Source organism: Talpa europaea (genome assembly GCF_964194135.1).
Source record: "Talpa europaea genome assembly, chromosome: 7".
Taxonomy (NCBI): Eukaryota; Metazoa; Chordata; class Mammalia; order Eulipotyphla; family Talpidae; genus Talpa; species Talpa europaea.
Genome location: NC_140074.1, coordinates 58,045,183 through 58,117,271, shown reverse-complemented (window position 1 = coordinate 58,117,271; position 72,089 = coordinate 58,045,183). Strand labels below are relative to the sequence as shown.

General features: G+C 40.1%; 2 protein-coding genes across 3 annotated transcripts; both read right to left on the bottom strand.

Moving 5' to 3' along the window:
• Positions 1 to 9,550: 9,550 nt before the first annotated feature.
• TAL2 (TAL bHLH transcription factor 2) lies at positions 9,551 to 9,868 on the bottom strand (the record flags this gene model as incomplete). The annotated part of the gene is made up of 1 exon (XM_084236972.1): positions 9,551 to 9,868. One exon carries the CDS (start codon positions 9,866 to 9,868, stop codon positions 9,551 to 9,553), a length of 318 nt encoding a protein of 105 aa, XP_084093098.1.
• A 21,192-nt stretch (positions 9,869 to 31,060) lies between these two features.
• FKTN (fukutin) lies at positions 31,061 to 66,029 on the bottom strand (the record flags this gene model as incomplete). 2 transcript variants are annotated; one of them, XM_084236970.1, is made up of 9 exons in its annotated part: positions 31,061 to 31,274; positions 43,531 to 43,654; positions 45,090 to 45,227; positions 47,043 to 47,172; positions 53,144 to 53,276; positions 57,214 to 57,491; positions 59,975 to 60,178; positions 63,368 to 63,427; positions 65,850 to 66,029. In XM_084236970.1, the coding sequence occupies 9 exons, from the start codon at positions 65,952 to 65,954 to the stop codon at positions 31,061 to 31,063; spliced, it is 1,386 nt and encodes a 461-aa protein (XP_084093096.1). The 2 variants fall into 2 exon arrangements, with proteins under 2 accessions (XP_084093096.1, XP_084093095.1); XM_084236969.1 differs by lacking the exon at positions 47,043 to 47,172 and having other exon boundaries at positions 45,090 to 45,129; positions 65,850 to 65,954.
• Positions 66,030 to 72,089: the final 6,060 nt, after the last annotated feature.

Below are 72,089 nucleotides of genomic sequence, written 5' to 3'. Positions count from 1 at the left end.
GCCTGTACCCTGGTTCTTGTATGCCTGAATAAATAAATCTTTAAAAAAAAAAAAAGATAAAAGCTGCCATTGTTAACCTCCCCACAGGTCTCTCACCACATCTGCTTCAACCAGTCCAGGACTAAAAATCAAGTGCAGCTTTTTCACATGTCTCTCTGCCTCCTCTATGTCTCCTTGCTCTCTATCCTTCCTTCCTCTCCAGTCTCCTCTCTGCTCAGCTCCCCCCTTCCTTGGGTGGGGCAGGGAACCTGGAACCTCCCCTTATCCTGGGGACCACTCTGTTACAAATTAAGTTAGAATAATATTTTTGTGTTAAGAAATTTTTTATTCAAACACTTCAAAATTTTCCACCTCCAATAATTTGCCCTCCTATTCTCCACCTGAATTAGGATCTGGAGCTATGAGGTTATGAGAACAAATTTTTAGCTTTTATTTTTTTTTAGGCTTTTACATTTTTATTGGAGGTCCCGGGAGAGGGACTCCTCCCTGTCAATGGAGGTGCTCACCATTTCTTCAGTCATTCCCTTCTGTGGCCTTGGGGGTGAAAGGACATGACTGTCATGTTCCCATCATCTCAGAGGGGCACTGGGGAGTTATAGTGTGAGGCCTGGTTGATCATGTTGACATAGTTGGTGAAAGGGCTAACAGGGAGAGGGCAGAGTTATAGCTAGATTCCCCCCACCACAGATAATTGTAAGAAAGAAACCCTTATATTCCTATAGTTTTATATTTTATCAAAATATATAACATAAATATATACCTTTTTTAAAACATTTTTTATTTTTAATATCTGGAATTTTTTTATTATAAATTTTATTTTTATATTCCCCATACAATTAAATATATACCTTAATCTCCATAACAGACTATGAAATAAACTGGTATTTTCAACTCAATTTTCAAGTCTTAAAACTGGGACTTAGAGACATTATATGACTCATGCAGGGAGAACCCTTCAGTTACAAGTGGGCTTATAACAGGGTGGTCCCCAGGAAAAGGGGAGGTTCCAGGTTCCCCACCCCACCCAAGGAAGGGTAGAGCTGAGCAGAGAGACGACTGGAGAAGGAAATAAGGACAGAGAGCAAGGAGACCCAGAGGAGGCACATGGAGCAGAGAGACTCGTGAAGGACATGACCAGCACTGGCTCCTTGGTCCAGGCATTCTTGAGGGAGGTGGCCAATCTGGCAGCCAACTTGGTCTCCCAGCTGTAATTTTTCAATTTTCAAAAATAAGTGAGGGGGAAGGGAGGGCAATTAGCAGAGAAGAAATATGGCTTTTTTTTCTTCTTTTGATGGAACTGATTATTGATGCATATTTAAAATATTTAGGGGTGATGGAGAGGGGGATATGGTGAAGTGAGCATGCAAACTGTGAAGGCCTCAATCATTCATTAATTGCAGGGTAATCCATCTTTTCAGCGCTGTAAATGAACTGTAAATGAACAGTGTCTCTCAGAACAGAAACAGGAATTCAGTGTAAGATCCCAGAGGAAATGAGGGCTTTGGAACAAGAGAAAGACATGTTCCTCTGCAAGTTGTGACAGAGACAGGTGTGTGACACTCTCCAGGGACCATGTCTACAACTGGGGCTTCATTATCCGATGGCACAACCAGCTGAGACACTAATTAGCAGAAGCGCCGAATGCCAACCACCGAAGGCAGCAAGAACCTGATGCAGGAATGGGTGGGAAAGACTAGTTCAGGGAGGATCTATTGATATCTTGACCAAGGAAGGAAGAGACTGAATAGAGTATACAAGAACAGTGACAGGAAAGTGAAGGGATAAAAATGAACTGACGTTTATCAAGCTCTAGATTATTGCAGTTGAAAAATTCCGCTCATCCATTTGAAAATTCAAATGACTTTTTCCAGCTTCACAATGCATGAGGGCTTCTTCACAGCTGTTAGTGTAAAATGTTAACTTTTAACCCTGCTCATTAGGATGTAATACGAAACCCTAGAAGATAGTAATTGGCCTCCGAAGGTTCCCTTCAGCTTTCTCTGAGTCTGCATGTTGGGGTGGGGCCAGGAACCCCTAGATCCAGAATCTGAAGCCCACTATCACTGGAGCGTTCTCCCTGCATAAGTCCCAGTTTCAACACTTGAAAATGGGGTTGAAAATACCAGTTTATTTCCCAGTCTGTTATGAAGATTAAATTATATATTTATGTTATATATTTTGATAAAATATAAACCTATAGGAACATAAGGGTTTCTCTGGGTTTGGTTTTTCAATGATCTGTAGAAGATGACTAACAGAGTCAGCAAACACAAAGTAGCGAGGACAAAAGGCGCATGACAATCGTCTCATGGAGGTGACTTCTAATTTGTGTACCTCGCATGACTTCCCTTGACAACCTCCACATCTCAAGGTATGTAGACACCTTTGCAAAGCCCATTCCAGCAAGTGTCACCCTTAATGGGTAGTAGATGCCAATAAATGTTTGTTGAATCATCCCACCTAGATTTAGCTTCCCAATTGATATATTGATTAGCCAAAGGGGTAGAGTTAATTGTGGAGGAAGAAATACTTTAAGACAAGGGAAAGCAGCCTCAAGGTTGTGGTCCTTACTATGGTGCACCCATGGTGCTGCCTTGTCTGTTCTGAGTGCAGACAGCTCTGGCCACTCTGCGTTGTCAAGAGCTCCGTGGGCTTCCAAGAGCAGCAGCTTTGTGTGGCTAAACACAAGACGTGCTTTCTCTTTCCACTTTTTGGAAGCAGGTTCACTGACAAAGTCGTCTCTCTCTTCCTGGCCTCAGCCCTCTGCAGATCTAGTTATGCTGTTTAGGTTCATGAAGTACAAATTAGCATAATCCGATTAGATTAGTTGCTGAGGGGCGTCTTTGGTCTGAAAAGCAGAGAAAAGAAAAGTGTCTCACAAAGAGAGGAGGCTGACGCTTGGAAAGGGGGGCACCCTGGCTCCAGTGCTGCTGGCCTGAAAGCTTGCACCTGCACAAGCCCTCTTGTGAATAAGGACTCTCAGATGGTATTAGGGCACTGAGGAGTCCTGGGGAGCTCGGGGGGAAGCGTGGGGAAGAGAACGGCAAGACAGGCTCTGCATCCCATTAATTGATTTATCTGGATTGGCAAAGCGGGGGTTGCTGACAGAAGAGAATGCCCATTTGATTCCTACTCAGCATGGAGAGTGGGTCAGCCCCGTAATCTGGTCTATCAGGATAAGCGTTTTAGAATCTCTGCAAGAGACTGATAAGGGGTTTGCTTGTAGGGAACAAAGTTCATTGGATGTTTGATTTCAGTACTTTCTGAATTGGGCTTCTATCTCTTTCCTTTATTACTGGAAAAGATAAAAAAATAAAAAGCTAACTGGTGGTAGTTGTTTTAGCCTTAGGGAAATGTGTGCTTAGAAACCAGACAAACTCCCCCATCACCTTGTCATAATAGGTGAAGCCAAGAACATTTTTTTTTTTTAACTGCATGCACCTTTCTCTCCTATAGACAATGTATGGGTTTAAGTGACATTTTCATTATTTGGAAAACTTAGAAAGGGTCTGTGATCTCTGTGTTCAGTACAGGTTGAGTTTCAAGTAAGTGATCTCTTACACCTAGGAGATGAAGGGGTCCTGAGACACAAGTCTCTGTACTTGCTACGGGATGAGGGCCACATGCCAGTTTATGTGATTCCCAGAGAACATTTGAATATATCCAACGCTATGGGACAGAAGGAAAGATGTGTGTAAGCCTGGCTTATGTCATGATTTACATCTATGACCAGGTATAGAAGGTTTGTTTCTGTTGATAATCTTCCAAAGGGCAATTCTACATAGTTTAAATGCTGAGAGGATGGAACTCCCACCACTTCATTTGGATAATTTTTTCTTTATCTAAATACTATTCTGGATAGAAAACTCAGATCACTCACCAAATTGTTATTCCTTCATTATTTCCATCATTGCCTGTTTGCAGTGGTATTTCTTTCACAGGATGTTTCTGTTCTTTGAGGCAGAAGAACATAGTAAAGAAAACTGGACTATGCAGAAAGGCAGACAGGGGTTCAGAGACCAGGCTTGCAGTGTGCTAACAGTAAAGTCTTGAGTTAGTCTCCAGAGTCTTTTAAGTTACATTTCCCCCACTCTAAACTGGAATGAATACCTCCATTAAATGGAGACTCTCAAGGACTATTAATAACACTCTGGGTATTTATACTTCCTTTCCCCATTTCCAACCTGCCATATTCATACCTGTAGATGCCGTACGTCCGTGTAGGTGGGCTGTGATATTCAAGCACAGAGCAAAGAGCTTCCTAGTTCCAGGAGTGGCCTTTTCCCTACTTTGTCTTCCTAGCTCTCCACCAGTAGGTCTCTCCTTTTCGATTTCGGTAATGGAGCCTCTTTACCTCCTGAGTTCACAGCCATTCAACTCCTCAGAGAGGGTTAAAGGAGACACTGCGAGGTTGTTCTCCAAATCCCTGGAACCTAGGGAAGAAACCTGGTCTAGGGAGGCAGGTAGGAAAGGAATTTCCATTTGCTGGAAGCTAAAGTGAACATGCAGAACAACTTAAGCATGAGATGAGGGGCCAGAAGACTGGTATCTGTGAAAAAGGATAAGAAGAAGAACAAGAGAGGGCCAGAGAAACTCACTAGTCCTGACAGCCCGCTCTCTCTCTCTCTCTCTCTCTTGGACTGGTGGTTGAAGCAGTTGGATTTCATACATGCCCTACATATCGTGGTGGAGTGGAGGAAAAGGAAGTGAGATAAGGTGTCCTTAGGTAGACAAGATACACAATCATATTATTATTATATGACTAACAATACAGCATTGCTATGAAGAAAAGTTATCAAGGAAAGACAGCTCAACAGCTTGTTTCATTAGACTCCAGGAAATTCTTGAGTTCTAGAAATTAAATTCTTAGAGTAAATGTTACTTGATAAATTACCAACCCAAGATTTATGTAAAATCCAGTGCCCTTAAAGACCTATTTGTGCTAGGCCATTGGCAATAAAGAGCAAATAAGAGGAATGTTTCCCTGTGTGGAGTGACCTCTACGGTCACGGCAGTGCAGACAGGATTGAGGAGTAGCCAGGCCACCTGACTCCCTACAATCCTTTCATGATGTTCATCTCTCCACATTCCTTTCGTAACACCTGCCACTTTAAACCCCTCACTTTGCATGGCCATTGGACTTGTAGATTCCCTCCTTGTCTTTGAAGGTTTTATTTAAGGATGTGACTTTTAAGTAACCTTTGGCCTCTGGGTCAGCAGTTAAGCTGTCCATTCTCCCAGACCCCTTTTATCTTATGTCTTTTTAAGGACAAAGCCAGTTGTGCATAACATACATATTTTGACCATCTGAAGCCATTCTTAGGTGATGAAACCTCAGATAGCTGGTGCTACAAGGGCAGTGTTGAATGAAATTATTAGGAAAATGATTTCTCAGGAAAATCCAGTCCATTCCAGTTTCAGTTCAAAGAACTGAAGACAGAGGCATATTCTTAAAGAGCCCATCCTAATATAGCTTTATCACTCTAAAAGTGAGCACACTCGCAGGACTTTTGTGGGGATTATTCTTATCCATAAGGAGTTCTTAGCTTGGGACTGGGAGTAGACAGAATACACACAGAGGTAACACCGTGTAGATGAAGTAAGGTTCATGAAGCACATGAGGTGATTCTAAGAAAGGAAAGATCAGATTGAGTGGTGAAATCTAGGAGGACTTCATGTAAGAGGTAGCATTTTTTTATTTTTAAAGATTTATTTATTTATTTATTTATTTATACAAACACTGGGTACAGTCAGAAGCGCTGGAGGGTGAGAGAATTCACCAGAGCCAGAGCGGGGAGCAGAGCAGGCAGAAGGACCGAAGTACACTGCTGAGGGGAGCAGCGGGCGGCAGGAGAGGTCTGCGCGCCATGTGGGACCCTCCTCCAGTGGCCAGGGAGCAGCCGGGGATCGAACCAGCGCTGCAGAGGCTGCGGGCAGCCCAGCGCTCAACCGCTGCACCACCGGAGAGGCCCAAGAAGTAGCATTTAAGATGAGTCATGTTTGAGCCTCCCCTAATGCCACAGCAGTTGAGTGCTGGGCTGCAAAGCTGCCTGCGGCCTCTGCAGCACAGCTTGCAGCACCGCTTCCATCCCAGCCACCAGCGAGGGTCCCATATGGCGCAATGGACCTCTCCTGCCGCGCCTGCTTTTCCCCCCGGCAGTGTATTTCGTCTGCTTGTTCTGTTCCCCGCTCTGGCTCTGGTGAATTCTCTCACCCTCCTGCGCTTCTGACTGTACCCAGTGCTTGTATAAATAAATAAATAAATCTTCAAAAAAAAAAAAAAAGATGAATCATGTTTTTTGTTTTTTGAAGGTGTGATATTTCTCAGTCCTGAAGGATTTTACAAGTGGAATTTGGTACAGGTGACTGGGTAAACAGAATGAGTGAGAGTGGAAATATTCAAGTATGTAGACAGAAACACAGGGTAAAGTCAGAGGTATTTAAGAGTGGGGGCATGTTTGGAGACCATAAGTAAAGTAACCTCATTAGCATGTATAATATATTTAGGGGATTATGGACGGCAAAGGAAAGGGTATAGTGGGGCCAGGAGGCAGAGGGTCTGGTTGGCTGGGGAATAGCATTTGTCTCAATCTGGTGGACATGACACTGAAATTTTGCTAACAGGGGAGTGATTTGTCCAAGCTGTGCTTTGAGAAGGACAATCAGGGAGCTATGTGAAAGGTGAAGTGGAAAGAGAGGGAGGGCAGGAGGTGGGGGAGAGAGACTAAACAAAAGATGCTAGATTTTTTTTTTTTGCCTAAAGACAATGGATAATGGTAAGGGGAGGGATCAAATCTAGGAATGGCTTTGAGGATGGAAAGAATGGGTGGATGTGCTGTGTAAATCTTTTAAACTTTTTTTAAAGGAAAAACAATTTTTTGGCTTAAATAATTTATTTTCAATAAATTAAGTTACATAGCAAATTATAATCAACAGTTTAACATTCACCAAACACATCGACAAATAAAATCTTTGGTTGATACATCTAGTCACAATCTACAAAGAACAATAACTCATTTCCATAAAAGGGCACATGAAGATTACTGACACTGCTGAAGAGAGATGAGCATAGCAATGAGATACTTGTCCATTTTCTAGCCTAAAATAATCGGTGACAGAATAGGGCTGTCGGAAGGCTGGACACTGACACAGGAGCCCTGGCACTCCGTCCTTAATGCCTATTAATTGTCTGTGTGCCCTTATGGAAAGTAACTTCAAAACCCTCTGCAACTTTCCTTCTCTGTAAAACAAGGAAGAGAATTGCCAAATCTAATGATCTATAGACTCAATGGACCTATTTGTACCTGCTTTCTGGATGTTTCCAGTGGTGTCCATAGCAGACCAAACACTTCTTTCCCCCAAATAACAGAGTAGCATTGATTATACAATCAGTCTAAACTTTTCTATTGGGCTCAAATGCTCCATAAAGAAATGTGGCATTGGTGAACTCTCGTGTGTTTGAACTATAAATTCTTACTACAGCAATTACCAAGCCTGAAGTACAGGGCACCAAGGACAACTGCGGAGTGCCTTTTAAATTAGCTTCCAGTCTCATGGATCCTTTTCCAAGGTCTCGCTCCACATGCAACTATAATTCCTTTTGAGAGTCACTTTAACCTAACACAACTTGATATACAAAAATTCCACGCTTGCCAAAGAAATAGCTTAAGAAGTGAATCACGTAATGTTTTAAATGTTTATCAAAGAATTCCCTGCAGTGTCTCTTTAGTTAATTATCTCCCTCATCTAGTTTAATGGTAACTCAATCGCCTTGTGACTTTTTAGGAGCCAATCTGTGATATTTTGGTACAAAGGGTGGCTGCACACAGACTGTGGCCCCGACAGCAGAAAAGGGCACTCATTCTGAGAACAGCAATAAAATCCTGCTCAGGCAATGTGTTCCTCTGTGTCTCCCTTGGCAAGACATTAAAATAAAACTAATATGAAAATGCTGCCAAATGTGTTATTTTGACTTAATGTCAGATGAGAAAGTAATGTTACTGAGTTGACAGGTGTCATCAAAATTTTGAGATGTACTATCACCTGGTAGTTTCAGGACAAAATGAAGTTCACATAAGCCCATGAGGAAGAAGTTAATATTTGAGGGAAATCCCCTGGCCTCTGTGTTTATGTGTTTCCCTGAACTATTCCAGGTTTCAAGGGAGTTTACTGAATGCAGTTTAAATAAAGAACCTAGAAGGAAAATGTATTGCTCCTGATAAACTGTGTTACATGTGTGAATGACATTATGACCTTCCTATTTGGGGGTCATGAGATTTCAATGGAGCCTCATTCTGTTTTCTTCTATTACCAAACCAGCCTTTCATAAATCAATTATCTTCTTTCTATCAGGGCAGGAAATTTAAATTCCACTATTGTATATACATTGGAAATCCATAATCTCAAATCCATCAATTTCCTACCTGATAAGTAGGTTTTAAAACCAATGTATTGTCAAGAACTGGGGAAATAAAATGTCCGCAAGACCACCAAATGACATTATATACAGTCTGGGCTTAACTATGGGGTGTGTCTTCGGATCCACATGCCTTCAGAGTGTACATGATGGTGAGTTCTGCCACATCCAGGCTGTTTCTTTGGCCTGTGAGCACAATCCCCTTCTGGTATGAGATTGAGTTACAGCTCCACAGCAGGGAAGGCAAATTACAAATTCATTAATTCATCATTAATTACTATTATATTGTCTACTCGAACTCTTGTTTAAGTTCTCTGTCAAAGAGTCATTAAATAGTAATGTTTGGATTTTTATAATAATAATTGAATTTTACAAGTCTCCAGTCAGCAGGAACTCAGGCTGAATTTAAAGTTTTAGTACCTGACATGGAAACAAAAAGGTTAGATAACCTATTTTAACTAACTGTCCATCATAAGAAAACTACAAACTCCAATTCATAAATTATCAAGAACTTTCATCTCACAGATATTATCTTCTATTTGGCTCGAGAGAGTACATACAGATGGAGGGCTCTACGCAGGTCACACCTAACCTTTCCATGGAGATAATGGATGCAGAGCCCTTCCACGTGCATCTGCTGCTTACCTATAACCCTCACGCACCAAGTGGGTCTTTTTTCCACAGACATTCCCATAAGTCTCCAGGTTGGTTTCTGCAACACTATCCTTTCCTTTGTCAACCTTAAAATTTAGTCCATTCATCCTTGATCAAAATATGCCTTGTTTTTTTCAAAATAAGCTTTAAAATATGTTCCAAAGGAAGCATTTTCCACTCATCTACCTGAAGATCCACTATCACAAAAATCCTTATAATTAGAAACACACTGAATAAACTAGTGACTTTCAAATTAGTTTCTAAGTTATGACTTTTTTTCCCCCAAACATCTGTCTGAGCCCCCAGGGGTTGGACAGTCCAAAGTCATGTGCCTTGAGGCCTCCCAACTGCTCTCTGCAGCTGCACTGAACCACCTCCTGTGAAGTTTCAATTCATACCTCAGGAATTATTCAAGTTGACTCTGGACCATCAGCGACAACTGAACAAGTGCTGCTCTGAGAAATGACTTCCAGAGCCACACTAGGGAATGTGGTGACTGGGGCCAGGTGAGGGAACCTGGTAGTCACCCAGCAGATTTGTGTCCGGCAGGTGGGGCTCTTGAGGGAAGAGTTCCAGAATGTTTCCCTGAGCCACTACTCCTGCTTGCTGTAGACTTTGCTCCCCTAAGACCTTGACCAAGAAGTTGATATACCTCATTGCCAAGCGAAGTGTTTCATTCTTGCTTAACTTTTTGTCTGGAGGATGAGTGGGGATGAGCTTCCGTAGCTTGGCAAATGCACTGTTGACATTCTGCTGCCTCCATCGCTCCCTGGTGTTTGTGAAGATCTTCCTGGTCATGTCTGAGTCCCTGAGGGGAGAGAGGGCCATACTTTATAAGATGCCCGATGGACATCACAAGTCCTGCCATGAACTTGAAAAGTTAGAGCTTCCCTACCCAGATTTTAGGAAATTTGTTTCCTTATTTTTAGGTTTCTTGAATGTTCCCTTTGATAAGTGGAGAGAATGTAGCAGAAGAAACAGCCTTTCCTACCCTGGCTGTTTTGAAGCCTCCAGGTACAAGAATGTTTTGCCCCAGTATACCTATTACTTCTTTCGTAATCAACTCTTCCTAATTGCTCAGTGTCAGGCACAGTATAGGACTGAATATAAGTGAGACTAAAATGTATATTATTTATCTAATAGGGAGTAGAATATAGATTCTTTAAAAACACTATGATCCTAGGATTCCTTAATGAGATAGTATTTGCAATAAAGTAAGTGTCACATGGGACACTTACCTCTTGGCTTCCCTTCTGTCTTGGTCACTCTCAGCTTAAGCTGCTCCTTGGAATCACCCAGGCTGCACTGCAGGTCAATGAAATCTCTGAGGGCCTCAGTTCTTTTCAAAGCACCCAGTGGATCAGCAGGGTCCTCAAGAAGCAGATGCTGAGCTGCAGTTGCCCATGCAAGAGGCTCCTGGAGGTGAATGCCTGTGAAAGATAAAAAGGGAAGGAAACTGAGTAGGGCAAAGATGGCCTCTAGACCCACAATGCCCATCTGATCCTTGTGTAAGGAAGGCAGGCAGGTGAAAAGAGCCTGGGTTGCAACATGGTAAACAAATATTGGCAGCCAACCCCACAGGCAGCTCTCTGGGCAAATACAGCAAAGACCCTTGGAGAAGAAAGAGTCAGATACTGGGAGCCCCTTCACACTGCCAGCAGAATGGGAGGGTTACATCACAGCTGAGGCTGTGGCTACTGCAGCCCTTGCAGCTGAACTGCAAGTTTCTTCTTCTTCTTTTTTTTTTTTTTTTTTTTTGTGGGACCCTCGCCGGTGGCTGGGGATCGAACTGGTGCTGCAGAGGCTATGGGCAGCGTCGCAACCCAGCACTCAACCGCTGCACCACCAAGGGAGGCCCTGCAAGTTTCTTCTTAAAGTGAGATCCCAGGGGTGTGCTTCCTTGTGACCTCAGCTCCCCCAGCCTTGAGAATGGCTGGCTGCACAGGAACATGAAAGTCCAGCAAAATGCAGTTTAAGGATGCATTGGGCACACATGCTCACGAGATACCTGCCACCCTGGAGGAAGGTGCAGCAGGAGTGCAAAATACTCTCCTCCAAAGCCACCCTCTCCTGAGAAGGTAAGCACTCTTGTCACAGCATCAAACATGAACCACCATCAGGTGCTGCTTAAGTCATTCCACCGCCCTGCTCCTCAGTTCCTCAGCCATCAAAAAGCTGCAGTGATGCCATCCACACAGAGCTGCAGGATTAAATATAAGATTAAGTCATGTTGCACCGGGAAGCAGCCTGTGAACTACTGTGTACGGTACAGGAAATTGGAGCCAGCGCTTGCTCTGCACTAGGCCCTGTTATGCTGTATTTTTTTTTAATAGAGGCATGTTTTATTTATTTATTTGTTTGTTTGTACATGCACTGGGTATAGTCAGAAGCGCGGGAGGGCGAGAGAATTCACCAGAGCCAGAGCGGGGAGCAGAGCAGGCAGAAGGACCGAAGTACACTGTTGAGGGGAGCAGCGGGTGGCAGGAGAGGTCTGCGCGCCATGTGGGCAGCCGGGGATCGAACCGGCGCCTCAGAGGCCGCGGGCAGCTCCGCAACCCAGCGCCCAACCGCCGCGCCACCAGGAAGGCCCATCTGTTGTGCTGTATTAACTCAAGCCACAGACAGTGCAAGCAGCTGTGGCTATAGTGACAGAGACGTGGAACTGCGGGGATGAGCCAAGGGATGCAGACAGGTTCCCCAAGTCCTTTCACTACACTCTGCCCTTACATAAAAACCCAACGATGATCCCAGTTCATGGGAACAAGCTAGTCTCTCACCACAAGCCCTGACTCTCTGGGACTCCACAGTGAGTATGGGCACCAAGTAGTGGGTAAGAGCACAAGCTCTGGAGCCAGAACCCTGGCTTGGCTTTTGGCTTTTCTCTTCTTAGCTATGTGACCTTCACTTCAAACCTCATTAGTAAATGTCAACTCAGGGGCCTTCCTGTGAGGATGCATAACATGATACAGGCAGGGCCTCCCTGGTGGCGCAGCAGTTGAGCACTGGGCTGCAAAGCTGCCTGCAGCCTCTGCAGGGCCGGTTCGATCCCCGGCCGCTGGTGAGGGTCCCACATGGCGCGCAGACCTCTCCTGCCGCCCGCTGCTCCCCTCAGCAGTGTACTTCGGTCCTTCTGCCTGCTCTGCTCCCCGCTCTGGCTCTGGTGAATTCTCTTGCCCTCCCGCGCTTCTGACTGTACCCAGTGCTTGTATAAATAAATAAATAAATCTTTAAAAAAAAAATAATACAGGCAAAGCACCTCAGGCCAGTGTTGGCATGCAGAAAGTGCTCAATAAATGCTAAACAATTACAAGTATCATGTCTACAAATAAGACACAGAAAGGTGTTTATTGTAATATGTAATTTTTTTATAATAAAGAAACTACAATTTAGTAGAAAAGGTCTTAGGTTTATCTATGCATTTGTTTCATGCTGTACAAGTATATGGGGGTGCGTGTGTGTGTGTATACGTGTGTGTGTATGTGTGTTTGTGTGTGTACACTGAACAAAATACCTGGAAGGATTCAGTTCAGGACAAACTGTCCACAGTGGTTCATTGTGGGGAGGACAGTATGTTAGCGGAATAGAGAAAAAAAGGAACTTAAGTGTTTTATTCTGTATATTTGATGGTCTTTCACATTTTTTGTAAGAGGGTATTCAGATGTTATTTGCTTCATAATATAAAAAATATAAAAACTTTAAAGCAGAAAGACCTGGTACTGAGTCTTAGTTCTCAATTTCCTAGTTACATGATTCTGAGAAAATCAGTTAATTTCTTTCAGCCCTGGTTTTCTTCTCTATAAAATAGAGATACAGCCACCAGCAGGGTTCTTGTGAGGATTAAATGAGACACTATGTAAAGTATAAGTAAGCCACCATGTGTCTGGCACAAAGGCACTTAAAAGCCAGGGTTCTCTCCCCTGTGCAGAAGAGAGTGTCGCTACTGCAGAGAATAGCATCTTCGACCTTCTGTGTGCCCCTGGGACACTTCTTGCTGCCTCTCCTGCTCTGTGGATGGAGAGTGCAGTGTGGTGCTGAGGAACAATTAGCAGAAGCATGGCAGCCCAAGCTCACAGTGTGGCTTCAGGATCACACCACCAACCCCTTAGGCCCACTTCCTCTGCAGAACCACTTCCAGTGAGACCCGCAACCCAACTACAATCTTATGTACCTACTGCCACCACATGCGATACTGGGCTGCTGTTACGGAGAGCCGTGTCCTGTGTCACATGGAGGGGAAAGCTGCAGGAGCAGAGAAACGGCACCTAACCCAGGTATTCTAGGGGCTTCCAGATAGACCACGAATCCTTCCAAACTGAAGGGGGTGAACCAGTGAACCCTAATGTCTGTTTTTGCTCTGAAATGGCCCAATGCCCAACCTATTATCTTTTCTCTAAACTGTCATTTCTAGCTAAACTGATCTTTGGTTCTACAAAAATATGAGCGTTGTCAGAACTGTGCACAAAAATATCTAAACTGAGCTTCATCCCAAATCAAAGGGATTTTAACACAGAAAATGATCCATTTTTTTCACGAAGTGACTAGCCGTTTTGCAGCTAGGACTGTGAGAGTAAAATTACTTTCAAACTTCTCTTGTCAAAAGAGGGTTTAGTTCATTCACTAAGTCAACTCTAGTCTCACAGGGGATCTTTTGCAAGCTGGAAGAATAAGATTAGGCAGGATAAGCTAACTGGTGTTCTCTTCTAAGAGGGCCCGATCCTTTGTGCTAGAAGCAGACAGAGGAGGCAGGGAGAAGACTGGCTTCTGAAATGCCGCCTGCCATCCCAGGAGGTGCTTAATAATTACTTGTTGATTTTTCCTCAAGTGTGTTACTCTCCTTCTCCACAGGGGGAAAAAAGAAATCAGTGATTTAACAAGCTGGAAAAACTCAAAGTAGAGGTCACTGGAAAATTATGAAAGTACTTACTAAATCAAAGGAAAATGACATTTAGTGTTTCTCCAGTTGCAAAGACTGATTGCTGCTAATCTTGAGTTTAGAGTATTTTCAGAGCTCAAAAAATGGTGCCAAATCCCACAGAAAAGAACATTGGATAGATTTCAAAACAGGGGTGAAATTTTCACCCGGGTCACACAGGGAATGTGGGAGAGTGTGAGCCCCAATCTGGATATTTATGCACCTACATAACAAAAGCTCTGCTGGGGTGGAGTCCACAACCTTTTTTGTGCCATGGACCCCTGTGGCAATTGGGGACAGAGTCTGTCTCAGAACAATGATTTTAAATAAAGTAAGAAGTCTGTGGTCCCTTCGCCTAATGATGATTTTAAATGCATAAATTAAAATATATAGACATAAATAATGAATTATGCTCAATAGTTATTATAACAATCTAAACATGCAATACTGTAATGCATGTGCTTCATTGTAAATGCATTACCTAATCAAATTAATTGCCATTGCTTATAGGCAATGGTATGTAAATGATCTTTTCAAAAGATGAGCAACATTTGAAACATGAGATGAAAACGTCTATGATTTCCACTGGTGTCAAAATCGCCAAAATTGTTAATGCCTCTGTACTTTATTAGGCACATTCATAAACAAAGTATATGCTAAATTTAGATGAAAGGTTGGTGGGTGATTTTTTTCCCCATTCAGTATTCAGAACCACTGAACTCTCTACTGGTGGTCTCACGGGCTCCAAGGCTAAGAATTCCTGGCCAAAGGAATGCCTTGGTAAATACAGAAGGATTAGAGGTGTGCACAAACTTCTATTTGTATTCTCACCACTGCAGGTAACAGGTTACTAAAGAAGAATGACAATTATGTGCCCAGAGGAGGTGACTAAAATGCCCAAAAGGAGCTACTGTTTCTTCCAGTTCATGGCTCAAGAACACAGAGTTCGGGTCAACTAAAAAGGACTCAGAACACACATCTGATCCTGTGTATTTGTTTCATCTCTCATCAGTCTCTTGAAAGTCGGCGAAAACACTCCAGCAAGAAGGAAATGAAGGGTAATTTATATGGTTGGGCTAGGGGAAATTGCCTAACCTCCCAAGCCAGGCACAGCTCAACATTTTGAAATTTTAAAACGACACATGTTCCTTTAAGGGAAAGGAAAAAAAAAAAAAAACAAGCAGTGCACAGGTGCATAAAGTAAAAAACAAATAAATAAAAAGAAGCGCGGGGTCTCCCCACCGAACTATGCACCTTCCTACTGGATCTTACTCCCCAGCTGCAACTGGTTTGGAGCGTGCACGTGTCCTTAAAAGTCACTGTAATACTATCAGTTAAGTTACTTTTCTCACGTAGACAACTCTGCCTGTTGAAGTTCTAAAAAGTGCATTTTCTGGGCCTCCCCTGGTGGCACAGCGGTTGAGCGCTGGGATGAAAGGCTGCCCAAAGCCTCTGCAGCGCCGGTTCGTTCCCCCGCCACCGGCAAGGGTCGGGTCCCACAAAAAAAAAAAAAAAAAAAAAAAGTGCATTTTCTGTGAATGCCGGTGTTTGGAGGGCTAAGCGCGCCTCTCCCGGTGCACCCACAACAGCCCGATCCCAGCCTGCCGCGCTCTTGCGCTTCACCTACCGGTCTTTGCCTTTTCTGCAACCTTGCGCGCTCCGCCGGGGTGTACCAGTCAGTAGTTCAGGCGCCCAGGGAAGTGTGTCATGCTAAGTTTCGCATCGGCCAGGTGTCCGGCCCTGGCAGGTGCTCTGAGCTGTCCCCGCGGTGCGCGTGGGACGCAGCGGTCTCTCCAACACGCCACGACCCCCACCCCGCGAAAAGCCCCCCAGCCATCTCACCGAGTTGCCTTGGTAACTAACTGCTACCAAATTGTCTCCACACCCTCCTGTCAGGGAGAATGAAGCGCGCTGGCCTGCGAGCCCAGCCCAGGTGGCCCCAGGGTCCCCCCGGGGTAGACGTACCTCTGAGCCGAGAGCCAGGAGGGCGCCTGGTGGTCGTCGCGGCGGTCGGCGCGCGCGCCCTCCCCCGGGCGCCGCTTCTGTGCTGCAGCCTTTATAGGACACCGCCCTTTGTTAGCCGGGCCCACCCGGCCCCTGCCGGCCCCGAACTCTCGCGGGTCCCACCCCACCGCTCGCTCCGGTTTCCCGGGACAGCCCTCTCTGCGCCCTGGGAAGCAAGGGCAAAAGAAAAGCCCACTTTGTGTAAGGCTTGGGGCGAAGGGGGCGGCCTGCCACCGTCCTGGGCTGCAGGAAAAGGTCGACCCTCTCCCCAATGTGCACAAAAATCGAAAAGTTCATCAGATACTAGTCATTTAAAAGCCCCGTTATGCGATCTCTGACTGTAGTTCAAGAATGACTTGCCTCAGACTCATGGGTAAGGGCAGGCAGATCCGTTTTTTGGGCTTGGGGTCCGAAATCTGCCTTTTTACTAAATAACCCCCACCCCCAACCATCTCCCCACCTTTAAGATGCACAGCCAGGTTTAACAATCCCTGCAGCGGACAGATACACAGATTTATTCAAAACTTTCCACAGTGCTCAGCACAGGATTTGACCTCTCAGTTGGTCTTTCTGTCTCTGCACTTGCCTCTTTCCTCTGGTCACCAACATCTCCCAGAATGATCTTATGAAAACCCAAGTCAGATTCCTGTCGCTTTTCTGCACAAAAGCTTAGCTGGCTCTCCACTCAGATGAGAACAATAATGGCCCCCAGATGCCCTCCACCCTTCTGACTTGACTGTCCCTTCTCTCTGAAGTTTCCTTTAGCTCGAGCTACTCTGAACTGTTATTTCTGGAACACACCAGGCACCCTCCTGCCTCAGGGCCTTTGCACTATTTCCTCTGCCTAAAACACTCTTCTCTCAAGGTATCCACATGGTTCTCTCCCTCATCTCCTTTCATGCATTCAACAAATTATTATTAAGTAACTAATACAGGGCAGGACCCATTGTAGGGGTTGGGGACACAACTTCAAATAAACCAGACACAAATCTCTGCCCTCAAGGAGCTGACATTCTTTTTTTTGTTTTTAATTTTTTAATTTTATATATTTTTATATAATTTTTCATTTTTGCACAATGTATGCATTTTCATCTTGGTTATAGTCCCCATACAATTCCCATCATCCTTGTTGTTTTTTTTTTAAATATTTTATTTTATATAATTCTTTCACCATTTTTCATTTTTGCACAATGTATGCATTTTCATTTTGGCTATATTCCCCATACAATTGCACCCGCCTTATTTTGGCCCTAATCCTTCCTCTCCCTGCCTCTCCCCCCCCCGCCCCAGTGTGTCTCTGGTTTATAGTTGCTTGCTGATTTTGATTTTTACTTTGTATTAATTAGTCTTTTTCCTGGTCCCTTATTTAGGTTTTCTAGATTCCTGCTATGAGCGAGACCATCCGGTATTTTTCTTTTACTTTCTGGCTTTTTTCACTGAGCATGATGGCTTCCAGCTCTACCCACATTCCTTCAAATTGCACGAGTTTATCTTTTTTGATTGCTGAGTAATATTCCATTGTGTATATGTACCACATCTTCTTGATCCAGTCATCTATTTGGGGCATTTGGGTTGTTTCCATAGCTTAGCTATTGTAAATAGTGCTGCTATAAACAGAGGGGTGCAGGTGCCCTTTGGAATTAATGTTTCTGTGTCCTTTGGGTAAACACCTAGCAGTGGAATTGTTGGATCATATGGAAGCTCTATTTTTAGCAGATTGAGAAATCGCCACACAGCTTTCCACAGTGGTTGGACCAGTTTGCACTCCCACCAACAGTGCAGAAGAGTTCCTTCTTCTCCACACCCTCGCCAACATTTGTTGTTGCTAGTTTTTTTTAATATGTGCCATTCTCACTGGTGTGAGATGGTATCTCATGGTAGTTTTGATTTGCAGTTCCCTGACTACAAGTGATGTTGAACATTTTTTCATATGCCTGTTGGCCATTTGCATTCCCTCCTTGCAGAAGTTTCTTTTTAGCTCTCCTGCCCTTTTTTTGACTGGGTTGTTTACTTTGTTTTTGTTGATTCTCATCTAGGAGCTGACATTCTTAAGGTCTTTGCTCAAACGTCACCTCAGGAATGTCACAGGAAAATTCTCTGGGCACAGTATCTAAAATTGCCCCTTCACACACATAAGGACTCTTTAAACTCCTGCCCTGCTTCAGTCTTCTCCTTAGCATCATCCTCATTTAGTAATATCTTATTTATTGTGTGTCTCCTTGTGAATAGGCATCCATCAAACATTGATTATTTAATGCATAAGTAATGGATTTCTAGGCATCACTCTCTCCTGGGGGTCCCACATAGGATTTGACACAATGAATCTCAAGCGCATTACTGTTCAGAGGATAAGAGGGTAGGATGCTGGAACTGCACCATCTAGGTGGAAATCCCTGGTATCCCCACTCAGATGATCCTAGGCAAATCATATTACTTTACTCCTCTACTTCTCACCCATAAGATGCAGACAGTGATAGGTTTGTGAGGATTATGAGAAAAACAAAACAGGGGAAAAAGCGTTTAGCCCCATGCCTACCACACATTCAGAATCTTGAGAATTTTATTGTGCTAGATTGTATTATCGTTACAACTTACTTGCTCTCTTCCCTGTGAGAGAATTATGTAAGCCCCACCCATTGTCCTGCTGCTGGCAGTGCCTCCCTGTAAATGGAGGGAGAGGGTTCCTTGTCTCATTTCAGGCTTGACCATGTGACTTGCATTGGTCAACAGAATGTGAAGTGAGCTGATGTCTAGTTGCTGGAGCTGAAGCTTTAAGACTGATCGCTGGCCAGGCTAGTCATGGGAAAGTAGTGTTCTTTCAGCCTGAGAGCTATAGAAGAAGGCCAAGCCAAGCACAGCCCTCATGTACCCGAGTGAGAAATAAATTGTTGCTGCCATAAGCTACTGAGATTTTAGACTTGTCTCCCCTCTTCTGACACCCCAATAAAGTTATTTTTTCTTGTAAATTTAAAAGGTATTGCTTGAATTGCTTGGTTTTCAGGGTCAGGAAGGTGAGAAAAGCTCTCCATCTGTCTTCAAGGAGCTCACAGCCTTTGGGAAGGGGAGGAGATGATAAAAATGACTAAATCCAAGGTAGACAATCCTGAGTACCAGAGAGTGTGAAATTGGAGTTAGGAATAGAGAAGCCAAAAAAATTCTAGCTGGAGGGCCTCCCCGGTGGCGCAGTGGTTGAGCGCTGGGTTGCGAAGCTGCCTGCGGCCTCAGCGGCGCCGGTTCGATCCCCGGCTGCTCCCCGGCCAGCGGAGGAGGATCCCACATGGTGCGCGGGCCTCTCCTGCCGCCCGCTGCTCCCCTCAGCAGTGTGCTTCGGTCCTTCTGCCTGCTCTGCTCCCCGCTCTGGCTCTGGTGAATTCTCTCACCCTCCCGCGCTTCTGACTATACCCAGTGCATGTATAAACAAAACAAACAAACAAATATAATAAATAAATAAAAACATGCCTCTATAAAAAAAAAAAAATTCTAGCTGGAGCATCAGAGCTTGTTTATGAGAGGAAAAAATGTAAACTAGGACTTAGGCGGGGCTGCCTTTGACATTTGTAGCCAGGACAAGGGCAGAAATGGAGGCTTGTGGTCCATTCCCATTTTCTTCCTGCTCCCCACTCCCCTAGCTCCTGCCCCATGAGGGCCTGTGTTTGAGTGGGCTCCCTGCACATGTGGGCCTGCGGAGAACCATGGCAAGCTCTGAAAATTAACTTGAGACTCTCTGAGGTGAAATTCAGTGCCCCTGGATACCCAGTGTGGCCAGTGCTTTTCCTCCTTGCCCCTAGGTGCTGCAATTCTGATAGAGCACAAGAGGATTTCAACCCAGAACCTGTAGACCTGTCATCTTAGCCAAAAACCTGTGAGGTAATATATTCTCTTAGTGGTATCTTCTACAGTTGTGAAAATAGGATGGTGACTGGATAGCATGATTGGAAACATGTGAGGCCAAAGCAAATCTCAGTAAGTTCTAAAATAGGACAAAGAGAAAGAGGACCACAGAGAAAGTACAGCTGTGTTGGCAAAATGGCACCCCCATTGGTATGTGTTGTCTTCTCACAACTCTGACATGTTATTGTTGGTTTTACTGTTTTTAAAATGGAGCAAACCATCTTGGTGCGCCATTCTGCTCCCAGAGATTCTTCAGAGTGATAGGCCCTCTCCCCGCCCAGTCTCCCATGGTGGAGAGTTTAGGGGCCAGGTCCTGTAGGGGAAGGGGTTGAAGTAGGAATTTACATAATCCGATTATTGGAGGATTAGGTTTGGGAGCTAAACGCCTCTGTGTGCTTGAGCTAAAACCCTTACTATTCATGGCTCTCACTGCCCCCTGGAGAGACTGCACCTGCGGGCTCCTGGGAGGGGGACACGGGGCTGGGGAGGGCAGGGCAGGTCGCTAGGAGAGCCTGGGCATTGTCAAGCTCTCTGGTTCTACGGGCTTAATTGATCTGTCTGGATTAGCCTGTGAATACTGGACCTCTAGTCCAGAGTGCTGGGGTGTTGTCGGCTTCAGGAAAGACTGAACCTGAGGTTTTGAGAAGGGATTTTTGTCAGCCCAGGTGGCTGTGAGCTTTGGCTACAGGTCAACGTCAACCTTACCCAGACTCAAAACCCCTCCCCACTCCCCAATTCTGCAAATCCAGGACCCAGTGCATCCATCCATCTCCCTGTTGACCCAGGCACCCATCCATTCTTTTTTCCTCCACCTCTTGGATTTGTCTCCACCGGTTTAGTCAACACAAGAAGTAGCTGGTCCTTGATTATTAGTAGAATTTTCCAACATGTCCATTTAGGTGGGTTCTGTTCCTTCTTTTTCTTGTATCAATTTTGACACTTTGATATTTTAACCTGGACACTTGTACATTCATTTAGTAAAGTGTTGGATGCAATTATTCAAGGATTTTTAAAACAATCTCTGCATTTATGTTCTCTCAAAACTCATGTTTATGACTTCTCTCTTCTTGATTAGCTTTGCAGAAGCATGTCTGTTTTGTTGTACTTTTTAAAAATCCTTCCTTGTAATGATTTATGATTTTCTAGTTCATAAATTTCTACCATGTTTATTAAACATACTCTTTTTCATATGCTTATGCTTATTTTATACTCTTTCCACCTCCCATTTTTAAATTGAATGTCCATTTTATTACTTTTATTCTTTCTTGTTTAGTAAGAAAACCATTTCCAGGTATGATTGGCAGCATCTTTGTTTTCACTTGCAGTGTTTTTGTCATTAAGATTGAGGGATTGTGACAAAGATTGTCTTTGTCATTAAAAATCACAATGTTTACCTTGTGACACATTGTATTTGACACATAAACTGCCTACCATCTTTGTCATTTGGTGCCTAAAATTTTCAGAAAGTCCTTTTCCCTTATTATTGTATATTTTGGTAACCAGTATTAATTTCTGATTTTACTGAAATATAGTCAAAGATAGGCCCAGTAGCTTTTTTTGCTTTGGATGCTTATGAAGATTTTCTCTTTGGTAAAACATATTATCATCTTTTATAAATGACGCATAATAGAAAAGGAGGTATGTCTTCTGTTTAAAAAATAAAATATTTTTTAATACACATCAAATATTCTTGGGAGTTTTGGTCTAGTTAGAGACTGCTGAAAATCTCCCTTTATTTCTCCTTTATTTTGTGAAAATCTCCCTTTAATTTGTGGCTGCTCCTTCCTTTTGTTTTTTCCGGGAGTGTTTGCTTTATCTATATACCTTGTGATACATTGCACTTGACACATAAAGAGCCAGGGAAGTTTTATTGATTTAGAGAATTGTGTCCGATATCAATAAAACGACCCTCTTTGCTTTGTTTTTGTCATGAATTCCATTTGGCTTTATATTATTACAACCCCTATTTTTAGATGTGCATCTTCCAAATAAAACTGTGCCTGTTGTTTTACAGTTAATTTGGAAAAGTGTGTGGGTGTGACTTTTGATCATAGATTTTGTCTTTCTGTGAAACTTTATTTGTTCAATTTAAACTCCTTTGTCTACTTATGTAAAAGAGACCTCATTTCCATATCGAATTCTTCAGAACAAATCTCATCCTCCTTTACCTGCTTATTGGCTTGCTCAGTTTCATTAATCACTAGACACCACACACTGTGCTGCTGGATAAGACATTTGTTGAGTGAATGCATGACAGCTCTGGCTCAGTTCTCCAAACAGCTGCTTCTAGCCTGCCCTGTTTTCTGTGAAAACACATAGCTTGTTTCTGTGGCGTGAATGCTTCCAAGGCCAGGGAAGGGGGTTCTTGGTGACTGTTTTGTTTTTCAGAAAGGAGAAAAGAGCATTCTGGTTGCTGAGTGGAGAAGCCAAGAGAGGATGTGGGGAGACTGTTAGGAGGCTGAAACAGGGTGCAGGTGAGAGAGGAAGCTGGTTTGACCTAGGAGCTGGTAGGAGCACCACTTAATATGAGAAATTATATATTTTGATTATAAAGTTATGTAATAAGTTATTATCCTACATAAAACAAAATATTGCTCCAAAACCAGGTAAACTCTGAAGGACATGCCCAAAGAAACAAGATTTTGTCATGCAGCTGCCTCTGTCTCACTAGTGGGTCTCAGACATCTTTTGAGAGGCAGCAAAGTCTGTAAATTTTAAGGATGTTAACAGGACCCATAGGGCAAGTGGGTGACTCCTCTGAGTCTCTTCTGTCTCCCCTACTCAAACCTCCCTCAAATAAATTAAAAAAAAAAAAAATAATAGAGCCAGCAGGTGAAAGCAGATGCCATAGTTACCAAAGCCTCTGGAAGGGAGAAATCCACAGACCAGTGCTGGGAGGACCGGCTATAGGAAAGCTTTGGTCTCTCAGAAGGAAAGAGATTTGACTCTTTCTTCATCATTCTTGGACTCACCTAAGGTCATGCCCAAGTCATGATAGAAGAGCGAAGATACTGGAATTTGTAGCCAGAGTCTCTGAAGTACACTGGTTCTGTGGCTCTGGATATACTCCACAGGTATGAACACTGAAAGAAAAAAATGCTACGGACCTAGGAGGAACAAAACTTCTGGCCCCTGGGTTTTTCCCTAGAAGGGCACAGTGCCTTTTGTGGACAAAGGAGCAGAAACAACGTTACTGTGTAAACAAAGTTATCCTTACTTGGGCGATTGCGCAGCCTGCTGCTCATGGAGGTACCAGCTGTTCTCCACCTAACAAGCAGCGAACACTGACTCTCAGGGATGGTCGTCGGTACCTGGAAGCAAATGTAATGAGCCCCGTTTGAGTCATGAAGAAGGCAAATAAAGCATAAACAATTTGGGGAGTGCTCCATCCAGAGTCGAGTCATGCCTGAAAAGGTTTCCTGCCCTGTGGATCAACTCCACTTTGTCCATGACTTTCCTTCCTGTTTCTTCTCTTTCCTTTGCTGAAGGCTGTGCCTGGGGGGAGCACACTGATGCAGTTACTGCATGGCTTGTAAATACAGGAATTTATTAATTGGTCTAGAGGTTCACTGCTACTTTGTCACTTCCTGAATTAAACCAGCCATTCATTTAAGAAATAAAAAGCTACTAGAATCGAAAAAAAATTTACCCTTTGTAAGGCTGGACTGGCCACAGGGCAGGTTTTCTGATCCCATGCAGACTGGGTAAAGGAGGAGTCAGAGTCCTCAGTAGTTTTGCAGGTTTTTTATTTGGGGTTCACCAGGCACATGGCAGGCAGGGGTGCTGGCTGGGGGGCTGGGAGGCCTGCCAGCCTGCCAGCCTCCCAGCCCCCAGCAAGTCTTTACTCTATCTGGGCTCTCTGGCGTTCTCTGCTTCTGCTTTGGCTTCTCTTTCAGGTTCTACTGCTGCTGCTGGTGCTGCTACTGCTGGTGCTGCTGCTACTGCTACTGGCGTCCCCGTGACGCCGCCCTTAAAAGCACAGTCTTAGCTCAGCTGAATCCCATCTACCTATGCCCACACCCTATTCCAGGTGCCCGCCATCAGGCATGCATTCAGAACAAGGATCCATCATCTATCCTGGTGGTGGAAGGGCAGAAAAGCCTGATATTTTCTTTACCCTACACCCTTCCATGCCTGTGTTCTAGAATAATAAACATTCATTGATTTACTGTGACTGAATGGGATAAGGATTGAGAAATACCAGGTAGGACCAGTTCAGTGTAGTCACTAAGAGAAGACCTTTGCTTTGACTTTGGAGCCAGATTGGTGTTTGAATCCTTGTTCTGACAACAATTGACACCTGGGCAAGTTTCTTCTCGCAGTCTCCATTTTATCTGCCATAAATTGGAAATAATACCAACTTTGTGGGTTATTGTGAAGATTTAGGAAGCTAATGTAAATTTAGTGACTTGGAGGAAATGCTTTAAAACGGTGGTAATAGATATCTAATTAATTCATAGCTCCTCAAAAATATTATTTTTATTTTTATTACCAGAAAAATTTTATCCAAAAGATAAATAAGGGAATCTGAACACGCACCTCTAATAATTTTTCTCTTATTTTCCCAGCCCATATCCTGGCTCCCACCCTCTCCTTCCCATTGCTTTGTGTCCTGTGCTGCTACGAAACATTTATTTCCTTCTATTAGTGAAGTAAACAGAGCCCAGGGATGAAAGATTGCATAAAGAGAGGAAAGAAAATCTGTTCTTAAACATAGGTTCTTACATTTAATTTCCATTCTCCAGCTCCCCAGACCCAGGCCCCTTAGTAACACCCAGCCACATACATGCACGCACATTTCCCCACCGAGACACCTGGTGTTGAGGCCAGGCAGTATTTCTGTCCAGAGCAAATGTTGACCATTGCAGAGGAAAGCAGGGCACTTAAAGCCCCAAGTAGGTGGATTCCCCACCCTCCCCTCCACAGTTACAATTAGAAGAACACACAGACCTGGGTGTGCCCAGCTGCTCATGCTCGCAAAACCAAGCTAACTTGGCCTTAACTTTGAAGGATTGGCACTCTGAGGCTTCTATTTCCAGCCAAGAAACCCCAGGGTAGTAGAAAAGGTAGGGGCTGTGTGGGTGGGCAGAATCATGTACAGGAGAAAAGGAAGGGAGTGGGGAGCGACTCCCCTTTTGCGCTTTATTCTCTGTTCTTTGTACAAGGGGCATGACTCATCAACAGCCCCTCTAGATGAGGATTTAGATGCTCTGCTGGCAGCAGATAAGAGTGCAGCTTTCTTGTAGAAAGTAAATTCATTGAATACTCCCCATAAAGTCAATACTGTCAGGCTTATCAGCTGTCCTCATTCCCCACTCAGCCCCCTGGGGACCAGCCTTGAAATAAAGGCCACAGCTCCAGGGGCTGGAGGGTGGAGGTGCTGGACTGGACTGGGGAGGGGCCTCTGCCCCCTGGGCCAAATTTCAGGCAGGTGGGAGAAATCTGTCAGGCCTGAGCGGCCCACAGCCCTCAGCTTCCGAGACTCACAAATCCCAAACCAAACACACGCACTAAAGGGATAAGGGAGACACTCTGTGACCCTCAAATCCAGCAGATGTTCTCAGGAGGCTCCACTGCGGTGTGTTAGGAAAACTAGAGAATGTTACCTGTGAGATAATAGGAAATATCTATTGGTCTCTGTCCCCAGCTTCCGAAACCCACACAATTTACTAAGTGATAAGAGCCCTAGGACATTTTTTATTTAAATAGTTGGTCTTTGACCCAGGTTCCTGATAGAGTTCCAGAAACCCTTGCAATTTCCTCGGTGATAGGTGCCTTATTCTAATGGGGCAACTTTGGATGGGCCTGGGGTGCGTGCTGGTCACAGGAAGACCAAGCCACAATTAGATGCTTGCAATCTCCATCCCTTCCCTCATTCTCTTGAGAAGGGGAAAGGGCTGAAGGTGGAGTGAAGGTTGATTGTGCCTACATGATGAAGCCTGCATAAAGATCCAAAAAGTATGGGGTTCTGAGAGTTTCTGGGTTGGTAAACACGTGGACGTAGCAGGAGAGGGCATGGGCACTCCCTACGCCTTTCCATGTACCTTGTCCTCCCCTTCTCTTCCAGCTGGATGTTCATCTGTACCCCTTATCTTCTCCTTTTATAATAACCTGGTGAGCAGAAGAAAACTACAAGTTCTGTGAACCGCTGGGTCAAATGAATTGAACCCAAGGAGGGGGTGGTGAGAAACCCCCATTTAGAGTTAATCTGTTAGAAGCAGAGGTGACATCCTGGGCTTGTAACTGGCATCTGCAGTATTGTGGGACTGAGGGGTTTGTGGGAGGGGGGTGCAGTCTGTGGAACCGAGCCCTCACCTGTGTGATCTCCAGGTACATAGTGTCAGAACTGAATGAAAGTACAGAACATCCATCTGGTGTTGCAGAGAATTGCTTGGCATGAGGCAATCCCTCCACACATTTGGTGTCAGAAGTGAAGTGTTCTGTGTGAAAGTAAAGGAGACACACAGGGAAGAAAGACATAGTAGAGGAGAGATGGGTTTTCCCTCCTCAGCAGGAGAACTACTGAATTTTTCCAGCATATAATAAATCTATAGATAAATCCAGTTGATAAAAACACTACAGAGAAAACCTTGATTTTTCACCACTGTTCTCACCTTGGCTTTTCTTAACACAAATGCTTGTAAGAGCACATCCTTTTTTTCCTGGCGGGGATTTGGTTTCTTTGCAATTCGTTTGAAATAAATAGGGTAGCAGTAGGGCTTTCAGACCCTATTCTGAGACATTCATATAGGGGGAGCCGACTGTTTTGACAAGATACAAGGCAATGCTTGTGGGCTCCCGCTCACCACTCCTGTGATCCCTGCAGGAACTAAGGCTGGCCCGGATCCCACCAGCCAGAGGATCCACCCAGCTCTGACTCAGGTGACAGAATACAGCTAGGGGGGAAATGGGGAAGAGCGAAATGGACTTGGCCTGGTCTGATTTGGGAGCTTAGAATGGCTCAGAAATCCAGTGGAGCTCCAAGTCTTTTTATGGGGTAGGAGGTAGAGTGGGGAGAATGTCAGTTAACATAAATCTGAGCTCTGAGTACAGCTACAACAGCTCTTCTTTATCCTTTCGAGACCAGAGTTTCCAGAGGTGAACAGGAAAAGGGCAACGAGGACCAAGTCAAGACTCAGAATTTAAACTCTCAATTGGATCCATCTTCTTTCCAGGCTTCTGCTTTTTGCAGGCCCCACAGACAAGCTTGTGGTGTCCCTGTGTTGTGTTAGTCCTGTCCTCATTCCTAACTTGCATTGCCTGCAATGCGATGCCCAGTCTTAACAACCAACCAGTGGACACATTGCGTCCCCATGTCCTCCATCCCTCTCCAGAAGTTGCCTTTAAGTCTTCCCCAGAGTTGAAGACCTCATTGCCAACTCTCCTGCCCCAATTCATCTAATCTCAAGCTTTTGTCTTGGCTCTCAACTGCCTTTTCAATTCCCTGGAGCTCTCTGGATAAGACTCCACCTTGGTCCCAGCTTACTTCCTCTCTGGTGCACATTACTCTTGAGCCCTTCTTCCCAACACCAAGGTTGAGGTACCCCTCAACCTCCAGCATTTTTTTTTTCTTCCTGAGATGTTACTGTTTCCATGTTGGGCATTCTCTTTTGCTGAATAACTTTATTTGATAATAGGTGACCTGGTGGCTTTTGGCTGGCAAGCTGTATTACTGAAACTATTGGATTCCCAGACTTGAATTTTAGAATACTGTACTGGTGGCAAGATCACTATTTTATCAGCTTGTTTATGAATGTTAGTGTCTATTATTTCTACAGCTAACTTCAAAAATAAACACATAACATCTCAAGAGATTAGAAAAATTTTATTCATCATCCCAAACTGGATTATATATTACAAATTCTGATGAAAATAATATTAAAGGCATTTTCAGTAGTACCACAAAGTATCTGTACATGAAGATGAAATCAAAGTGTAAACTGGTAAGCATACACTGAAATTTACTCATGTTTAAAATATCACTGTTTAGAAAATTCAACTAAGTTTTTCTGGTTACAGATAGAAGGGACATATAAATAGTTACTTATGGTTTTCACTTAACAAACACATGAACTATCCCCCATGCTCTTGAATGAGCCATCAGAAGTCTACAGTATTTGGGATTTTTAAAAAATATTTATTTATGTATGCATACAAGAGCTGGGGTACAAGCCGGAGATGTAGGGGGTGAGAGGATTCACCAGAGACAGAGTGGGGAGCAGAACAGGCAGATTGGCTGGAATACACTGCTGAGGGGAGCAGTGGGCGCGTCAGGAGAGGTCTGCTGTGCCATGTGGGTTGCTCTCTGGCCAGCAGGGGATCGGATTGCTTCATAGTGCAGTGCTTAACCCCTTGCACCACCAGGGAGGCCCCGAAATTTGGGATTTTTTTTAATGGTATATCATTTTAATGGCATATCATTTTATAGAACAAAATACAGTACTTCTAATTCTCATATTCCCTTTCAAACCCACTGTGAGAAGGTGCTTGAGGTGTATTTAGCAGCTTGGTTGGCTAATAGATGCCTATATAATTTCTGCCTTTGGTTGGGTTAAGGGATGATGATGGGGGGGTGTTATTCTAAGCCAGAAGTGATTTCTCATTAGAAAAATTCATACTTGACTACTTCATTACTGGTTCGTGGAAGATATCACTATTATATTGATCTGCTTAATTTACAAACTATAATTAGGATTTTAATCTGATGCACAGCAGCTTAAAATAGCATTGCATACCCAATTGATTGTTGCCTGCTTGAAAGAGAAACACAAATTGGAGGAAAGAAGGTTGAAATGAGTATTTTCAATTCTTCTTTATTAATACTGATATAGGCATCCAATAGAGACAATTAAACAAAACTAAGTATTCCAAATTCTTCCCTTCTCCAAATCATGATATATCTGCTTTTGACTGGGCAGAGATTTACTAACAAGCAGGTAAAAGTTACCTCTAGGAAAAGCTACAATATTAACCAAGAAGTCCAGGGCAGAGCAGGTACCAAATCTAGGGAGGTACGGACAGAGAATTGTTTGGGAGCAAGGAACTAGGGAGCATGTGGGACAAGAAAGCCTAGGAGACTACAGCTTGACCAATAATATGAAAATAGAAGTTCTGTTCAGAAAAGGAGACGACTTGCATGTAACTTGTTTTTGAGGGGGATGGGACAGACATTCTGCCTCCTAGTGGTCACACTTCAAGATTTTTAGCTAGAGAATCATGAAGACTTACTCCACCAGCCAACTTCTTAGGACTGCTCAATTTGGGAACTGTGGTTTTCCTGCAGGAACCAGATGTCAGTAGTGACAGCAGAGGAAAAGAGAATGGACAGGAACCCCCCGCTTAGAGAAGGACTGTGTGGCCATGTGGTGGCCAAGCAGAGGTCATCAATCTCACCTCCCAGGACCTCTTTGGGCATATCCACAGGGGCCTAGCTTCCAACAAGTTGGTGTAAGACGTCTTCTCATGGTAAGCCAGGCAAACTTGACCTGAAAGTGGTGAGATTTAGAGTCTGACTGTTGAAATACTACGGGGAGGAAAGAAACACGATCTGATGAGGTATATTAATGGTAGGTTCACCTGCCCCAGGTCTCTTGACAATGGCAGAATGCAACTGCTGAGAAGCACGGGATGAAATATGGCTGAATCTCTATGAGAGGCAAGCCTGATCTTCAGGCTCCAAGTTAGGGTAGGAACTGAGAGCTGTAGTCTGTGAAAATGGAAGACAGTCAATAGGGCTATTTCAGCTGCCAGTGACCTATGGAGGGAAGAATGTGGAACCTCCACTAACGGGACCAAGGCTCACATTTTGGAGACGTCAAGACCTTAGAGTCCAGGCACAGTGAGAAGAGAAGTAAACCAAACGGGGCGGAGGGAGGGGGAAGATGCCCTGGCACACAGTGGAAGTCCCAGTCAGAAATGGGCAGGAATGTGAAGCATATGCCCAAGCAAATGGAATTCTCTGAGCAGGGTGGGTTTTGCCCAGAAACATTACTTAAATTTGTCAACTACAAAAACTGAAATTAGGTTTAGCTATTTAGAACTTGATTATGATTTCTATGGGCTGATTGGTTTGTCAGGTTTGCCATTTATCTTCATTTTGGAGACCTGATACAAAGTGTAGGAAGAGGGGAGGCCACAGATAGGTTTACATATTGTATAAATTAGTTTATAGGTTATACATTAAATACATTCAGCTACAATTGACGAATGAACACACTGAAGAATACATTTAGACAATTACCAGTATTCTACTAATATTTTAGTGTTAATATTAACAGAGGGATTGTAGGATTACAAATTTATAGAAAATATAAAATGTCATGAGTAGCTCATATTCTTACCTAACAAATGGCTGAGGGAATGAAATAGAAAAAAATAAGTTTCACAAAATCACAACCCTTTCACAATTATGCCTGGTAGTATGGTCTCACTTGGATGATTTGTCAAAAAGTGCTACCAGAAGTCAGTGAAAATATTCTCACAATGGCTGGAAATCTTAACCACACAAGCGTAAGCTTTCTTCTCACTTGAAATACGAAGATAGAAAGTGTATGGAAATTTACTCAACTTTGACAAGGTTAGAAATAAGCTCTCAATTGCTTATAAGATGATGCCCTGTATTTTAAATCAATTTCTCATAAGGTTGCTTATAAAATGAAATCTGCTAGCATCTTTTCCTGAAGCTACCTAAAGTCTTATCACCTGGATAATGCAGACTCCACAACTTAAGAAGTAGCACTATCCTAGCAGCTGCAATGCTAAGAGCAGGAACAGGTTATTCTTTTCAACTAGTATAGCTTTCCTGGTAAGCGTCCTAGCTTAGCTTTGCCTGCTAAGCCCTTTCCCCCAGTCTAAACATTATCTAACATTTTGAAAGCACTTGGAGAACATATATTCTATAAGAGCTCTTCAGAGGGCAGGGATATTTCCCTCAAAGAAAATTGGGGTGCTTGCCAAAGAGAGGGGAGAAAGAGGCAGGCGTCTCTCATTCATCTCTGCTGCTTCATTGTAACCTGTACACGTGCAGATTCCTTAAAAAAATGTAAAATGAGGATTAAATCGGATGTGTCTTCAATCTTGTCATTTTTCTTTGGCTCCTACTCATGTTTGATAGTAGACATGTATCTTTTGAAACAGTTTTCACATTTCTTTTCAGGAGGGAAACTCATTCCACCATTTCAATCTCAGTATAACTGGATAACCTCATCCCACTCAGAAATGGGCCAGATTCCATTGGGCTGCACATTGGGCGGAGAACTCTTCCAGTCCCATGTCTTCACAGGAATCTTCCATGTCTTACCATAATTCGCTTCAATGTATTCTATGGTTTCACAGGGCACATGAACCTTCATGTCGACAAACTCAGTCCAGCACAGGGTAAACTTGGGAAACACATATCTGTGGCAAAACAGAGGCAATGTAGGTAGGGGTTAGGCTTAAGCAGTGGAAGTTGCAGCGAAGAAACCCAGCTGCTAGTGCATAATCCTGGCTAACAGTGCTCTCCTGCTAAATAGGTCTGGGGATATATATATACCGGACATCTGATTATATTTACTATCCCTTTGTTCTCTAATGTTAACAGCATCCCGACTTCTCTGCCTTATTCCCAGTCTATATGGTTCAGTTGGTGTTGGCCCCGACCCTAGGCTCCAAAGGGTAAAGGAGAGCCTAGTTATAATTATATTGATGGGGTCAGGGCTGTAACGATACACAAATCAAGCAAATGAAAGCGAGCTTTGGGATTTCATTGGGGGAAGAAGTGTTCTTTTTGCTGAGGTTTTTAAGCCGGTAAGATAGAAGATGAACAATATTGGTGGACATTATCAGAGAGACCCTGCTTAAGAATAAGGCCAAAGCAAAAGTTTCCAAAATAAGGGAGGAAAATGTTAAGAGTTCAGAAAAAACCCTGAGGAAGAGCTTGGAATTGGCTGTGGCCATTTCTTAAACATCTCAGTTGAACCAATGAATACATTAAAAAAATTTTGAACTCCATTTTTAATACTTGGAATTCTTAATGGATGGAAGGCGGCACATGTAGCAGTGAAAAAAGAAACACCTCCCTACTCAGCCAGAGACCCTGAGTCAATCCTGGCAATAGCATCACAAATGCTGTACCTTATTAATCCCTGGGTCCTGGATTTCACTGTGGTCTCAGATGGCTTTTGAAAACCTACCCAGTTAGACAGTTGAAGGAGAAATGCCCGGGGTCAGTCAGGTTATTTCTCAAACTCCTTTCCGGACTCATATAGTCCTGAAAATTTCACACCAGAGTACACAAACATTGTAGGACCCACTCGACTTGACACAGCCCTGTTGGCTCCTCAGCTGCAGGAATACAGATCTAATGCGTGGATGTACTCTCCTTAAAGGGCAACTATATAAGACCCCTGTCTTGCTCTGTTTTTTATTTACTCTCTGCTCTTTTGAAATTTCTGCCCTCAGTCCCGAACTTACTTTTATCTTACTTATTTTTAATAGGTTATATGTTATTAAATTACCATTGTATTCAAACTGTTCTAAAAGAACTTAACTAAAGAAGACAGTACATGTTTAAGATGCATCTTCTTTTCTTTCGCAACCAAAATTTCCCAAGGACATAGAACATGCACGACTCCTAGATTCATTCTCAGGTTTCTTCCTTGATCCATCCCTCAAATGAATCTACTTGCTATCTCTGCTTTCTTTCATCTCAAATGCTAAGGAACATTTCTAAACCAGTCCAAGGAATAGCAGCTACAAAGAATTTAATTCTATATAACTATTTTGATTAGTACTTTTCAGAAACTATACCAAAACATGTTTCTTAAAAGCATTTTGGATCAGAAGACTAAGTGCTCCATATGACAAAGGAAAGCTAAAACTAGCAGGTGTGCTAGATTTAAGTTTATATTATATATTCCTATATACTGTGTCGGTATTTTTTTGAGAAATGGTCCTTCTCTTTACAACATGGGAAGAACGTTCGGTAGTGAGATTTGAAGTGGCAATAGCAGAGATCACAGAAACTTAAAATGTCAGAAGATTAAAGAAAAACAAGAAAGAAATGGAAAAGCCAGAGGTCAAAATGTAATCATATTGTGGAAATGGGATCTAATTGGGATGTTCTCCAAAGGAAGGTCAGTTCTCATCAATTCTGTTTTTGACTAGCGTATTTTACCACCAGATGAACAAGAAAATGAGTGGCTGAATAAATTCTGAAAAAGCAACAAGTCTCTTCTACCCAAACGTGTGGGTGCTGGCAACTAATGGATAATCCCAGCTGGTTTCTGTGAAAAGACGGCTAGAGCAAATCTCCCAGCTGAAGAAAAAATAAAATACAGCATAGCGATACCATCTGCCGGTCCCAGTTTCACTCTGCACACTCATATTCAGAGAACTACTTCTTTTGTCAGACATGCCCATCTTCACAGCCTCCAGCCTCCCAAATCAGATGCTGGTCAGCAGAACATCCACCTGTCCCAGCCTATCAAGTAGACAGCCTGAAGTTGAAATGAGGCAGAAATCATGGCCTGTCTAGTAACACAGACCAGGAAACCTCTTTCTTTAAATATTAGCCTCCATGGTATCATCAGAGGTGAAAGAAAGACAAATCATAGGCCCAGGATGGATAGGTGAGAATACTGCATTTTACAAAAGCCACATTTTGAACAATGAAGATTTATGAGCAAAACCAAAACTTTTAAATTGCATAAACAATTTATGTTACTCAATTTGTTGATAGTTTTCCTAACAAAATTATTTTATTCTGTTTTACCTAAGTAGAAACAGTCCTAAATGCTTTGTGTTTTTCTTTTCACCAAATAATTTTCAATCCCTTCAGTGAAAAGAAAATTCCAGCTTCCTAGGAGAAGAAAGATAAATAAACTGTAAAATGTGAAAACTGATCGTAAAATAGGGTTGTGGAAAGCCAGAGAGGGGTAAGTGACAGAAAAGAACACATGCCATGCACTCTGTCCAGGCTACCAGTAAATAACGACCAAGACTAAAACACACCACGAGTCTGCAGGGTTACTTTAGCTCATCAAGCTAAGACTGAGTTTAGCTAAGTGGTGTATTTTTAAAGCTCTCAGATAGGACCCACAATGTGAACAAATTTAAATTCAGACACAGGCAATCCTTAAACAGAATGTAAGTTCAAGAGATCTGATCATCACCCCTCCCCAAAAAAAAATCCATTTCATTTTCTATTTCATACCACTTTCACTTCATTTTATTTTGGATTAAGAAAGTAGAACGTTTTGAAAGAGGCCACTTTTCCCCTCACAGACATCCTTACAAACTGTAAAACTATTGGTGGTTGAATAAAGTAACCAGTTTAATTTTACAACCAATAATGACTAAATGAAAAGCACTGTTTTTATGATTACTAGTTAACTAGGCTAAGTGAGAAAGAGACACCATCAAATTTCCTATTTTAAAAAAACACAAATGGCTTATTCTGATTACTAATTTTGTCTTTTAATTTCTTTTTCTTGTGTTATTCCAGTGCCTCAGCCCTTCAGCACACTGCTTAAAAGGAAGGTATGCATTCTTGTTTCTTTCTGGTTTTAATAGAAAGACTATTAAAATGTTATCATGAAAAATGATTTCTCACTCTATGTTTTTGGTATTTTACTTTATCAGATTAAAGAAATTTCAGATCCTTTTATTCCGAGTCTGTTAAAAGGTCTTCTTTTTCCCTTTTGGTTAATTACAGGAAATATATCAAAAGTTTTTAAGGTCTATTGAAGCAATCGTGTATAATTTTTCTACCTTTAATTTTTTAATCCTCCATTGTTGAGAATTACATTAATACACACTACAAAATTCTATTCATTTATCTTTCATTTAGGGTATTTTCATCTGTATTTACTGATATCTGTAATTTTCCTTAAAACTTTTTTTTTTTTTGCAATGTCTAAGCCTAGCTTTGTTTTGTATGTCATGAGTTTTTTGAGCAGCTTATTCTTTTTCTGTTTCCTGACAGGTTATATAATAAAGGGAATAATCTATTCTGTGAAGTCACGGTAACGCTTTCCTATAAATATTCTAGGTCTTCTGGTAAGAAAGGAAGAGGGGAAGACAAGGTTACCTTAATCTTCTTGAGTCTCTTTTGACATTTATACTTTTCCAGAAATTTTTATCATTTTCACATTGTAAGGATTTCAAGTTGCCTAAATAGTATTTTCTTCTGAGTCAATGCAACACAGTTTTAAGATTATAAACTATAAAGGCAGACAATTTAGGTTTGAGTAGTAAATAGTGTCTTTAATTTTATTCTTTTTCTTGATCAATCTGCTCGATTATCGTCAAGAGGTTTACCTATTTTGAATTTTCTCTTAACATTTTTTTAAAAAAATATTATAGGCAATGGCTAACAAACTTACTGACATACTCTATCCGTTTCTGTGTTCACCATCATTTTATATATATCATTTCTTCCTCCAGGATTGCTTAACAGATTTTGAATTGTACTGAATTCAGTGTATTGAATCTGCATACATATACTTTCTTAGTCTTTGTATATATGTAAATGTCTTTATCTCTTGAATACTGAATGTACATAACATTCTAAGTTTACAGTTATTTCTCTTTACCTTTTGGAAGATGTCACTCTATCATCTTATAGCTTCTATCATATATTTGCTGTTCCTTGATGAACAATTTATTTTCTCTGATAGTCTGTTAGTTTTTTGGTTTCGATATTACATTCTGCAAGAAGCATATATAGATGTAGGTTTCTTATATATCCTGCTTACCTTTAATTTGGAAATTTCTTTAAAAATACTACTTCTTTGTCATTTATTCCCTTTTAATTCACTTATATCTTTTAGACATATTCTTCAGTGATTTGTGTTTGAAGCAAAAGGAATATGGCAGAGTGAGGAATTACTCTATAATTGTAAGTATCACTACTAATTATGCCCAAAATAGTTATCTAAGAATTAAAGTCAACTCTTGAAAGCCAATATAACACTACACTGACTAGTGTTTTCTTAACTCTCTTTTCCATGAAATCATTCACGGCCCCACTACAGATTGTACAGAATCAAAAGGAGTTATAGGGGAGTGTTTAACATACTTTTCAGAGCTTAGGCTAGAATATAGTCTCTCTGTGGTTTTTATTGATCCCATATTCCACTTCTATCCCAAACGTCTAACACATAATCAATATGTAACATATGCATGTTTGTAAAATAAAATTCTAACCATTAAACCTCATTTTCCCACTTCCTTCCACTGTAAATTGAGTGACTTCATCTATCCTACTGACTATTGAGCTCTGCTAAGCAGTCTCCATAAGAACCAGTTTTCCGCACTACAGAAGAAATAAGAAATTTAAGCCATCAATGAGCATTAGAGGTCATACAGATAGTTACCATTTAGCATCTGAACAAATGCACATACGCAATATAACTGTTTCAAAACTATGTATTTCACACATGCACAAAACTTTTCTTCAATGCCAGAAGACAAAGCCTCAAGACATTTTTTTTTAATTCTAGTGTGTAACTTCCCCAAACTAGATCTATACCTCATTAACGGTTAACCAGCACAGTGTTCAGATGTGCTTGCTTTTTCTCAGACAATTTTTACAGAATTTCTCTTTGGCGATCATAATGACAAAAGGAGATGAACAATGTGATTTCAAATTTCATACTAAATATAAAGGTTTCTTTTATTTTGATTTCTGATAACCCAATTTGTCCAATCAGGAGTCAAAGACTAGAAGTTTGTCATTGTAATTAAGTCTGCCCTTATCAAATTCATGGCTTCTAATCCCAGATAGCATTCTGTTTCAGTTTGTCATCTTGGGCTCTTTTCTCTTAGTATTGGTTTTCTACATCAATTTTTTTCAGCTTTACACTTTAAATTTTGAGGAGTAATTTATATGCCTATTGTAAGTTTTGACAAATGCATATACATTTGCATATACAAATGCATATACTGTGGTGTCGCCACCACAGTAATCAAGCTGAACATTTCCAGCTTCCCGGGATTCCCTGTGCTCTTTGGCAGTCATGCAATCAATCTGCCTTCATCCCTAGCAATCACTGATCTTATTACGTTCTTGGTTGGTTTTGCCATTTGTAAAATTTCAGATAAGTACAGTTCACAATACATACTTTCTATCTGGTCTTCTTCCATGTGCATGTTCTTAAGATTCATCCACATTACTGCATAGACCAGTATGATGTATAGTATTCCACTGTCTGAACATAATATAATTTGTCTATCTGATTACCAGAAGATGGGCATCTGGGTTGTTTCCATTTTTTGGCCCCCATGAATAGACTGCTGCTATAAACAAACATGTACAAATATTTTAGTGAAAGTATGCTTTTATTTCTCTCAGAATAACTTAATAGAATTATATTCAAACAAAAAACTGGGAATCTTTAAAAATATAATTTACTTCATATAAATGAAAGACCTTCTTTTTATTCATCCTGAAGTAATCGTCTCTTAAAAAAGAAACAAAGCTTACTATACAAATAACAGTTACGTCTCTGTATGGTATAAGTGCACAATTACCATATAACATGCATTTCAAGTCCTCCCCTCAAAGACTCAATTTTGCACCTGCTACCCATTGGAGGTTTGGAAGCGTATGTAATTAAGGAGACCTAGGACATAATCTTTATGTTGTAAAATATGAAGGCATAAACAGGATAAGAAATGAGAGATCATTTTCAGAAAACCCAGTATTTAAAATAGACTCATTTAAAGAAATTATTCAAATTCTCCTTTTTAGTTTCACAGCTGTAAGTACTAAAAAGCCTAATGTGGTTTTTGACAACTACAAATATAAGCACATGATATCAATTCACAGAACTGAGAGAGCCGGTGAGTGGGAATGCAACAATTAATTCTAGTTTTTAATCTCTTGTGAAGCAGAGTGACTGAAAACAAGTGTGGTCACCTTATTTCATGGCTTGGACTCCAAAGGTGTGAGGTTGGATCAAGTAGTCAATCTAGCATCATCCTGTCATCTTAACAATACATTATAGATTGCACTTAGGAGGATATCTGATTTTAGTTAAAAGTAGGGCTCAGTTCTCACTCTGTCTGACTGATTTACTAGGCCTGATTGTAACTCAGCAAGGACAAATCATCAAAAGGACCTATATAAAACAGGAGAGAGGTAAAGGGCGGGGGTGGGGGGAGAAGGAATCTATGGATATTCAGAGAAAAAGATTATGTGCAGTTAGAGCAAATAAAAAAGCAACTTCAAGAAGGAGGCAACTTAATGCCCTTGGATGAGCAAGAAACGTGATGGTGTAAAATAATGTGTTACTACTAGTGCTTCAATCTTGGACTAAAATCAGGTTTCAAAAGATTGGGTGTTTAAATGCAATGTAGTAGCTTAGAGTAGGTACTAGACTAGAAAAAAGGACATTAGTGGGAAAACTGGTGAAATCCAGATAAATCTGGAGTTTAATTAATTGTAACACATCAATGTTGAGTTATATAGGAACCACCCTTGGATGGAAGTCTAGTCCTACAGAAGACAAATCCAACTTCTTGAAGGTCTAAACAAGAAGAAACTGCAAATATCAGAAGATGTAAGGAACCCATTACTGCCTCAGGAAGTAGTGTATTTCCTTCTTGTGGATAGAGAGATAGCTGTATTACCCTTATAACTTCAATAAATAGAAGGGTTATTTTCATGGAGGGGGTAATAACAATGTGATAGACATCATGATGACACTAACATTGAATATGAATAAGAATGTGGGCTCTGAAGTAATAAGACCCTATGTCTGAGTCTCAGCTCTGCCTTATTTCCTGATCCATAAAATGAGGATGAAAATAAATAAAATCTCCCTTATAAACTTATTATGAGAGTTAGATGAAGCATATAGAAGCTTGGCATAGTGCTTAGCACATAGCAAATATTCAGAAACAGTTATTTTTTATTATTGCATTATTATCTCTCAAACTTCTAACTTCTATTTATATCAGTTGATTCAGATGAAAATAAAAGAAATAACCCAAAGAAATCTAGGTAGCATCTATAAAACTGTGAAGTTGTGGAATAAAAACTTTACATCCTGGAGGTATAGTTATTATATTCATCACTTTTTATTACTAGTAATTGGGATACTGGAGAAGAAAAATAAATGTAAGAAGCCCAGAAAATATTTAAGGATGGACTATATATTTTGGTAAGAGAATAATTCAGATAAGGGAATGAGAAACTAGGAACTAAAAATGGAATGAATATGAGACCTGGGAAGAAAATGCTTGCCCAGACAGGAATCAAACAAGTTAGTACTGTGTAGAAGGTGCTATGTTTTGTCTGAGTGCAGTACAATCCTAACAATAGGAACAATAATACAGCAATGACAGTAGCAGCAGTAACTAATACTCACACAGTTCACACTAACCATGTGTCAGTTACTGTTCTAAATGCATGGTGTATAAACTCACTTAACCTATTAATTCTTAGAAGAAATCACTTAAGCTTAAGAGTCCTATAGATCTGGACTTAAATCCCAGCCCTGTCATTAAGGATCAAACAAGTTACTTCACTTCTCTGAGTTTTAGTTTCCTCATCTCTAACCGAGAATGAGAATACCTAACCCACAGGAATAATATGAGTATTATCTGAGCCTATAAACATAAAGAACTGATCTGTGTGCCTGACAAGATAACAGAAACCCTGTATAAGTATCTTTATCATTGCTGTTAATATTAAAACTATTAATTTTTAGGACCGAAAACATCAATCTGAAGACACACAGACTAACGTTTTGAAAGGGGGAACTATTGTCTTCCTTCCTAAGTTCTTCTTCAAGCTCCTTGAAAAATTATAAAGCATTCTATGATATTAAGCTTTTCTCAGAATGAACTACACATGGATAAGAAGGATATTATAAAGAAATAAACTTAGTCTAGTTTTAAAGTTTTTTTTTTTTTTTTTCCACTAGGAACAGCAGTGGTGAAAATACTACAGCTCCTTAAAGTAAATAGTGCTGAAAAGAATGACAATGGCATATGGCTGGGGGAATATTCCAAAGAGACTACTCTATGCAGCCATCCCCTGTTCTTTTCTCTGCCTTTTAAGGTCATGGTAACATGATAGAAAAATCTGGGACTCACACCATCTGTCTAGACAGTTCTATCACTGCTCATTTCTCTTGTTAAATAATCAGTACACTTCACACTTCCCAAACACTGCTACTATAAAGAGCATTTAAAGCAGAATGAGAAAAGCTTTTTCTATCCAGAAATATAGTGGTTAGAAATGAACAGTTCTTTGGAGGCTTACGGGTTTCAGATCATGTCAGTAAGGAGAAAGAAATGCAAGCTTTACAAAGAAATGCGAGAATAAAGAACTATAATACTAGTTCTAGGAATTATCCTTCTTAGAAAAAAGGTGAAATTCTCATGAGTTCTCTATGAATAGATGTGGCAGTTTAACATTGAGATAATTATACAGGTTTCTGTGAATTTTCATAAGACTAAGAAGAGGACCTGCTTTTCCTTTACTAGTAGTAATAGCAGTAATAATAACAGTAGCTGATAATTACTTAGCACTCAGGATATGCTTAATACTGTTCAAAATGCTTTTTGCATATTAACTCACTTAATCCTTAAAACCGTTCAATGTAGTGTTTTCTATTATTATTCCCAATCTACACTTGAGGAAACTTAGGTACAGAGAGGTTACATAACTTGTCCAATATAAAATAGCTGGGAAAATGTAGATCTGGGATTCAAAGGTATGCAGCAGTCTGCATACCTTTCATTTCTACGCTATCTTATAGGGTTTTGCTTTTAAGCCTCTAAATTATACATTTCAACTTGACATTTTTATCATATTTTAAATAAGCAAACAGTGGCTGAATGTTAAAATACTACCTCCACTCACCTAGCCAGAGAACATCAATTATATATTAACTTACTAATTTTTGCCACACTCAGCATGGTGTTTGTTTTCATAAGCAAAACAATTTTTTATACTGAATAAAAGTTTCAAGAACATGCTCTGGAGTCTGTGTCAATTTGGGTATACTTTATGAGTTTGAGAAAGAAGTTTGGGTTACTCTCAATCCTCCTGTAAAAGTTTCAGTTTACATGAAGACTCTTTGCCTTCAAATAAAGACTGAGTGGGAGGAAAACTGGACCTCCACATGCAAAAAAAATGAAACTAGACCACTAACTCTCACTGTGCACAAAAAATCAACTCAAAAGGGATGAAAGAACTGGACATAAGACCTGAAACGATAAAATATATAGAAGAAAATATAGGTAAAACACTACAAGACATACATCTCAGAAACATCTTTAAAGAATCATCACCCAAGGCAGTGATAGTGAAGGCAAAGATGAACACCTGGGATTACATCAAACTGAAAAGCTTCTGTACAGCAAGAGAGACATTAACCAAAACAGAGAGATACCCACTGACTGGGAAAAAATCTTTGCACTCCATTCAACTGATAAGGGTCTAATCACAAAGATATACAAAGAACTCACACAGCTCAACAAAAACAAAATAAACAATCCAGTCAAGAAATGGGCAGAAGAACTCAAAAGACAATTCTCCAAAGAGGAAATGCAAATGGCCAACAGGCATATGAAAAAATGTTCAACATCCCTGATAATCAGGGAAATTCAAATCAAAACCACACTGAGATACCACCTTACACCAGTAAGAATGGCACATATCAAAAAAACAAGCAACAACAAATGTTGGCAAGGATGCGGTGGAAAAGGAACTCTCCTACATTGCTGGTGGGAGTGCAAACTGGTCCAGCCATTGTGGAAAGCTGTCTGGAGGTTCCTCAGTCTACTAAAAACAGAGCTACCATACGATCCAGCAATCTACCCAAAGAACACAAAAACAGTGATTCAAAAGAGCACCTCTACCCCTATATTTATTGCAGCACCATTTACCAAATGCCCAAAAATAGATGACTGGATCAAGAAGATGTGGTATATATACACAACAATGGAATATTATTCAGCAATCGAAAAAGATAAACTCATGCTATTCGCAGCAACGTGGATGGAGCTAGAAGGAATCATGCTCAGTGAAATAAGCCAGAAGGAAAAAGAAAAATATCGGATGGTTTCACTTATAACAGTGATATAAGGGAACCAAATAAGACATCAGTGCAAAAAAAAATAATAACAGTACAAAACACAACAAAGCAAAAACAGACAAGACATACTTTAGGGGAAGAGGAGGGAGAGGGATGAGAGGGAGGGAGGGAGGAGCACAGGGGACTGTGGTGATGGTGCATGGGTGCCTTCTGGACGGAAATTCTATGGGGACTCAATCTGAGGGGATGGGGGGAAGCAAATATTGTCTAAAAATTTAAAAAAATGATAAATGTTAAAGTAAAAAAATAAATTTAAAAAAAGGAAAAAAAACAAAAAACAAAAAACAAAAAACTGAGTGATCCCAGTAGGGTAAGTAAGTGCACCCAGGAGAAACGAATATGAGCTTGGAATTCTCTTCCAGTGTTACAGAATATTCCTCACTGTGCCCAAACTCAAATGTATTCAATGATAGAAGTCCCAATCTAAGCTATTTGAAGTAAATTTACACTACTGGCCACATAACTACCATAATAATGACAGTGATGATAGTTATCATTATATTAATACTATGAGGTAATTACAGTGATAACCACCATTTAATGATAACAATAAGTCAAGCATTATGCTCAGTGCCTCACTATGTCAGGTATATTAGGGAAGCATTGAGGAATACTGGTTGAAAGCATGAACTTAAGAGACAGACTACTCACTCATTCCTTCACTTATTTTTTTGTGTGACCTTGATCAAATTACTTAAATTCTCATTCCCACTCATTTCTCTCTCTCTCTCCTTCTCTCTCTCTCTCTCCCCCACCTCTCTTTCCTGAAAATAAGCCAATTGTATAGGAAAGGAGAGCAGTTACAGTCATTTTTGTTTCTTATCAAATTTGACTGTGGTTGCATTTAAAAAAAGAATTAAAAATGCCAATTAACACACAGAATTTCAGCAATTCTGAGACATTTTTCTCCTTAATTTTTCCCTTTGTGACCTAAGTGTCTTAGCATTATAACTAGTGGTGTTTTTTTCCTTTCTTAGAAGTATGTAAAATAGTGGAGGATCTTACAATCCATATCATTTTACATTTGACAAAATATGGCAGCCACTAAGCCCAATGGGCATCCTTTAAGGATTAACTCTCAGTTTATGTTAAAGGCACAACCCAAAGACTGCCCAGCATTTAAGGCCTCAACGAAATTCAAGCCCAATTTCCTCACTTGAACTTCACTTTACCCTGAAAAGTTTTTACTGATCCTTAGCCATCCCCATCAAATTAGCAAACTTCTATGGCTCTGACTATTAATCAATGTTTTTGGTTCAGGTTCTAGGCTTCATTTTCGTGTTCCTGTTTTGGTTTTTCCCTTTGTGTTGACAAAAGGGCTTGTAATCATGATGATTCTTTGGACTGTTAAACCCAGTGACACTTATCCTCACAGGCTGTCCTTACATGTATTCTTCACCCGCAATTATCAGGGAGCTCCATGAGTAAGCTGGGAGTATTAGCTACTAGTGGAGCCTTGACAGTCTGACTGTCTGGTTTTTTTTTTTAATTTTTAAAAAATTTCTAGTTTCTGAAGTTAGTGCTATAGCCCATTTTGGAAGTACTTATCTGATTCATACTTAAATTTTTTTCCTGTTTTGGCCTGAGTGCCACCATTCCACATATGGTCAGTTTCTTCATAGAAGAAAAAAATGTCAAGTTTGACATCATCTTTTCCCTGGAAAGATAGTTCCAAGCTGTCTTCTACCTAGAGGGAAGATGAAACAAAGGAAATACATTTTTATTTAAAAAAATATGTTTTATGTAGGGAGAGTATTAATTCTATGACATGTTTTTTCAAATTGCAACACCTGAAAAATTGGAATGGATCAATAGCATGCCATCATTTGAGTTCTTTCTTAAGTGAATAAAATAATTTTGCTTCTTACAATTGGTGACAACTCAGAATAAATAACTTACAGTTTTTAAATTATCACTTCACAGAATATTCTCTTCCTGAGCTCCTTTCTGACTAAAGAAGGAATGGAACCATTAAAAAAAATTATTCCCTTTAGTAACCAAGTAAAACTATCAGGAAATAAATCATCACAATCAATCAACACGTACTTAAGTAAATGTGGTATTATAGAAATTTACATATATACCAAAGTTTATTACACTGTGTAATTGAAAAAAAAAAGAAATAAAAGTTTAAAAATAGGAAAAAATTCTGAGCCCCTTTCCCTAAAGAAATATCCTATAAAGAATGATGCCTCCACTGGTTTTGGTGCGCCTGTCTGCTATAGCACTAGTGGCATATTAACTATCTGCGTGGTTTTTTCCCCTCTCAATGAGACAGTGAATCCCTCAAGGGTAAAGACGATAATTTATCCATCTTTGTGTCTCAGATGCACGCACAGCACTAGGCAAAAGTAAGTTGTTGAGAGAAAAGGTTTTGCCAAATGACGAGCATTCTATTCCTTTGATTTGACCTCAGAAAAATGTTTTATTAATTTTTTAAATAAAATTTTAAAATTTTATTAGTTTTAATAAACTAGAATGACTACAATGAGGGAAATAACCTTCTAGTGATGAAACATACTCTACTTGCTTTCCAGGACAACCTCTCCCTGGGAACAGGCAGATAAAGAGTAAAATGATCACGGGCTTAGTGTATAAGAATAAAAATTATCTAAGGGAGACTTCATCTAAGCCATGATGACTTATTCTTAATTGGTCTATATGAAAATTGTTGTGGCCTAGGACAAGTGAAATAAACATGAAATCAAGTAATTGTTTGAAATAATTCAGTATTTCTACCCCTTAGCAATTGATGAATGTATCTTGTTGACAATATGCCTAAGTGTACATAAATTTAAATGTCTCATGAGAAATGATATAACTTCAGGTAGGGCAGGTGGGAATATTATTTATTTTATTAACTATGAACTATGTTCTATTAGTAATACGGTAGCCAGCATAATAACAAATTAATCTGTAAGAGTCCAAGGTCTTTCTGTTTCTCGTAATCCTTAGTAAGCCAGATTTTTAGTTTTTCACAAATAGAGGAGAAGTCATAAGTGGTAACAAGTTTTTGTTGAACTCTTCCTGGTCAAGAGTGAGTGATAAAATGATGTATGCAATATTCTTCATTTTTCAGACTTTGTACTTAGGAGGAAGTAAAGCAGATTTTTATCACTGACCTTCCCAAATTTATGTTTGAGTGGCAGTCCTGCATCCTGAAACGCTGAAATTATATCAGATTTGTAATCTTGAATAAAAATTCCTAGGTCGACATCTTTACTATAAGGAATAATATTGCACTGTCGATACCATCCTAAAAACAAAAAAGAAAAGGAATAAACTTAGGTTTGGAAAAAATTAAAAATTAGTGATTACATAGGATAATATCTGTAAGATTTTATTTCATAGGATTAGACTTAGGATGCTTTACCAAAATTATCTTTTAAAATATTAAAACCCAGGGCCTCCCTGATGGCACAGGCGGTTAAGCGCTGCACTGTGAAGCTGTCCGCAGCCTCTGCAGTGCAGGTTCGATCCCCGCCAGCCAGGGAGAAACCCACATGGCGCAGCAGACCTCTCCCGTCTCACCCACTACTCCCCTTAGCAGTGTATTTCATCAGTCTGCCTGTTCTGTTCCCTGCTCTGTGTCTCGTGAATCCTCTCACCCTCCTGCACATTTGGCCTGTACCCCAGTTCTTGTATAAATAAATAAATCTTAAAAAAATATTAAAAAAATAAAATAAAATATTAAAATCCAAAATAAAATCCATGGTTATAGGAACCACCTGTTGAAGAACCTATCTTTGTTTAGCACTTGGACTCCATTAAAACTTTTGTAATGTATTTTAATTTCTTAATAAACTATAGCCTTATAATGTTAATTGGGCCATGCACTAAAAAACAAATTAGGTTACTGGTTTGGTGGCATAACATATATGTGAAGAGGTATGAACTTATACTCCTTAACACATATACAGTGTTGTGAAGCAATGTTACCTCCATAAAATAAATAATTTTTAAAACTTTAGATACTTTTTCTCCCCATTCATCAGCACACAGCAGGTTTACTTAGGAAAAAAGGATAAGGAAAGACAGATGCCTGCACAGACACAGATGGGCAGTCTTAAAGGACAAGAACTGCCAAAACTTAAGATACTTTTGAGAAAGTTTAATCATAAACCTCAAATGATGGAGGCTATTAAAATATGCTAAAAACATAATTTCATTATTGTGTTTAGCCAATATTCTTTTCCTGAGTAGTAATTTGTAGAACTTAACAGCTCTGAACAGATTGAATCTGATGGGCCATATAAAAGAGGAGAGCAGTATTAATCCCAATTTTCAGCACACTGTCAAAAGAGAATTCTAAGTATTTAACTATGTATCCATTTCTCAATTAGGTGCTACAGTATTATTCTAAAGTATAAAATTTATACCTTATTACTATAAGATATAATAACAGGGCCTCCTCTATTACACTTCCAATCCTCCATCCAGATTATTTTAAGAATAAATAGATGTTTAGAACTACCTTTACAGACATTGTTTATTGGATAATATTGTTTAGAATTCTAAATCTTTAAATTAATTTGACATAGAGACCTAGCATATGTTCCTACTTCTAGTCTGAGAAAAACTTTATAATCCACATCTCAGAATCAAAAGAGTATAAAAGGCAGTGATGTCCAATCAGTGACAGTATTCAATGGTTTTTGAAATACCTTTTGACACTCCCTTTTATCTTCCTCTCATCAGAATCTTTTGGTGCAATGCAAGCTATCTATATGATATGTGAGCAAAGAAATAGAATAGAGTTCTTTTAAAAGTGCAGTAATGATCTTTGGGATAGAAATAATAAAATGCTAATCTAGATTACCTCAGAATCAATATCAGTCTCTGTATTCTGATATAAATTTTATACATATTACTCACAACATTTGGCCTTCCTATTTTCTGCATCTCAAATTAATTTGTTCTAAGGAAATCAAAAAATCCTTTCTCCATGCAATGTTTATCCTGCCTATAAATGATATTTCAAATATCACTGATGTTTTGTCATTTCAAGCAGTCATTCCCTGTAGCCAAAGAGGATGAAATGGCAAAAAGAAACATAAAGCAAGAATTTTACCTAGACAAGTTCCACTGCTCAGCCAGAACTGTACCCCCAATTTCTTTAATGTTTTGGCTGCTAGTTGCAACAATTCCTTTGCACTCTTCCGAAAGGTCATAGCTTCCACAGTGTTATCATCAAGGTACTGCTACAGATAAAATAAGCAGATTACCAAAGCCATTTCTAACTTACAAGAAACATTTCTGTGACATCTTAATTAAATTAGAAAATTAACCCCTTATTACATCTTTTTTTGTGTTACAGAAATGAAGTTTCAGAGTTCCCTGTTCATTGCACATTAAAATAAAACTATAGAAGTAGATTCTAGGAAGGACAAATTAAAGGGAAAGAATACAAGCAGGATTCCCAACGGATGAGATTCATATCTTTATCAACTTCCTTCTCCACATCACAATTTAGCAAATCAGGTAGTTGGGGGGGGGGGAGAGGAAGGCTAATTTTAAAAGCCACAAACATTTCGGAGGGAAAATTCATTCAATTATTTATCCATTATTCACTGATAACGGGTCTTCAGAGATGGATACTGTAGTATTGTTAGTATGAATCTGGAGCTTTGAAACTGATTATCTGTGTTCAAGTCTAGCCTCATTTCTTTTTAGCTGTGTCCCTGAGCATATCACCTCAGAGGAGTATAAACGCAATGAGGAAAGTGACTTCATTCTTGTTTATCACTTTATCTCTAGTATCTAAAACAGAGCCCGAATACCTATTAAATGAAAGAGATAATGAAAGAATAAACTTCTCATAGATATCGTGTCCTCATCAATAATAAAAGGATAATTATACTTTGCAGGCTGTGAAGATTTAGTGAGATAACAGATGACAGAAAAATGTCTAAGGAATTGTGAAATTCTATCCAAATAAAATTTACTTAGTCTTCTTGCTTTGCTGATTTTCTTCATTTTTATAATATTCTAGAGCTAAGGGAAGCACTACAGTGATGCCTCACTACCTAGGGGACAAAATCTAAACTTGCATGGCAGACAAGTGTATTCCAGTCCCTAACTACTGGTCCAGTCTCATCTCCACCTTCCTCACACTTCATCTTACAGCATTAACTCATACTCTCCAAATAGATCATAATTTTTTTAAGCCATTGTGCCTTTATGTATGTTGGTTTCTTTGTCTGAAAAGTCCTTGACTAACAAAATCTTCCAGGTTTCAGTTCCACCTACTGATAAACATTCTCTGATTTTTCTGGAAAGATATGTGTTTACTCTCCCAGTGCTCCTCTTCAGTTCATTATCGCAGACCAAAGAATTATGTTTAGTTATACATAGCAATGAAATCATATGTTCATCTTAGAATAGTTATTAACAATAGTGACCACCTGTATTAATATATATTTAATTTTTACTATAATTCTTAAATTCTAGTTGTTGATCTTACTTATAATATTTCTTTTGCTAGGTTGTAAAGATGGTTCCTTAAGGGTGAGTACTGAATCTCTCAATAACTGTCTTTACAAATTTAGTGAGTAACACAGATTGATAAATGGGTAAATAAATGATTGACTAAGTCTCTTCCATGCTTACACTATCTGAAAATATGCTTTGATTCTTTCATAACATAGTAAGAAGAAATACATTTCCTAGAATAACTGTAAGTAAGAAGTAACCCTAGGAAGTGAGGCTCCTAAAGATAAACTGATGTCTTCAGAACATACAAATTATATGGGATCCCTTCAAGTGAAAACATCCTTAGGCTATAACTTCTCATAAACATATGGTTGGGATGAAAAATGCATGTTTTTATCCTTGAAGTTCGGAGTTTGGAGTCTCAGAATTTTGATCACACTCAGTCAATGATGATTATGTAACTAATATCTTGAAACCTAAGTTTCCTTACCTGTTACAGACAAATATTTGCCTTATTTCAGGGAGTCACTGAAAGGATCACATTAAATCACAAATATCAAAACTTTACACACTATGGAAATATTACTCTAACAGTTATAGTGACTGAAGCTGTCCCCTGTGTACTCAAACTTCCACCTTTACCTACCTTTCCTAACATAACACTCCCAGAAACTGCAGTTCTTAGAAGTGACCTTTATATGTGTTTGGCCTCCCTGGTGGCACAAGGGGTTAAGCACACACTATGAAGTAATCCACAACCTCTGTAGCATGAGTTCGATCCCCAGCCAGCCAGGGAGCAACACACATGGCGAAGCAGACTTCTCCTGTCTCACCCGTTGCTCCCTCAGCAGTGTATTTCAGAAAGTCTGCCTGTTCTGTTCCCCGCTCTGTCTATGGTGAATCCTCTCACCACCCCGTAGCATCTCTGGCCTGTACCCCAGCTCTCATATGCATAAATAAATAAATCTTTAAAAAAAAAGAAGTGACCTTTATATGTGTTAAAGTGTATACACATATATACTGTTACACATTTTTATATCTGTTATAGATTCTATATAGTATGCATACATTTTTTCATTAGAAGTATCTTATATAAATCTTGGGATTATCCTACCTCTAGAAAAAGACAAAATCCTAACTTAAATATATCTATTTTATATTTCCTGTTTAAGCAACCTTTCCTTAAGCCTTCTCCCAAAATGTCATAAACTAATAAGATGGCAGAAGGTACCCACTCGTTTTGGAAATGAGGAAACTAAGGCTCAGAAATTTACCCAAGTTCTCAGAGCAAATTATGGAAGGAAAAGAAGAATATAGTTGTCTAGTTATAAAAAAGATGAACTCTTGCCATTTGCAATGACATGGATGGAACTGGAAGGGATTATGTTAAGTTAAAAAGTCAGAAGGAAAAAGACAACAGATGATTTCACAATATGTGGAATATAGAGGAAAAACAAAGGAATGGGAAAAACTAAACCAAAACAGACCCTAGAAATATGACTGCAGAATTAAGACTGCTAGAAGGGAAGGGATGGAAGGCGAAGGAGCCAAGGTGGGAGCGGGCTCAATGGCCTAGGGTAAAGGACCACAGGTACTTTGACTGCGGGTGTGGTTATAACATACATCGGGCAAGGTCTGAAGCTATTCCCCCAAATCATAGACAGTGTTGTAAACCAATGTTACCTCAATAAAGAAAAAACAAAAAATACAGCTGTCTAGATATTCCTAGGCTAGGTGTCCAGATATTTCCATATTCTGCCCTGTTTTTCCACTGGAATTTAACTGGCTGGAGCTTGATAATTATTTTTTGATGGTTACTGCTGAAACAAAAGCAAGTTAGGAATAATGTATATAATCCTAGTTCCAAACTTCTTGGTAGTTTGAGAATATAATCAAAAGTAAAAACTGTAAATAAGGAGATGAACCTAGAACATCTTGTGCAAAAAAGCAAAAAAAAAAAAAATGCTCAAAAGATAATGGAAATGTATCAAAAGGGAATCGAATATGGAACAAATTAAATAATGAAACAAAAGACTATCACCCATTGAATAAAAGGGTAAACAATGAATTCATATTGATATAAGCAAATAAATAAATTTAACTTTTGAGGAAGCTATTGACAGTATTTACATAATTTTAAAGTTCTTTCACGCAAAATTCCTATTAATTACATAGGGAAAAACCAGAAACTTCACAGGGGTGAAGCTAGCAGACAGCACTTTAGTGATCAGTGTGAATGTCACCAGTAATGGGCCAAATAAAATTCGCCCAGCGCCTTTAGGATGTAATGAGACAGGCACCGCATTACCTCCTATTAAAGGTATAGAACCTGAATCGAATGAGGAAAAAACAGACAAACCCAAAATGAGGGATAATTTAAAGTGGCCTCTCGTCTTCAAAAAAAGGCTGTGTAACTAAGGCTGAAGGAGACAAAAAAGACAGGAAAATAAAAACCTGATTCCGAACTGAAATGACCTTTGGTTATAAAAGTCATTACTGGGTCAGCTAGCAAAACTTAAATGGGGATAAAACAGTAATAATACATATGCTAATTTCCTGATTTTTGTGTTAAAACACAAAAAAACGTAGGAGGATGTTCTTGTCTTAATGAAATGATAAATTATTTGGACTGTGGGGCATACTGTGGACAATTTACTTCCAAGAGTTCAGGAAAAAAAATTATCTGCATTTGCAACTTTTCTTGAAGTTTGTGAATATTTTCCAAAAATTATTAAAAAGGAGAAAGGGGGCTGTTTTATAATCTGATTAGATTAGTTCACGCCTGATTTACACCAGTTCTATTTAAGACTGTTTGGCGCCATCAAGTGTTCAAAGTAATGTTCACTTTAATTTGAAAACGGACCCCCTGGTATTTTTCTTTTTTTTTCCTTAAGATTTATTTATTCATGCATACAAGAACCGGGGTACAGACCAAATGCGAGGGAGGGTGAGAGGATACACCAGAGACAGAGCAGGGAACAGAACAAGCAGACTGCCCTAAATACACTGCTGAGGGGAGCAGCGGGCGAAAACAGGAGAGGTCTGCCGTGTCATGTGGGTATGTCCCCAGCCGGCCGGGAATTGAACCTGCACTGCAGAGACTGAGGATAGCTTCACAGCACTGTGCTCAACCACCTGTGCCACCAGGCAAGGCCCCCCACTTTGGTTTTTTTAAACATGGTTCTATCATAAGATGCTGAAGTATGAAACATTTAGGAGGATTAGAATTAAGATGATATCAGTAATATCAATATATTTGCAGAAGAGAAAAATCAATTAGGAATCACATCATTTATTTTCGTCACATCATTCATTTTTCATGATGAGAATGAACACAAAGTTCTACCTGATCCTAAACAGCACTATAGTCTTGCTATATGGTAGTACTTTAAATAGCCAAATTATGAGACTATAATTAGCTGATAAACCTCTGAACATCTGTCATCCACATGCTTTTATTCAAATGCTGATTGAGTGCTTAGCCTTAGAATTTCAAAAATAATATAATAATATGGAATTAAAAAACATGACACTTGCTCTGCTCCCCGCTCTGGCTCTGGTGAATTCTCTCACCCTCCCGCGCTTCTGACTGTACCCAGTCAGACTGTACCCAGTGCATGTGTAAACAAACAAACAAATAAATAAAACATGCCTCTATAAAAAAAAAATGACACTATCTTCATAGGTTCTCCATATTTTGAAACATTTACATTTTATATTGCCTCCTCACAAAGACCCATAAAATAAATCTTGGAAATAGTTGCTAGGTGCTTTTTAGGAGTAGTCCTAAAAAGTAAAAAATCATTTGGCTTGGATTAGTACCTAGTCTCCAAGCATCTTTCCTTAAAAGGGTTTCCTGAGTGTGTTCCTAGAACCCACTTGGGTTCTAGCACAATCTACCAGAAAAACCTTGCATTTGTGCACATTAGACCCACTGCACTGGCTGGTGATGATAAAGCTGTTATTTCATTTGCCATGTTCTCTCTGACCTTATGTAGACAACTTTTATTAGAGAACCCCAGAAAATAAAAAATAAGCGGAAAGATTTGTGTACCAAAACCCCACTGTAAATGGGACTGTTTTACTCTACCTCAGTTTCATGTCATCTCTTAGAGATGAACTTACATGCCCTTCAAAATCATCCTTATATCCCCAGGGTCAGCAGAGTTCCTGGGAAATAGGCTTTCAATAAATGTTTATTGAATGAAAGCTAGAGCAGCAGAATAAAGTAAAGTTCAAAAGCACTTGGTCTTTGTGTAGCATTTATCTTCAAAACCTTCATAAAAACCGCAAAAAAAAAAAAATTCATATTCAGAGCCAACCCTCTGAGAAAAACTGTATTTTTATGAAATCTTTTCTAAATCCACATGGTTCATCTTCTACAGTGGCTTCATCCTACTTAGATTGCTTCAAAAACAGAATACACCATCTTTTATAAAGCCTACGGGCTATCATAACTGAAAGCAGAAGCCTGTGCTGAACCTACCGATGTCCATCCAAATAAAACAAGGCCTCCATAAATATCAAACCATTCAACCAGGGAAGGAAGAAGACTTATGCTTTCTGAAGACTTATGCTTAATCTAGTTTAAAAAAATTTAAAAAATCTAGAAGAAAACACATGAACCAAAAAAATGTTTTCTTGCCTATTTTCTGTAAGTCCCTTCGTTTCTCCACCAGAAATATTAAAAATAAAAACATTTTCTTTAATTTAAAAGTAAAATATGTGGTTATTGCTAACCTGGAAGAATGCCCGAGCTTCTTTATACCGGCACTCAATAAACCTAGAGTGAGGTATTTCTTCTAGAAAGTGCATTGAATCTTTTGGAATGAGAACTTCTAGTCCATCAACAGTAAGCTGTTGTAACTCTGGCCTGAAAACAAAAGTTAAGATTTTTTATAAGGACTTATCTCAGAATATTGCCAGCTTCTTTAAAATTTACAACATAAACAAAATAGCTAAACATCAAACGGTTTTCTTCAATTAAAACAGATACTAAATTAAATCTTTAGCCCAGGTCTTTAAAAAGACCTTGAAAATCTGATATCAAGTAGCAACTTACAGTTTTAAGCATTTTAAAATGTTTTTGCAATTACTCATATACACTTTGACATTGAAAACAGAAAGAAAATTCAGATGACAGAGATATAAACTACCAATGTTCTTAACATTGAAGTACATGAGTAAATTACAATTGTCTGAGAGTCTCATTAATGGGCTAATCTCATTAATGGGTTTAATCTGAGAATTAGTATGATTGACTTTGGATCCCACAGACTCAAGTATTCCTTGAATATTTTCTGTTCCTCTATAAAATTGTACAAGGTACAGAGAGGTTTTGTCTAGAGACTGGCACACATATTTTTAATAAGTTTCTATTGACTGACAAATTTGAACTTCATTAATTATTAATTAAACTATGAAATACATGTTTTCATTTGTGAATTGTTCAAGTTTAACTTTTTAAGTAAAAAGTTCTAAAAATTGTATTAATTAAGGGAACAATCATTTATAACACTGTATATGACTTAGGGGTACAAGTTCGCACCTCTTCAGAAATAATTTTTTTTAAAGATTTATTTATTTATACAAGCACTGGGTACAGTCAGAAGTGCGGGAGGGTGAGAGAATTCACCAGAGCCAGAGCGGAGAACAGAATAGGCAGAGTGACGAAATTCACTGCTGAGGGGAGCAGCGGGCATGGCAGGAGAGGTCTGTCGCGCCATGTGGGACCCTCGCCCGGTGGCCGGGGATCGAAACAGTGCTGCAGAGGCTGCGGACAGCTTCGCAGCCCAACGCTCAACCGCTGCGCCACCAGGGGAGGCCCTAGAAATAAATTTTTAAGTCTTAAAAAAATGAAAACAAAATGTCTTGCTAAAAGGTTTTTTTAAAAAAACAGAATAAGTAAAAACAGGAGTAAAGGTGGTAAAAAGAATAACAGTTATTAAAATCTGATTCGGATCAGAAAAGTACGGTGTTTGTATACACAAAAAATGTGATCTCTTATGGATCAAATTTCAAACACATATAGATCAGCAAATGGAAGTTTGATTTTTGCTTATATGCAACTCTGTATTTTCATGTACCAAATACCAGACGAATGTAGAGGCCTAGATGTAGTTATCTTATTTAAGCACACAAAAAATAAAAAGTCCTTTAACTAATTAGTATTTTGGTGTCTCTGGAATATTATACAGAGAATAATCCATTCTGACTAGGCAGTTTACTCTGTGACTGTGAGAGCAGTGAATAACACCATGACTTCAGTAACCCTCTATTGACTTGAAAATACAAATAACATAAATAGTAAATGAAAAAGACAGTACAGGACAAAAAGGAAAGATCTTTCTCTCCCCCTCTGAAACCCAATGTCTCACCTGTCTATATTTTCTGTTACCTAACGGTGTTTAATAAAGAAAAGTGGTGTACATTTTAAAATTTCAAGAATTCAAAGACAAAATATTAGGGACACTGCAAGGAGATACTAATCAAGTGCCATGTTCCATTTCATCGGCAATGTGTCCCCTGCTTTTCAGCATTTTTCAGCACGTCCTTCTTGACGCCTCTTTTTCTCTGCTTCTCTAGCCAGTCTCTCTTGCCATCTTCACTTTCCTGTCTCGTGATCTTCCTCAGTTACCAGAAATTGTCTTCAGAGAAGCTGTGGTATACCCAGCCCAGCTCCTGAAATCACTTCTACCAAATCTAAAAGACCAGACAGGGGTGGGTTTAGGGGCTGGAGGGCAGAAGCCTAAAGGAATACCCAGCAGGGATTCATCTGAGAAGTTAGGCACAAGTTTTTACAAGGATTTAACAAGACCTTAAGTATTAAGGAGTTCTCCAGTGTTGTTGTAGGCGTATAGTCCTTGCAGCCTCTTCTTCAGCACCAGACCTGTTGGGGCTTGTCCAAGGCTTCTTCCCAGTGATGCCATCTGACCTCACTGCCAGAATGGGCTGTGATTCTAGTAACTGGCCTCTCCAAGCAGGCAACTGGACATCCTCAAAGGGATGGAGATGCTTAAACCACGGTTATGTTTGAGTTGGTTTCCACAGCCACAAGGCTTCCTCTGTAATTTTTGACCACCATACTTTTTTCCTCTACCCTAGTGACTGGTTCTGTAGAAAGGGCTACACAACTTGCTGTGATTATTCATGTTTATAAATTCTCTCTCCTGCCCCCTCAATAAAAAGACATCAGCCTCATCCATCAGTGGTCATTGATCTTTTCAGGACAGAAGTCAGGGAGGGGATGGAAGCCATAGGAAGCAGGGCTCCAATACCTTCCTCCTCCCCATTTCAGTCTCTTCCCTTTCCCAGGAGTGCTGAGTTCTCAAGAACTTCTCACTGCATGCCATCCTGCCTGCTCTGCAGAACACCTGGCATCACCATCTCAGAAATTATTTCATTTCTTCCAAATCTCAAAGTAAAATCAATGCTCCTATGCATCGTCCCTGTGTGGCTAGATTTCCCATCTCTGTAATGTGATAGGCCTTTCCACTGTGATGAGTTCTCCTTCTTCTAACATGGCGGGGCAGTCACTATAAGAGACCTGAAGAGTTCTTGGTCATTCACCAGACTGGGATCCAAGGGATCCTCCTCAGGGAATCAGATGGTAAGGGGTCCAAAGAAATGATTTCTGGCAGCATGGAGGTAATGGTGGTTTTGAAAGCTGGTATTACTGTTTTAGCCAAGTTTTTATGGTTTCAAATATGGGGCAGAGAACTCCCAAGAAGCCTAAATAACCACCAAGCAGCCTGACCCACCCCCACATGGGGACAGGCCTCAGCATGTATGAGCCCTACCAGAACACTAAAATCCACTTGAAGTGTAACTGGGCTGTAAACATTTTTATTATTAAGTGATGGCTAATGATTTACTTTTGCACATAGTTTGAAATGTATATCTAGGAAAGTACATAAAACACAAGGGTACAAATAATCCATTATAGAGTGAACACTTGTATATCCACCAGGAAACCTGCAGTTCTGTGTCCTACCCAACCTACACCCCTTCCATTCTCCCTAGAAATAAACTCTACCCTGTCTTTTGTGGCAACTCTTCGTTAATGTTTTTGGGAAAAAAATATGTATTATATAGATTTAATTTTTTACTTCCACTCCTAACGCCAGTTTTATTGGGATATAATTGACACATAACATTGTGTTATTTGAAAATGTATAATATAATGATTTGATATAGGTAATTATTGAAAAAAGGACATCAGAGTTCAGTTAACATCCATCACCTCGCATAGTTACAATTTTTTTTGGTGATAAGAACTTTTAAGATCTACTCTCTTAACAACTTTCAACTGACAATATTGTTAATTATAGTGGCCACGCAGTACATAACATCCACTGAACCTATTTATCTTATAGATGGAAGTTTGTACCACTTGACCACTTCTACTATGTAAGTTATATTCATGAAGATACTTTATCTGATGTTTCAACATTTTATAAATATAATCTTAAGTTTAGTGTTCTTTTATGCCTGATTCTGGCACGTCATATAATAGGATTTATCAATGTGGCTGCATAGCACACCAGCACATTCCTGTGGCTGCTCTACAATTCTTCATGAATACACAGAGCTTTGTGTGGAGCATTAAGAACAATGTTGGTGGGAACATTCTTGTCTATATATCTTGTCTACGCACATGTGCACGAGTTACTTCCAGTTGAAAACTGACATTTCGAAACAGAGCTATGTACATTATATATTAGACTTCACCACTGAATGTACAAAAAAGAGTAAGAATTCATAAGTGTACAATATGCATTTCACATTTCCTCTCTAGGCCTTGAACCCACCTGTCAAAAGCTCCAGGATAACGACCAAACCGTAACTTTCGAAATGGAACAAATTTTCTGTCAATGTGTCTTTTGAGCCGTAGATGGCCATGCCAGAGGTAGTTGCCACTTCTCTCATGAAAGACCACCAAGTGGATGGCGTGAGTGGCCAATCTGCAGATGTAGTGCAGGGGGATTTCAGTTCCAGAAAGTGAGTCTATCCCATCTAACCGTGGGTCTTTGCTCTCGATCTTCAGGCACTGAAATCCCATATTTTCAGCTATCCGAAACCAGCCTTCCTAGAGTCAAAGAAACATCCATGTTTAAATATTTAAAACAAAATATTAGCAGTAAAACTAAAGTGATTCTTACAACAAATTAAGCCACGTGAATTTTTGTGCTCTTTTGCCTGAAGAATTAAAAATGAGGGTGCTGAAGGGAAGGTGGTGTTGGAAGAATAAAGGAAAGCATCAAAAAAGAAACTATTAATACAAAGTATGGAAATGTGTTCAGACTCTCTCAATAAATATTAATACAAATTTCTTCCCTGGAATGAGAATATTCATTGTCTGGTCTCTGGTTAGCATCGATAAAATAAGGGTTAATGCAAGGACTGCACTTTAAACGTGTAATTTTCAATTTAACTTCCAGTCACCTTTATCTCCAAAAGTGCCTTAAGAAAGTAGTGTTTCCGTCTCATAGTTTATATCCCAGCCCTTTAAAGTGTTCATCATAATGCAAATCATTACAAAACAGACTGAGACATATTGTAAAAAAGAAGTGCATTTTCTAACATCATTCGTAATAGTACAAATCTCATGTAACAAGATTAATCTATATGGCAAAATTTTAGTCCTAATCTCAACAACCAGTGCCACAGACAATTAAACAATATTAATTAATCAGAACACATTACACTTGAAGAGTAATTTACAAATTCCAAGAAACTTTTACATTAAAAATATAGTACTTATATATAAATGTCTATCTTATAAATTAAGTAGCACAGGGATTATTAGTAAAGAAACACTCACAGTAGTTTAAAGAAATAAAGAAAATTACTAAGAGGCAAAACCAGCGTTTTATCCAACCAAATACAAGGTTCTTTCCACCATCTAAAACTACCCCTCTATTCAATACTTACATACTATGTATAGAGCTCATTCACATTCATTATCTCATCTGATGCCCACAGAAACATGTGAGGTCACTAAAGAAGTTACAGTTAAGGAAAACAGAGCTCTAAATCATAATACTAGAAATTAAGTTTATTAAATGATGGAGCTGTGTCTGGAAATTTGTCTCCAAAGTCAGCACTCACAAACACTTTTCAAGTATAGGGCCTCCCCTGGTGGCGCAGGGGTTGAGCGCTGGGCTGGGAAGCTGCCCGCAGCCTCTGCAGTGCTGGTTTGATCCCTGGCCACCAGCGAGGGACCCACATGGCGCTACAGACCTCTCCTGCCACGCCCGCTGCTCCCCTCAGCAGTGTTCTGTTCCCCGCTCTGTCTCTGGTGAATTCTCTCATCCTCCTGAGCTTCTGACTGTACCCAGTGCATGTATAAATAAATAAATAAATCTTAAAAAAAAAAAAAAACCACTTTTCAAGTATACTTTATTCATACCACTTATTGTATTAGAATGTTCTCATTTGAATTAGCTGTATCCTCACCTGTGCTCTTGTTAACACTTACAAACCTGTCACACTACTGATTCTACTGCTTTTTCATTATTCATACTCCATTAAAAGAATAGACTGCAAGGTCTTTAAGAGTGGTGTTATCCAGCAGGTACTCAACAAAAATTGCTGTTGTTGTTTATATTATTAAACTCTCAAGAGAAAGTGCTAATATTGGAAGGTAACATTAACTAGTTCCATCAGCAACTGTCTTCTTTCTGGAGATAGAGCTAAACTGTGTTCTTGTCAAAGGAATATGGATAGATGTACCACATGCCACTTCTAGGCCTGGCTTTACAATATCCTGTAAGATCTTCCATGTTTTCTCTCTTCCTTCTGTATATGTGAAAGCAAATTCCAAAATGGGAAAGTCACATAAATTAAATACCTTAGGTCCCTAAGTCACTGTTGAGAGGAAAACTGCCCAAGAATATTTCTGACAAGAATATACATATTGGATTTTATAATAAAGACAAATACTCCTTTTCCTGTGCCAGATCAATGATTTCAGGGCTGTTTCCAAAAGCAAACAATGAAACTTACCCTGCTAAAAACACTTTCCCCTTGATTCTCCATATACTAGAATTACCAACTACATACTCCTTTTTTCCTTTCCTTTTTTGGTATACCAAAGAGGTAGAATATACTGATTACAGGTGAGAGTAATCAATTTAAAGAAGAAATCCAACATATGGGGTGAAAGAAAGGCATTATAAGTTGGTAAATTCAGGAAAAATTTAAAAGGCCAGCTAGACCTTGCGGGAGATTCAGACAAGCCCTGTTCATGAGTGTGATGCCTTTAAGCGAAGACAGTTATCTTTTAACAATGAGAAAAATGAAGAAAGAACTTCAATGATGCAGTTCCTCACATCAGTGGGCAGCTGAGGGAATACCAACAGCCACCAACACTTTAACTTCTTATTACACAAGAAAAGTAAGTCCCCCATTTGCTTAAATCATTATTAACAGTTTTCTGGTACTTATAGTTGAAATTAATCCTGATACAATTTATAAAAAAAACTTTCACGTTTCACATTTAAACTGATTTAACCCCAGACTATTGTGTAAAAGCCACATATTCCTTTATCTCAAAGTAAATCACCTTACCTCATTCTTCCACAGGTGATACTGCAGTGCAAATGCAGTAAAGTCTCTGGGAGCACAGAAAAACTTGCATTCTGAAGTGGAGCCACGAGAAGTATTTTTGACTTGTTCAAAGTTTTTATTAATCATTTCCAGGATCAAAGGATCAATAAGGAACACTGGCACATTTTGGCTGGATGTTAACATGATAAATTTTTTAACTGCACGCTGTTTGAGAAGAAGACAATTCCCTTAATTCTACTAATGCAATATAACAAACTATTTTATTAAATATTTATTCATTAATTTTTAAAATGAGTTCTGTATTTACTCAATAGATACCATGTTGTATACCTCCCAAGAAGTATACAATCTAGTGAGAGATATGGATAAATATTTATAAGGTAAAATATGCTTTACTAAAATATATGAATATATTATAAGGTACAGAACAATAGGCCACTAATTAACTAACATGAAAAGGCTAAGAAAGTCCTGATAGAGGTTTACATGTCATTATTAGTATTATCTAAATCTTTAACAAAAATACCAAATTTGCCAGTTTTTAAAAGTCAGTCATGTCTTTTTCAAAACCAAAATTCAATTGTATGTGCCACCTTTATTCATATTTATAATATTGCTCACTATTCTTTCTAAGCAAAAGACTCAGATTAAAATACATTGCCTGCTTGATGAGTTCCATATAGTTTCATTTTCTAACAATATTGCAATATTTTTAAATGTAACTCTACTGGGCAGCAAGTGGACTCCTCTACTGAAAAAAAAAATTTCAAAATTAGAAACAGATTAACACACAATTTAGGATTAAATAATACCTCGAAGCAACAAAGATAAATAGAATACCTGGTACGCATATTGTTTAAAAGCCTACTTCGGTAAATGCAATAATGAGTTTTAAAAGATGCATGCCCATCACAGAGATGCTTCATAGAATGAAGGATAAATTCTTTTTTTTTTTTTTTAAAGATTTTTCTTTTTTCTTTTTTTTTTTTTGAAGATTTATTTATTTATTTATACAAGCACTGGGTACAGTCAGAAGCGCGGGAGGGTGAGAGAATTCACCAGAGCCAGAGCAGGGGCAGAGCAGGCGGAAGAACCGAAGTACACTGCTGAGGGGAGCAGCGGGCAACAGGAGAGGTCTGCGCGCCACGTGGGACCCTCCTCCGGTGGCCGGGGAGCAGCCGGGGATCGAACCGGTGCTGCAGAGGCTGCGGGCAGCTTCGCAACCCAGCGCTCAACCGCTGCGCCACCGGGGAGGCCCAAGGATAAATTCTTATTCACAAATCTGAAGGAACTCTGTGAATAATAACATGTATTCCAGATGTATTAATGTATTATGTTAATTCCATGTATTAATATATAATCAGACCAGGATATCAAGAATTTTAAGAATATGGGGAAAATGAGGTAAAGCTGGGATTCAGTCTCTTATTTCCTTTTGGTGCAGAAGATTATGGAAACACCAGGCATACAATAATCTCTACTTTTGAGGGGTTTATACCTCCTAAGTGGGCGAGACAGCTAAGGAAAAAGTTGGAAAAAACAACTTTATGATTAAAATATTTAACAACTTAGATAAATTTCTTAAAGAATATAATTAACAAAATTACCACAAAATGAAACAGGACATTTGAGTTGCCCTACTAATTAGTGAAACTGAATGTTATAAAGAAAGAAAAAAAAAAAAACACCTGTTGTCAAACAAGAAAAACTCCAGACTCAGATGATTTATTAATGAATTTCACTGATGATTTAAAAAAGAAATAATACCAATCTAAAAAAAAACTCTTTGAAAACTAAACAAAAAGGAATCCTAATTCATCTTAGGAGGCCAGTATAACCTTAATAGCAAAATCTGACAGACATCACAAAAAAAGGAGCTATATACCACCATCTCTTGTGCACATAGATGCAAACATACTTAAGATATTAGGAGTCATGTCCAGTAGTTAAAAAAAAAAAGACTAAGTAAAAGTAAATATCATGATCAATGGGGTTTATTCTGAGCAAGAATAACAAAATAAAGATGGAGAACTTTATGATAATTTCAACACAGAGAAAATATTTGACAAAATTCAATGCCTATTCATAATTACAAACTCTCAGCAAATCAGGAATAGGATACTTTCTTAATTTAATAAAGAATATGAACAAAATAATTTATCATCGATTTACAGAATTTCTGTTATTCTTAATATCAGTCTTTTGTCAGACACAGGTTCTACAAATATCTTCTAGTCTGTGGCATATCTTAATATTCTTAATGGTGTCTTTTAATGCATAGAGGTTTTCAATTTTGATAGTCTAATTTATCAAACTTAATTCTTTTTTTTTTTTTTTGTATCTCCACATTGCATTCTTTAGAAATCAGGGAAGTGATTAAACCTCAACATTTGCCCTCCTCTGTACATTGATAACATTAACATATTTTTAAGTCAAGATAACTTTGACAATCAAAGATATAAGCTTATAGAAAACCAGAAGCATAACTTTTGTGGGACAGGAGATCTCAGGAATAATTACATTTGGGTGTTAATTCAAACTTAATTCTTATTGCTGTTTTTTTTCTGTGCTGTACTCTAGGAGAATAAACAAGAGAAAGAAATGGCTTTGAAGACAGTGATGAGTTAACAGATATTAGTACATTTAAGTTGCTTAATAAAAGTCTGTTGAATGAATCTCTTTCAGCTTGGTGTTAAATACAAACACGATGAACCACCTTTATGGTTCCATTATATAACATTAATATAAATATAGATTAGGATAGAGTCTCTGGTTAAAGAGAAGTCAAAGATTGAAGTGCTTCCAGGAGAAATATCTGGTCATATCCAAAATGTATAATCACAGAATAAATGTAACTTTTTATTAGTAACCTAGTATTGTCTTTCATTCTAAATTTAGTTATAAAAAAGGTAAGAAAATATATTTTGTAAATGCACAAGTTCTGACCTTTATAAATCTTAACAGGGATATACTGCGTATAATACTATTGTTAGTTTTCCTTATCTTGAAAAGGAAATACCTAATAGATTTTTATTACTAATCATCATTTCCCCATACTCATAGCTCAATTCTGATTCATACACTTATTCATTTGGGAGGCACCACAATTCAGTGAGTGGAGATTCCTGAGACAAATAATTACAATGTGGACTCAGCCGCCTATTAATCAAGTAACCATAATCTAAGAAAATTAAAAATAACAATACATCCATAAGGGCTAAATAAGATACAGCATGTATAGTAGTTGGCACAGGGCTGGCCCCTTCCCTTCTTCTACCTATTTTGACTCCCCACTAACATAGCTATCATCACTATCACTATTCAACAAGTTTATATAAACAAATGAATTAAATGAACATTGCAAATGAGGAATTTCTTGTTTACACTACATACCCATTGTGTGCTATCAAATCCAATTTGGCTTCCTTTGGATTTTGATAAGCCAGCTCCATTCTAGGAAAATAACAAAAGAAAATTTAGTAAATTCAAGACTCCGCAGCTAATAAGCAGTATAGATGAGTTTTAATTCCAGGCTGGAGTTCATGCCTTTAGAAACGATGCTACATTGCCTCCCAGGAGAAAGAATTAAGATAGCAATTATTTATATGAATTTAACATAGAGTTAAAATGGGAATAAGTGATATTGGAGTAACAGATTAACCATTTGGGAAAATCTGTAAGATATTTAATTCGTACCTCATACTAAAATAAATTGTATTTAGTTAAAAAAATTAAATCTATCAGTAAAATAGTATTTGATGAAAATACAGGTAAATATTCCCACGATCTTTGGCTACTTATGACATGAAAACCAGATGACTTTAGGGAAAAAGTTCTTGCTATCTTTCCACCTAGAAATTAAATACTAATATATTAACGATGGTACCTTATGAACCTAAAGTTAAATGGCAAGTTATAAACCAGGAAAAATATTTGAAATAAACTATGAAGAAAAGCTAAGAAATAGACAACACTGATCAGAAAATACAGTGAAGAACAGAAGTTAAAAAAATACAAATTAAAAAGAATTAGCAAGCACATGGAAAGCTGTCAAACCCCATTAACAGTCTAAGAAATGATCTCCAATTGAGCGTACTATCTTTCAACTTCTGATCAGAAACATTAAAAATTAAACATGGATTCCTGAAGTAGACTCCACAGGTTCAAAATCTGTCTCCACCACTTAATAAATGTGTGACATTGGGCAAATTAATTTATCACCAAATCTCGGGTATTTTTTTCTGGGGAACCATAGGATCTGCTAAATTTGTTAGTGGGTTTTGTGGGGCTCTGTCTGTGCGGGGGCAGGTTCCATCTTGACTTTTCTGGAGTGCAGTGAGCCCATCGTTTCTTTCGTGGCTTCTGGGCGCGGGGTGCAGGCTTGAGCAATCTCCGCCTCCTCTGCAAAAGGGGAGGATTCCCAGATTTGGTCCGAGGTCTTCACCCGTGACTGGAACGGTTTTCCCGTGTTGTCTTCCCGGGAGCCCGGCCGCCTCTAGTGAGGGCTTTGGGAAGCCTGGGCCGCCGGGACCGAACGCGGTGGACGGGACCAGACCCCGCGCCGAGGTGCCCGCGATCCGTGCGGGTCCCGCTGCCGCTCGCGCCGGTTGTCGGGCGCCACCTGGCGGTCGCTTGTACATAGCGGCTTCCCACCCGTGCGCCGGCCCAAGCAGAGTTCCAGGATGCTGGCGGGACTAGCCCGACAGACCCGGTGGTGAAGGGTGTGGGCGAATCGTCCGGCGCCGGGAAATTGCACGTGCAGCGTTTGGGGAGTGGCTATGGCAGCGCTCTCTGACCCGCCTGGGGTTGCAGGCCGCCCGAGGGGTCGACCACCGACACGCCGGTGACCAGCGCCCCTTCCCCCGTTCCATTCAACCCGGCACCCGCACAAAATCCCGCCTGCGGACAAGGGATCTAGAGCCGAGGTCTTCAGCCCCTGTTGAGACCCAGAGCCTGAAAAGTTTCTTTTCTCTTCTCTAAGTGCGAGGTTGACGCAGACTCAGGCATTGGGCCTTGCAGCTCCAAGTCCATAGTGGAACAGCCGGCCAGGCATGGACCCAAAACCTGACCCAGCTTGGAGGCTTAAGGGGTAGGCCAGCCGGCCAGACACGTGCCTCTAACTATGTGGTTCAAAGTTCTTGACCAACTGGTCATACCATAACTCAACTGATTTTGTGACTCCAAATCCAAGGGTAAGAAGCGAGCCAGACCCAGACCCAAACTTGGACTCAGCCTGAAGACTCCCAAGGTCGACCAGCCAGCCAGAAGCGGACGACACCCAAGGTACAAGTTCAGCTGGCTAATCAACCTCAGACTTATCTGCCGCAAAGCCTGATGCAAGAGTCCTGGTCCACCTTGTGAGGCTCCAGGCCAGACAATCCAGATGGGATCTTTCGGGCCAACTCCTAGTCTGGGTCCAGTTCCTGTGGGCTGCTGGAGCCCCGAGGCCTGTGGCTTAAGGCTGGAGACCAGAGTCCACGTCCATGTCCGGCTGGTAGAACATCCTTGGAATTGGATCTGCAAGGCCTGATGCACAAGTCCAGTCCAGGCGGCTCGTCAATCTCACCAACCTCCAGGCCAAGTCCTAGTCTGGGTATGGTTCCCGCCCTCTGGTGGATAGGTAACTGGGTAGAGTTGTGGTGTACTCAATGGACTACTACTCAGCAATTAAAGAAGATGAAACCTTGCCTTTTGTGACAACATGGTGAAGAGCCCTGCAATCAGCCATCAGCATGAAGCACGATGAGAAACCAACTTTGTACCACCATCCTGTAAATATTTCTTTGATAATATCTGACCCCTCTCTACTGCACCACTCCCCTACAGGAAGTTGATCTTTTTAATGGAATGAGATGAGCAAAGAAACACTCTTTACCTTTGCTGATAAATAGTGTTTGTAGTAGTACAACTGGAACAGCAGAAATGCAGAACTTGTCAAAGTTAAAAGGGCCAAAATCACGTTCTTATTAATTCTGCTCATTAGTCTGCAGTGTGTCCTTGGTTGTCTTTTGAAAGTAACTCCGTCGGTTTCATCTTTTTGGATAAGAAGATAACCTTGTTTTCTGTGAAAAAAAAAAGTTATTTCTAAAGAGACAAAAACCTATTTTTAATTCTGTGCAGCTATTAACCAGCAACAGAACAAAGAAAAAGTTATCCAAAGTTCTACAGAAAGAACACTCTGATTTAGCAATTTCTTATTCTAAAGAAATCATCAGACATAAGATTAAAGATGAGAGGACAAAAATGTTTATTAACATGGCAATCTTAACAATTATAAATAACTAAAAACATAAATGGGATATTAATAAGAAGTGACCAACAGAGATTAGGAAGCTTCCCCTTAGTAGATCTGGATTTGCATTTCTGACAAGTTCCCAGATGATGCTAATATGCTCACCACAGAGAAATCAAGAAAATTCCTTTATTTGCTATAATGTCAAGGCAATTCAATTTCAAAGGACCATTAGCTTGTCAAAACATTCCTTTTTTTGCTTGCACCATTTCTTCATTAGGAATGTACTGACGTAACACTTTAAAATGAATAATTTGATACTTTCAAAAAGAGAAACCAATGCCTATTGAGTTCAGCTCAAAATCTCTGGTGTCAAACTTCTTTTTTTCACTGTCGTAATTTAGGTTCTAGTTTTACCTAATGTCCTAATTTTAACTGATGCCCCAGTCTCCAATTTCTATCTACCAACAATCTTACCTGTAAATTGACAGATTTATGAAGTTGCTGATAGTTACACCACAGTCAATACTTTTCTTTGGTTCTATTTTCATCTACAAATAATCGGCACCTACAAATACAGTCTGAGTAAACGCTAGTAAATTTTCTAAACTTCTTCCCACTTCATAGACTCTCTGGGTTTTGCACAAATATTCCTGGAATATAGATCATTTTTCCGCCTCTGTGCTTTTGCTCACTCCCTCTTATCTTCAATACTCTCATCCATTTCAACAAAACAAATTCTACACTGTTTTCATTCTTTCAGTAAGAAAGGATCAATCCTGACACTTAACATAAAGATGATGTGTGGTTTAAATCAGAATGAGGTGAGATTCAAATATGCCTTCACTGTGAAATAAAACAGAAGGCTAAGCTATAGAGTTCATGAAAGAGGGTAGTGTAATTAGGTAAAGGCATGGTGAGAAATGTGGTAACAATGGAAAACATCAAGGGAAAATGCTTCTGAAGATAAATACATGACATATAGTCTTCCCCAAAATGTTCAGATAGGTTTTTTCTAATATATTTTGTCATGGTTTGTGGAGCTAAGGTCAATCAGGGCCCTGAAACTTTTAACCAACCTTGTGGCAAAGCAAATATTTACAGAATCTGGCCTTGCCATATGAAGCACCCTCTCCTTGACATGTGAACTTCCCTCCTCTCTGACACTCCAGATCCCTATCCCATTCATTAGTTCAAGAATATGAGTCCTCACATGGTGTTGTCACCTCAATTAAAAATATACCACGTCGGGCCTCCCCAGTGGCGCAGAGGTTGAGCGCTGAGTTGCGAAGCTGCCTGTAGCCTCTGCGGCGCCGTTCGATCCCCCCCCCCCCGCCCCCCCCCCTTGCTCCCCGGCCACCGGAGGAGGGTCCTACACGGCCCGGCCCGCAGACCTCTCCTGCCGCCCGCTGCTCCCCTCAGCAGTGTACTTCGGTCCTTCTGCCTGCTCTGCTCCCTGCTCTGGCTCTGGTGAATTCTCTCACCCTCCCACACTTCTGACTGTACCCAGTGCTTGTATAAATAAATGAATAAATCTTTAAAAAAAAAAAAAAAAGAAAAGAAAACAAATTGGTAAAGTGTGTTAAAAAAAAAATATATATATATATATACGATGTCAACTCTCCATTCTTGACTAGTCTAAGGAGAACCCAAAGGGGTAGGGGAACTTTTCCTCTGTACCCTAACAAAATCAACATTTTCAGCTACTCTAAGCCACAAAATGCCCAGTATCAATAGATGCTATTCAAATGACCCTAAATATTGCTGCTCTTCCATATTATTTATTTCTTTTTTTCCCACCAACTTCTCAAAAAAAAAAAAAAGGTATGTCAGTACCTAGAAGTAAAGATCAGGTTGAAAGGACTTAAGAGGTCCCTTCATCTGCTTACCACTCATTTTCTTCTTAATCTTCTGCAATATAACCTCTATTTTAATATTGACACTTGAAGATTTAAAAAAAAAAACAACAACCCAGTCTCTCCATTGCATTCTCCAGGAAAGTTGTAAATACATACTGACTCTTTTCCAAATGACAATGGAGTAGTGAGGTTTTAGAAGGCAGCTATGCTCACCAGTATACCACCAATGCTGCACCAGTAATGAGGTTTTACAAAGAGAGAATCTGAAATGATAGACCTAAATAGGAAAGACTAAGTAAGAAAAGAAATGACAATAGGCAGAGACTGATACAAAAGGGAGTAAAGTAAAAAGGTGAAGAAAGTGGTACTGCCTGATAAGCCTACCATTCTGTGCATGATATAAAACCTGAATGGATGTTCACCAGTGGGTGGTTGTTCACTTTACATTCTCTTGCTCTTAATCATTTTATTTGCTGTATTTCCCCATATCTACAGACTAATTACTACTTATAAATATTCCTTCACTTATGCTTTTCATTCTATCTACACTGCTTTTTCCTCCCTACCTATCAAACAGAGCACAGGCTCTGAAAAGAAACTGCTGTCAAATCCTACTCTGCCGTGTGCGGAAATATGACCTGGCACAGGTTAGTTACTATGCACCCAAGCACCCATCTTTACAATAATCTGTAAATTGTATCTGACTCACAGGGTTGTTCTAAGCAGTAAACAAATTTAATACATGCAAAGCACTGAATAGCCCCTAGAATGCAGGAAATATACAATAAATGTTAGCAATAATTAAGATTCAACGAAAAGATCTATTGATAATTCCCTCTTTTCTCAGTTAAAGTACTACATATATATCTCCCCTGTATATCAGCACTGTATATTTGTACTATTTTTTACAGTCGGCCTTAGATTACAGTAGAGGCAGATTATCATAGATGAACTCAAAAGGCAACTTTACACATATGATGGACCTCTATTGCCCCAGAAGAGCTCTGTATGGTGAGAAGAGTATAAAAGTACTTGAAATGACTGATGCGTGAGAGCCACTGCAGCTGAAGAGCAACAAATGAACTAAAAGCAGGACTGAGGCGGGCATCAGAAGAGAAAGGGGCGATTAACTAAATTACCCCCTCTATATAAAGCTTGTGCAGCTCCCCACAGTCCAAGGAAGAACTCCACTCTCCTTCACAGGGCATCAAAGTCCTCCCCAGCCAGGACCTAAGGTTAGCTCCCCCATTCTCCGGCCCTTCCCTTCCCCGCATCCATCCCTCTGGCCATCATCCTAACAGGCAAGTAGCGCAGCTCAAAGCAGGTCGTTCCCTTCAGGCTTCTGCACCTCGACACAGGCTGATCCCACACCTGCAATGATCTCCTCTCCGCCCCAGATCCCCTCCCAAATCCTGAGATCAGCCCGTTCCAAAGGCATTATACCAACCCGGATCTTACAGGGGGCCTCGACTGCCCTCCAAAACGGATGAGAATTTCACTTGCTGACCGGTCCAGCAGGGTGGGACAGACAGGCCGAACAGACGTCCATCCAGAGCTGCTGGAAGACCGCCTCCCTAAGGGACACCCTGGCGGGGGCGCACTCAGCCTGGGGCCCGCTTCGGCCGCCGGGGGGGGAGGGCGCAGGTGCCCAGAAAGCCGGGGAGACCCGCGGGACGCCCCGAGCCACCGGCGAGACTGGCCTGCAAACGCCAGGCCGCCCCGCGACCGGAGCGAGCCTCCCACGCCTTACCTCACCCAGCCGCCGCGGCCGCCCTGCTTTACGGCCCTCGCAGCAGGTGCCGCAAACGCTGCCGTCAAGCGCCGCGCCGCGGGGCCGGGTTGGCGCCCTCAGGTTCTCACGGTACCGCCCCGCCCAGCTAGTCGCGCGGCGCAGGGTCGCCGCGCGGAGGTGGCTGCGCGCCGGGGACCTCCCGGCTTTGGGGACCTGGCACTTAACCGAAGCCCTTTCACCCGTCGCCGAGGTCACGACAACAGCGTCTCACTGAGGCCACCTGAAGATTTGGGCAGCGGAAGGTGAATCAGAACTGTTTCCCAAAGTGTGTTTGCCAGATAAAAAAGGATGAGATTTTTAAATTTTTTTTCCTCTCAGGCCATTGCTGGCAAGGAGGAATGTATTTTTATTTTTTTAATTTCCCCATACAATTGCACCCCCCTTATTTTGACCTCAATAAGGTCCCCGTCCCCGCCCCCCATAGTGTGTCTCTGGTTTATAGTTGTTTGTTGATTTTGATTTTCACTTTCTTATAGTTATTCATTTTCCTGGTCCCTTATTTAAGTTTTCTAGATTCCTGCTATGAGTGAGACCATCCGGTATTTTTCTTTTTCTTTCTGGCTTATTTCGCTGAGCATGATCCCTTCCAGCGCCATCCATGTTGCTGCAAATTGCATGTGTTTATCTTTTTTGATTGCTGAGTAATGTTCCATTGTGTATATGTACCACATCTAAAAGAGGATGAGATTTAAATGCAAATTTCAGTCAATAACGAATAACTTCAGTGCGTTCGCTCTGCGGAGAGGGGTTCAGAAACTCCCCAAATTCTGGTTTGAGTAACAAGTGAGGCGAAGGGGAGGTGGGAAGGAGCGGCTGCAAGGAGTGCGACAGCCAGGCCCCGGCGGGCCCCTGTACTCGGTTTTGGTCTGGAAATAAACGATTTGGACCACAGTGTAATCCAAAGATTATTGTTAAAGATCAGACACGGATTAACTTTGACAGAACTCTTTCTGTCAGAACAAAACACAAAACAAATTTTGTAACTTAACCTATACAAAAATTACTAGTCAGTCCGTAACATTTTTTCAGTAAAAACTGAAAATATTCCCTTATTTACTTTCTGTTATTATTGGAAAGATAGAAGGGTTACCCCAGGGGTTATGACTCTTACTGGGATTTTTCTTCCAGAAAATTTAATTTCTTGTGTGTGCGGCCCCCATGTTTTTTCCCACCACTTCTCCCACAGAGCCTCCAGTTCCCAGTCCCCCCCACCCATAGTGTGATCAACGTCCTACATTTATTTTTCATGTAAACGTATTCTGTAGATGGCCTTGGCACAGCGGTTGAGCGCTGGGCTGCGAAGCTGCCCGCAGCCTCTGCAGCTCCGGTTCGATCCCTGACCACCAGCGAGGGTACCACATGGCGCAACAGAACTCTTCTGCCGAGCCGCTGCGCCCCTCAGCAGTGTACTTCGGGCTTTCTGCCTGCTCTGCACTCTGCTCTGGTTCTGGTCAATTCTCTCACCCTCCCGCGCTTCTGACTGTACCCAGTGCTTGTATGTATAAATAAATAAATAAATAAATAAATAAATAAATAAATAAATAAATAAATAAATAAATAAATCTTAAAAAAAATTCTTGACATGATTCCTTAAAAAAGAAAATTCACTAGTTATGGTTGAAAGTTGAGGGCACTAACTCATTATCCTTATAACTCGATAAAAGGAAAAATATAAATCATTTACCCTTTATTGTAAATTTTGAATTCTCAGACATGTTGGAAAGTAACAGCTAAGAACTAAGCCTCCCTTGTGGCGCAAGAGGTTAAACACCGCACTATGAAGCAATCTGCAGCCTTTGCAGCCTCTGCAGCACGAGTTCGACCCCCAAGTTCAATCCCCGGCCGCCAGGGAGAAACCACATGGCGAAGCAGACCTATCCTATCTCGCCCGCTGCTCCCCTCAGCAGTATATTTCAGTCTGCCTGTTCTGTTCCCCACTGTGTCTCTGGGGTGTCCTCTCACCCCCCACATCTCTGACCCGTACCCCAGCCCTTGTATGCATAATCTTTAAAAAAAAAAAAAAACTAGGTTAATCTATTCACCCCAAGCCCAAGTCTCTTTATTTCTCGTTTCAGCTTGCCACAAAATCCTAGTATGCATGCATGAGACCAGTCACCTCAGTCTGTACAGCCAAATACAATCCACACTCCTCACAAACTGCAGCCCTTTGGGTATAAGGGGATATACACTATAGTGCAATCCTTAGGGTAGACACAGGGAAGATGTCTGCAT